The sequence below is a fragment of the Setaria italica genome, chromosome VII, assembly GCF_000263155.2.
Source record: "Setaria italica strain Yugu1 chromosome VII, Setaria_italica_v2.0, whole genome shotgun sequence".
In the NCBI taxonomy this organism is placed as follows: domain Eukaryota; kingdom Viridiplantae; phylum Streptophyta; class Magnoliopsida; order Poales; family Poaceae; genus Setaria; species Setaria italica.
This window is the reverse complement of record NC_028456.1, coordinates 9,544,571-9,616,659: the sequence shown is the minus strand read 5'-3', so window position 1 is coordinate 9,616,659 and position 72,089 is coordinate 9,544,571. Positions and strand designations below refer to the sequence as shown.

Below are 72,089 nucleotides of genomic sequence, written 5' to 3'. Positions count from 1 at the left end.
AGACCAAGGTGCTGATGTCAGAATCGGCTAAAAAAGGCGGCGTCGTAGACCCCAGAAATCAAGCTACGCCCAAAGATGTCAAGGGGAAGAGACGGATGGATGATGAAGGCGAGGGATCCGGAGAACCACGCAGACCCATCACTTCCCAATTTTTGCTCAACAAGTATCAGCGGCAACAAGAAAGTTCAAGGTTCAGGAAGAGATGATGCGACAACATGAGGATCACTGGCGATGCCCGTTATTCATCCACTGCTGGGAAAATAACCTTAGGTTGCCATCGGCCGACAATTGCCCAGAACGCAACGGCCCATATCGCAACAATCGCCCATTCAGAAGGTCCCACTCCAGAGATGGAAGGTCAAAGCCAATCAGCAAAAACTGGCATGAGCAAGAAGATCGGCACCTTTCAGTGCGTGATCGGCTAGGGGGCAGAAGTGACCGATATGATCAGCCGAAAAATAGGCGCGAGCAATATGATAGGTCGAGGGGCAGGACCGATCGGCATGACCGACTAGAGAGCAGAGTCAGGGCACATGATCGGCTAGAAGAGATGGCCGATGCTCGAATATCAGACGAAAATCCCTTGGGGTGGGAACCAAAATGGGAACGCGCCAAACCATCGGCTAAACCAGTAAACCCCAGGTGGTGCCCTGATGGGTTGACCAAATCCCAAAAATGAAGAATCCAGCATCTCCGACAATGGGAGCAACAGGAAGAAGAACAACAACAGATGATGGACAAGAAGAACAACAGGCCTCGGATTTGGCGCCCTAAAAGAAACGACAGGGAAGGCGACGACAACCGGGAATCGGCAGCCGACGTCAGCATGGTTTTCATTCTGCCGATGGAATTCATGACTCCCACTGACTGACATGACATGTCGGAGATAGAAGAACAAATGGCGCAATTGGCTTTGGAGCCAATGACAGCCACATTCGAGAAACCCGAAGATGACAAACAGCAGCACCTGAAGGCGTTGTTCCTCAAAGGACATGTCGACGGCCGACCTGTCACTAGGCTACTAGTAGATGGAGGCGCTGCAGTCAACATCATGCCGTACACCATGTTCCGGAAGTTGGGAAAAAGCGATGATGATTTAACCAAGACGGACCTGATGCTCAAAGACTTCGAAGGCAATGTGTCTCCCACCCGTGGCGCACTTTGCGTCGACCTTACCATCGGCAGCAAGACTCTCCCCACCACTTTCTTTATTATTAATGGCAAAGGGTCCTACAACATGTTACTCGGTCGAGACTGGATACATGCAAATTGTTGCGTCCCATCTACAATGCATCAATGCCTCGTATAATGGGTCGGCGACAGCATCGAGATAGTCACCGCCGATTCCACCTACAGCGTCGCGGCGGCCGATGCACAACAATGGAGCTGCGAACACGTCAACTGCATATCCGGGAGGATTTGGAACACTGATTTTCTGAAGGTGTCCGATTTTGGCCTACAGCCGATCCGAGCAGTCGGCTCTGAAGACTTAGATGAAATGGATCAGTTCGTTCGGGAAGACGGGAAGCTAGGGCACGGGTTTACGTCGGCCGATTCATTAGAGATGATAGATTTAGGCGATGGCACCAAGCCAAGGCCGACGTACATTAGTGCTAATTTGGATCCGGAATACAAATGTAAATTGACAAATTTATTGAAAGAGTTTAAAGATTGCTTTGCTTGGGAATATCATGAGATGCCTGGATTAGACCGGTCCATTGTTGAACACCGGCTGCCCATAAAGTCGGGATATCAGCCATATCAGCAACCCGCACGGCGATGTAATCCTAAAATCCTACCCGATATAAAGGCCGAAATCACAAGGCTGATTGAAGCGAAATTTATTCGGCAATGCCGTTATGCCGAGTGGATCTCCAACATTGTGCCCGTATACAAGAAGAACGGGAAGCTGCGCGTGTGTATCGACTTCAGGAACCTTAATCAGGCTACGCCGATGGACGGATACCCGATGCCAACAGTCGATGTATTAATAGACGCTGTCGCAGGTCACAAAGTCATTAGTTTCATGGATGGAAATGCCGGATACAATGAAATACTAATGGCCGAAGAGGACATATCGAAAATAGCTTTCAGGTGCCCAGGCCACCTTGGCTTGTTCGAGTGGGTAGTAATGACTTTTGGGTTGAAGAACGCCAGCGCTACATATCAACGAGCCATGAATTACATATTTCACAAACTCATCGGCGTACTGGTAGAGATTTACATCGACGACGTCATGGTCAAGTCAAAAGGACACCAGGAACATCTGACCAATTTGCGGCAGGTATTGGAATGCACGAGAAAGCATGGGTTGAAAATGAACCCGAACAAATGCGCTTTCAGCGTATCCGCCGAACAGTTCTTAGGATTCATGGTTCATCAGCGTGGGATAGAGATCAACCGAAAGACCATAGCGGCTATCAATAAGGTCGTGGCCCCGCAAAATAAAACCGAGTTGCAGTCCTTGATCGGCAAGATCAATTTCATTAGGAGATTCATATCCAACTTGTCTGGACGTATCCAGGCCTTCACGCCGTTATTGAAATTGAAACCCGACCAAGAATTCGTATGGGGAGAAGAACAACGCAAGGCACTGGAAGACATCAAACAATACTTGGTCTCGCCACCCATATTGGTCCCACCACAAACTGATAAGCCATTCAAGCTATACTTATCGGCCGATGAGCGAGCTATCGGGTCAGCACTAGTCCAGGAGTTTGAAGGAAAGGAACGGGTGATATATTATGTTAGCAGAAGACTTCTGGACGCTGAAACAAGATATCCCCCGGTAGAGCGACTATGCCTATGTCTTTACTTCTCATGCACCAAACTCAGGCACTACTTATTATCGGCGGAGTGCGTAGTCGTATGCAAAGACGATGTGGTAAAATCCATGCTGTCATTGCCGATTTTGAAAGGACGGATCAGAAATTGGATTTTGGCTTTATCGGAGTTAGATCTATGATACGAGTTGGCTAAAACCATCAAAGGTCAAGTCATGGCCGATTTCGTCGCCCAGCACTGCGGACCAAAAGTCGTTGTCGTAGAGCCAGTTCCATGTACTCTATATTTTGATGGCTCGTCATGTGGGACCGGATCAGGAATCGGCATCGTTCTCATATCACCTCGGGGGGCAAGTTATGATTTCTCTCTGCCGATAGAGGCATCCGCTACTAATAACCAAACGGAGTACCGGGCTGTCCTAAAAGGGATACAATTGTTGAGAGAGATTAAGGCCGACACCATGGAAATTTTTGGAGATTCCATGCTCATCATGGACCAATTGACGCGAAGATCCGAGTGCAAAGATGACGTTTTGAGAATTTATTATGAGGATTGCCTCCAACTTCTGAAGGAATTCAAGTCCGCGGTTATTGAGCATATCCCCAGGAATTATAATGAAGAGGCCAATAGGCTCGCCCACCACGCATCCAGGTATCGGCCGATTCAAGGCGCCATGATTCTGGAACTCGTGGCCGACGACTGGCGAAAAGAGATTGCCGATTATTTAAAAGATCCATCCAAGAAAGGGGATCGGCGAGTGCGTTTTCAAGCCATGAAGTATGTATTACTAGAAGATGATTTGTTCTACCGGACGATTGATGGCGTTCTGCTCAAGTGCCTGGGGACGGAGGAGGCAAAAATCCTGATGGGAGAAATTCATGAAGGCGTGTGCGGAGCTCACCAATCGGCGCATAAAATGAAGTGGATGATTAGGAATAATGGATATTATTGGCTGACAATCCTTGAGGACTGTTTCAAATATTATAAAGGATGTCAAGATTGTCAAAAATATGGGAACGTTGAGCGTGCACCCGCATCGGCCATGAATCCAATCATCAAGCCATGGCCGTTCAGGGGTTGGGGAATAGACCTCATCGGATAAATTTATCCTCCATCAAGTAAGGGACAAAAATTCATTCTAGTAGCCACAGACTATTTCACCAAATGGGTGGAAGCGATTCCATTAAAGGCCATAACATCAGCTGCTATGGTCGATTTCGTAAGGGACCACATTGTCTATCGCTTCGGCATCCCTCAAACTATCACAACCGATCAAGGAACGATGTTCACATCGGGAGAATTCGAGGAATTCACGGCCGATATGGGGATCAAGGTGCTAAACTCCTCTCCGTATTATGCTCAGGCTAACGGCCAGGCCGAATCTTCCAATAAGGGGATAATTAAGTTGATCAAAAGGAAAATCGAGGAACAACCTAAAAAGTGGCACTTATGTTTAACCAAAGCTCTATGGGCATACAGGATGGCTTGCCACGGGGCTACCAAGGTATCTCCTTATCAACTGGTGTACGGTCATGAGGCGGTATAGCCATAGGAGTTGAGAACGGGCTCAAGACGTACATCACTTCAGGATCAGCTGACGGCTGATGACTACTCCTCGCTCATGAAAAGGGAACTCGATGATTTGGTGGGTCAACGATTGAGGGCCTTGATCAGCATTGAGGAAAACAAAAAGAAAGTAGCCAGGTGGTATGACAAGAAGGTCAAAGTCAAGCAGTTCTCCCAAGGGGATTTGGTATGGAAGTTGGTGCTGCCGATTGGGTCTAAAGATCCTAAATTAGGTAAATGGTCTCCCACTTGGGAGGGGCCGTATAGAATCGGCCGATGTGCCCGGGAAACGCATACATTCTGGAGACAATCGAAGGGGAAGAATTTACTAGGGCCTTGAACGGGAGGTACTTGAAAAGATATTACCCCAGTATATGGGTCGATGCATAAGAATCATTATGAGGCATGACGAGACAGAGTGGTTATTTCCTGGATAATCATGTAGCCAATTCAGAAAAAGGAATCGCATAGAGGAGAAAAGTAATCGTTCAAGTTGGCTGATTTATCATTCGGTACGGACGATAAGTTACACGGCCGACGTGGTACAAGTCGCCCTTAGAACAAAAAATACTTAACTACGCTTCTTCTCAAGCTCCTTCTCAATCTGATCTAATTCCATCAGAAGACGGGCACTCCGTTCTTCCACATCTTTCATTGCAGCCTCCGCCTCAACCTGGCGAGGAAGAGAATGGCTCTGATCTAGCACCGAGCAAGATGTTCCCACCGCGACATCTTCAAGGACAACCTGATGAGGGAGTGGGTGGCTCCTGTCGACTCGCGGCCGCCTGTAATAGTTGCCATCGATGAAATCCCAGATCCGTTGAACATCGGCAGGAATGTGATCTCTGAGTTCTTCACGATGTGCCTTGATCAGGTCCCTGTCTTCCCGCAACAACGGCTCATCGGAGTGCATGAGTTCGATCTCCCATTCAAGTTCAGGGCTAAGGCGCCTTGGCTGAAAAGGTGAACATATAACCGCCTAAAAGTTAGGTTGGTTTAAAAGGATCAAACTGGAAGGGAAAAAGCGAAGATGGATCTCGTACCTGATTGACGGAAGAAGAGGAGAAAGAAGAAGACGAAGAAGATATTTCTGCAAGTATTCCGATAAAAAAGCAATCGGGGGGAAAAAGAATCGAATGGAGCAAGTACCCTTGAAAGCAATACCAGGGCTGGTATTTATAAGAAGAGAAAGGGCGAGGGTTTGGTGAGACGCGTCCCATCGGAATAAAAAGGTAATAAATAAAGGAGCGCCACAAAGGACGGGTCGAGATTGAGTTCGGGCGCCAAACGGTCAAAAGGTATTAATGTTCTTACAAAATGACCAGTGCTTTTATAGATCATCCTTGAAGGGCATTAATGGCCGCAATCGCTCATCGCCTGATCTGATCGGCCGAGTCTAAGACCCGTTGGTCATCCTCCACTGATCCCGGGACTTCTGGCATGTGGCGATGAAGTCTGAGGGCCTCGTGGGCCAACTTAGCATAAGGGTCATCGGGAGCATGATTAGCACCTGCGTTCACACGAACACGTCGTCGTATACGTACCTCTCGTGTTGCTACTTGGTCTATGTTACCATGGCCATCATACACCACATCTTCATCGGCTGGTGGTGGTGGTGGTGGTGGACGGGCTTCCAACGCAGCAACCCTGTCAGCTATTGTGGTTATCCGTCCATTCACCTCCCCAAAAATGTCAGCAAGCCTGAGTCCATTGATGGAGTCGGTGACGGCCTTGGCGACCACCTCTGTTATCCTGGTCTGTGTGGCATCCATAAAAGCTTGCAACTGTCCTTGGCTGACACACTCGTTGAAGTCCTTGGGAGTGCCTCCATCGTTATCTGCAGCCATTGTAGATAGAAAATAGGAACAAACGGTGAAGGTTAACCCTAATAATCTCCTACACAGGTGTGGTGGTGTCTCTCAAATCAAACAACACAGCAAAAGGAAACACCTTACCAAGCTCTTACAAGGTTCTTACCAGCAAGGCAAAGGATACCTGAAAGGCGTAGACCGCGATTGCAAGGCTCAAGAACCTGTGCTGCACAGAAGTAATATGTGGAGCTATAGGAAGGCCAAAGATATGTGAGTGGAACACAATTCACTAGCAGATAGCAATGCTGAATAAATGTCCAAAGCTACTTGTCCCTAGTTGCTGGCCTACCCGTGTCCTTAGAACAGTAGTGTCAACAAATAAGGAACAAGGATGGATATGAAGAACAACAATGATACAAGATCAGCAAGTATCCCGCACAATATCAGCAAACAAGTGGTTCCTCTCCACGTGCCTCCTGCTGTTTCGTCTTTTAGCACTAGTAAAAATCAAATTGTTTTTCTTTCTTTTTTTTTTATTTTTTGATATTTTTTTTCTCAGCCAAGAGCACAAAAATAGGAACACCACAAAGTATTAGCTCAATCCGATGTAAGGTGTGATCGGTAGAAAATCACGAGCATTTCACAAAACCGATACTGGAACTTGGGAACTCGAATCGATCCCCTTCTGAATTTTTTTTGAATTTTTTAATTTCGGTTTGACTGGCAAAGCCAGTGAATCCTATGTGCAAAAATTCGATAGCTTTCCGGGAAAAAAAAGAACGCCTCAATCGGAGTTCCGAGCGAAAAGTTATGCCCGTTTTAAGGAGGACCCTCCGATGTAGGGTTTTGTGGCGGTCGAGATGGAATCGGGTGGGGAGAAAAAAGATGGGATGATGATGAGGATGATGGCAGCGGAGTATGGATCACACAACCGAACTAAAACACGATCTAAACCAGCAACAATGACATGAACTAGGACACAAACTCAACACTACGGACTCTGAAAGAGAATTATGCAAAAGGCTAGACACGGTCTTGGACGGGGAAAATTTTTTGGCTTTTCTGTGGACTCTAGGATGAATGCGAAAATAAATCTAACTAGGGTAAGGGTGAACCTGACGGTATACCTGAAGCTCTGATTACCACTTGATGTGGACTAGGGTCCCGATCTTCCGAAAGGTTCAGTTAATCGACGATTTGGGCGGAGTCGCTACGCAAATCGATCCGGCTTCCGAACAACACGTTCCGAACCCCGCAATCGCAGCACAACGTCTCCTCAGGTTATCGACCGGCGATGCACGGTCGACCTTGCCAAGAAGGCTAATCCTTGCCTGCGAATCGAAGAACACAAGCAAGAACAAGGAAGAATGCAAACCAAATTTGCGGATGAATGATTAAGCTCACGAGTTGGGGTTTTACAAACCGATGACGGCGAAACTGTTCTTGACAGATTAATCTAAGCAAAACCCAAAACCTAACAAAGGTGACGGCTACTGTTATATAGGGGTTAGGGTCGTGGTCGACCCCCTGGACGCGCCCCTAATGGGCCCAATGTCGATACACGGCCCAAAGGCCAAAATAAGGCGACGCAGCGCCAGGACAGATTCTGGACGCCATCTTGTTTCGACGATTCCCGTTGACTCAGGATGAATTTAGGCATGGAACCAGTGCCATTGGAAAATAGATCTTCTAAACTTTCCAACCATATATAGAACATCCAAAACGGAGTCCGTATGCGGTCTGGGCATCCAAATCACTGTGGGCTGCTCCTGGACACCGAGGTGGACTCGAAGTCGACTTGGCTTGGGTCTCCAACTCGAGTTGTATGTCCTTGCTGGTCCTCCACGCCTCCAAGCCTCTCTCCATGCATCTCCTGGTCCTCTCCTTTGTTCCTAATCAAAATATAATCATTGAATAGCAATCTATTCTTAAAATCATAAAATGAATTGGTTAGGAACGATCTCACCTCTAAATGCAATTGTCGTGCGCGAGCTCTAGTGATTGGACCTTGAATATCCAGCGGAGTATCATGTGCATCCGGAGAGGTGATGTCCTCATCAATTACCCAATCTCATAGATTGTGACTCGACTCAAGCTCATCGTCTGCTCCCAAGTAAGGCCTCAAATCTGAAATGTTAAAGGTAGGACTAACCCCGAACTCGGGAGGCAACTCAAGTTTGTATGCATTATCATTAATCTTCTCAATTATCTTGAAAGGACCATCAGCTCTAGGCATCAACTTAGACTTTCTCAAATCTGGAAATCTATCCTTTCGTAGGTGCAACCAAACTAGATCACCCGGTTCAAGTTTAACTTCCTTTTTACCTTTACTATCAGCAATTCGATACTTTTCGTTCATTTTTTCAATGTTATGCTTAGTTGTTTCATGCATTTGCAAAATAAAATCAGCGCGTTCTTTGGCATCCGTATGAATCCTCTCACTAGTAGGCAAAGGCAAAATATCAATAGGAGCACGGGGGTTGAATCCATACACTACCTGAAAAGGACTTACTTTTGTGGTGGAATGTGTTGCCCAATTGTATGCAAACTCCACATGAGGCAAACATTCTTCCCACATCTTCAAATTTTTCTTCAAAACAGCCCTCAACATGGTGCCTAAAGTGCGGTTCACCACCTCTGTTTGCCCATCAGTTTGTGGATGACAAGTGGTAGAAAATAATAATTTTGTACCCAACTTGTTCCACAAAGTACGCCAAAAGTGACTCAAAAATTTTGCATCGCGATCTGAAACAATAGTAGAAGGCATACCATGCAAACGTACAATCTCTTTGAAAAAGAGGTCAGCAATATGAACAGCATCATCACTTTTATGACATGGTATAAAATGTGCCATCTTTGAAAAACGATCCACAACAACAAAAATGCTATCCCTCCCCCTCTTAGTCCTAGGCAATCCCAACACAAAGTCCATAGAAATATCCGCCCAAGGAATAGAAGGAACAGGTAGTGGCATGTATAAACCATGTGGATTCAAACGAGACTTAGCTTTTTGACATGTTGTGCAGCGAGCAACGAACCTCTCAACGTCTCTCCTCATTTGTGGCCAAAAGAAATGTGAGGCCAAAGCGTCCACCGTCTTCTTGGCACCAAAATGCCCCATCAATCCTCCTCCATGCGCTTCCTGCATCAACAAAAGATGAACGGAACCAACTGGAATGCATAGGCGGTTAGCTCTAAACACAAAGCCATCATTGATCACAAACTTATTCCATGTACGTCCCTCTTTACAATTGAGCAACACATCCTTAAAGTCAGGGTCAAGCGCATATTGTTCCTTAATTGATTCAAGTCCAAAAAGACGACAATCAAGTTGGGACAGCAAAGTATATCTTCTAGATAAAGCATCGGCAATCACATTGTCCTTCCCTTTCTTATGTTTGATGATATAAGGAAAAGATTCAATAAATTCAACCCATTTAGCATGTCTACGGTTCAGATTGTTTTGAGAACGAAGATACTTAAGCGATTCATGATCAGAATGAATAACAAATTCCTTAGGCCACAAATAATGACGCCACGTTTGTAAGGAACGTACAAGAGCATACAATTCCTTATCATACGTAGAGTAATTCAGAACAGGACCATGCAATTTCTCGCTAAAGTATGCAACGGGTTTACCATCTTGCATCAAAACACCACCAATGCCAACTCCACTAGCATCACATTCAAGCTCAAAGGTCTTACCAAAGTTTGGAAGTTGCAGCAATGGCGCACGCGTAAGCTTGGCCTTCAAAGTGGCAAAGGACTCGTCCTGTGCTTTTCCCCAACGAAACACCACACCTTTCTTCGTCAACTCGTGTAATGGCGCAGCAATGGTGCTGAAATCTTTGACGAAGCGGCGATAGAAACCTGCAAGACCAAGAAAACTCCTCACCTGTGTGATGCTTTGGGGCAGCGGCCAGCTCTCAATGGCTTCAATTTTCGTTCCATCCACCTCAATTCCCTGTGGAGTAACAACATATCCAAGGAACGAAACTCTATCGGTGCAAAAGATGCACTTCTCAAGGTTAGCAAACAAACGTGCATCTCTCAAAGCCTCAAAAACAGCACGCAAATGCTCCCTATGTTCATCCAAAGACTTGCTGTAAATTAATATATCATCAAAGTAAACCACCACAAATCGACCAATAAAAGCCCTCAAAACCTCATTCATCAAACGCATGAAAGTACTCGGTGCATTAGTTAAACCAAAAGGCATGACTAACCACTCATACAACCCGAATTTGGTCTTAAAAGCTGTTTTCCATTCATCTCCAAGTTTCATTCTTATTTGGTGGTAACCACTACGCAAGTCAATCTTTGTGAAAATTATAGAACCACACAACTCATCAAGCATGTCGTCTAACCTAGGAATAGGATGTCGATATCGAATGGTAATATTATTGATGGCTCTACAATCAACACACATACGCCAAGTACCGTTTTTCTTTGGAACCAAAAGCACAGGAACAGCACAAGGACTAAGGCTTTCACGTACATACCCGCGGTCCAAAAGGTCTTGGACTTGTCGCTGTATTTCCTTAGTCTCCTCGGGATTGGTTCTGTAAGCAGCACGGTTTGGCAAAGTGGCTCCCGGGATCAAATCGATTTGATGCTCTATTCCTCTCAAAGGTGGCAGCCCCAGGGGTATCTCAGCTGGAAAAATATCCTCATACTCCTGCAAAATGTTAGTGATAGCAGGAGGCAAAGAGCTAGCAATATCATCAAGAGAGAACAAAGCTCGTTTGCATATCAACGCATAGCAAACATCATCATCAGAAATTTCAGCAAGATCACATTTTGTTGCAAGCATAACTCCCCCCTTTAATTTAATCCCCTTTTCAGGTGGAGAAACAGAATTAGCAACTTGCTGATGTTTAGAATTATCATTGTTCAAAGTAGCAGCACGTTCCTTATCAGCTTGCACAATTTCAACAGGGGTCAAAGGTACCAAAGTAATTTTTTGTCCTTTATACATTAAGGTGTATTTATTACTTCTACCATGGTGTGTAGCGTCATTATCATGTTCCCAAGGACGACCCAACAGAAGTGAACAAGCTTGCATAGGTACCACATCACAATCAACAAAATCAGCATAAGCACCAATGGAAAAAGAAACTCTGCAAGTTTGTGTTACCTTAGCTTTGCCAGAGTCATTTAACCACTGAATATGGTATGGATGTGGATGCGGTCGTGTGGACAAGCCAAGCTTCTTGACCAAATCTGAACTCACCAAGTTGTTGCAGCTCCCTCCATCAATAATCACACGTGCACGACGGTTCTTGATGACGAAGAAAGTCTGGAACAAGTTGTGGCGCTGTAGACTCTCCGGCTGCTGAATTTGCGTGCTGAGCACACGCTGAACAATAATGTTCATGTAGGCTGAAGTATCCGCACCACGAAGGACATGTCCCTCGATGTCCTCGGCAGCGATCTCTTCATCAACATCATCTTCAATGTCAGAGGTGCTGATGTAACCTCCATCTTCTGTAGCAATGTATGCCCGCTGACTTGGGCATTCCTTCTGCACATGGCCAAATCCCTTGCAGCGGTGACACTGAAGGGCAGTCGTGCGTCCCGTCGAAGTAACGGAGGATGCACTTTGTGCAGGAACCTGCAAAGAATTTTTACCTGAACCCGAAGGTCGTACAGGCGTTGGTCTTGGCGTTGTAGAAACTCCAGAGTCTGCTGGTCGTGTGCTCGCTGGTGGGGGTGCGCGAAAAGAGGAGGACTTGGTCAGCCCCAAAGATGGTGTCATACGCTGGTATGAGTTACCAACCTTGCTCTTGCCCTGCAACTCACGCCCCTGCAATTCCTTTTCTGCAAACATAGCCAACTGAAACAACTGGTTGACAGAGTTAAAATCCTTATAATCAACTATGTCCTGAATTTCGCGCCGCAAACCGGAATAAAAACGGCAAATAGCATCCTCATTGTCCTCAACTATGCCACAACGCATCAAACCCTTCTGAAGCTCACCAAAATATTCCTGAACAGATTTATCTCCCTGATCTAAGCGCATCAAATTCTTACGCAGTTCTCTATGGTAAGAAGGTGGAACAAATCTATCACGCATAGCAACCTTAAGTTGTTCCCAAGTAGTAGGTGCAACACCCGCAGCAACTAATCCAGTCCACCAAATGATAGCAAAATCTTTAAACTCACTAGTGGCTTGTCGAACTCTATGTTGCTCAGGCACAAGGTGGGCACTAAATTTTTGTTCAACCGTCATCTCCCAATCAAGATATCCCTCAGCATCATAATGTCCAGAGAATGAAGGTATAGTAAATTTAATCTTAGCATAAGGGTCATCGGGAGCACGATTAGCACCTGCGTTCACACGAACACGTCGTCGTATACGTACCTCTCGTGTTGCTACTTGGTCTATGTTACCATGGCCATCATACACCACATCTTCATCGGCTGGTGGTGGTGGTGGTGGTGGTGGACGGGCTTCCAACGCAGCAACCCTGTCAGCTATTGTGGTTATCCGTCCATTCACCTCCCCAAAAATGTCAGCAAGCCTGAGTCCATTGATGGAGTCGGTGACGGCCTTGGCGACCACCTCTGTTATCCTGGTCTGTGTGGCATCCATAAAAGCTTGCAACTGTCCTTGGCTGACACACTCGTTGAAGTCCTTGGGAGTGCCTCCATCGTTATCTACAGCCATTGTAGATAGAAAATAGGAACAAACGGTGAAGGTTAACCCTAATAATCTCCTACACAGGTGTGGTGGTGTCTCTCAAATCAAACAACACAGCAAAAGGAAACACCTTACCAAGCTCTTACAAGGTTCTTACCAGCAAGGCAAAGGATACCTGAAAGGCGTAGACCGCGATTGCAAGGCTCAAGAACCTGTGCTGCACAGAAGTAATATGTGGAGCTATAGGAAGGCCAAAGATATGTGAGTGGAACACAATTCACTAGCAGATAGCAATGCTGAATAAATGTCCAAAGCTACTTGTCCCTAGTTGCTGGCCTACCCGTGTCCTTAGAACAGTAGTGTCAACAAATAAGGAACAAGGATGGATATGAAGAACAACAATGATACAAGATCAGCAAGTATCCCGCACAATATCAGCAAACAAGTGGTTCCTCTCCACGTGCCTCCTGCTGTTTCGTCTTTTAGCACTAGTAAAAATCAAATTGTTTTTCTTTCTTTTTTTTTATTTTTTGATATTTTTTTTCTCAGCCAGGAGCACAAAAATAGGAACACCACAAAGTATTAGCTCAATCCGATGTAAGGTGTGATCGGTAGAAAATCACGAGCATTTCACAAAACCGATACTGGAACTTGGGAACTCGAATCGATCCCCTTCTGAATTTTTTTTGAATTTTTTAATTTCGGTTTGACTGGCAAAGCCAGTGAATCCTATGTGCAAAAATTCGATAGCTTTCCAGGAAAAAAAAGAACGCCTCAATCGGAGTTCCGAGCGAAAAGTTATGCCCGTTTTAAGGAGGACCCTCCGATGTAGGGTTTTGTGGCGGTCGAGATGGAATCGGGTGGGGAGAAAAAAGATGGGATGATGATGAGGATGATGGCAGCGGAGTATGGATCACACAACCGAACTAAAACACGATCTAAACCAGCAACAATGACATGAACTAGGACACAAACTCAACACTACGGACTCTGAAAGAGAATTATGCAAAAGGCTAGACACGGTCTTGGACGGGGAAAATTTTTTGGCTTTTCTGTGGACTCTAGGATGAATGCGAAAATAAATCTAACTAGGGTAAGGGTGAACCTGACAGTATACCTGAAGCTCTGATTACCACTTGATGTGGACTAGGGTCCCGATCTTCCGAAAGGTTCAGTTAATCGACGATTTGGGCGGAGTCGCTACGCAAATCGATCCGGCTTCCGAACAACACGTTCCGAACCCCGCAATCGCAGCACAACGTCTCCTCAGGTTATCGACCGGCGATGCACGGTCGACCTTGCCAAGAAGGCTAATCCTTGCCTGCGAATCGAAGAACACAAGCAAGAACAAGGAAGAATGCAAACCAAATTTGCGGATGAATGATTAAGCTCACGAGTTGGGGTTTTACAAACCGATGACGGCGAAACTGTTCTTGACAGATTAATCTAAGCAAAACCCAAAACCTAACAAAGGTGACGGCTACTGTTATATAGGGGTTAGGGTCGTGGTCGACCCCCTGGACGCGCCCCTAATGGGCCCAATGTCGATACACGGCCCAAAGGCCAAAATAAGGCGACGCAGCGCCAGGACAGATTCTGGACGCCATCTTGTTTCGACGATTCCCGTTGACTCAGGATGAATTTAGGCATGGAACCAGTGCCATTGGAAAATAGATCTTCTAAACTTTCCAACCATATATAGAACATCCAAAACGGAGTCCGTATGCGGTCTGGGCATCCAAATCACTGTGGGCTGCTCCTGGACACCGAGGTGGACTCGAAGTCGACTTGGCTTGGGTCTCCAACTCGAGTTGTATGTCCTTGCTGGTCCTCCACGCCTCCAAGCCTCTCTCCATGCATCTCCTGGTCCTCTCCTTTGTTCCTAATCAAAATATAATCATTGAATAGCAATCTATTCTTAAAATCATAAAATGAATTGGTTAGGAACGATCTCACCTCTAAATGCAATTGTCGTGCGCGAGCTCTAGTGATTGGACCTTGAATATCCAGCGGAGTATCATGTGCATCCGGAGAGGTGATATCCTCATCAAGAGGCGACTTCTTCGTCATCGGAAAATGCAACCGCAAATGAGAAGAGACTATTATTGGGAGTGTCCTGTTCCTGTAAAATAATAAACAAAAGGAAAAGTGAGCCAACGATGATAACGAATCGGCCAAGTTCGGGTAAATGAAACTTCTTACTTCTTTGAAGCGGATTTCCTCTATCTGCGCCTGTGGAATTGTTACCCTTGGCTCGGGGCCGGTGCGATCGGTTCATCAGAGGAGGAGGATTCGACGATTATCGGCGTCCTGCTCAGGCCGGCCTCTTCAGGAAATTCTCTGGCAGACGGCTGTTCGGAGAGCACAGTTAGCGTGTCGATAACTTGCATCAAGAGTGTTAAGGTCATTGTTTAAATGTTAAAGGATTGAGTTAAGAGACCCTGTACCTTAGTGGGAAGGAGCACTGGTACTTTAGTTTCTGCTTGGGGCATCGCCGATTGTTGTGGATCCACCGGGGCGGTTTGTGCGGCCTGATATAGGGAAAGGTCAGTATTGAAGTAACGACCATGAGGAATTAGATGGTGAGTTTACCTGAATGGCTTCTACCAACAATGACGCGGCAGCCGCTCCAGCTTCTGTAGCAGCTTGGGGGTCAACCTCCTCAATGACTAGGAGGGTCGGCGCTACCAAAGATTCCGCCGATGCAGCCGCGGATGGATCGGCCGATTCTGTGCGGGCGTGCACCCGGCGGCTTGTTTTCTTTATAATCTTCCTCTGCGCCTGCTTCAATCACCCAGTGATGTCGTCAACGGAGGGGGCATGATAGCCGATGAGGGGAAATTCCGTGTATGGATAATGGTTCACTATCGGCCGGCCGCTCCGACTGTGTTTTGGGGGGACACGGCTCTCAGACTGAAAGAAATAATAAGAGTCAGTGGTATAGAAAGAAAGAAGGAATTAAAAATCAGCTAAGGAGGGAGCGATACCTCTGCATTTGGGTCGATGTTGTCGGGGTCCAGAATGTTGCAATATATCGCCGCAGAAGCGTAGAATAGATGTTGTTTCCATTCTGCCCACCATAGCTTGAACTGTTGAACGGCGAAAGGGGCCACTACCCAATCGGTCAGGTCTATGGTGCTGGAATCTGGGACCCGATCGTACAGCCGGCTGTAATCGAGACCTTTGGTGAGCTCGTCTCGGAATTTTGCCCGACCGGCGAAGTATGCATAAATCGGCAGTTGGCCCAAGCCGAATTTCCGCGCTGCGACAGATGGGTTATAAAACTCATAGGTGGGGTCGTCCTTCCCCGAGAAGAAATTCGCCAGCAGGATCCCTGGCTTGATCAACTCATCCGTGAGGTCCTCATCAAATGTGTTGGTCGTCGAGTCAAAGCAAGAGGGGAGCTCGAAGAGTGGTTTCGACCTCTGATAAGGGAACCAGCTGGTTGCGTCTTCACTAAAGCCATTTTAGAAGCATCTAAAATACTCGGCTACCTTGGTGGCAGAATACGGGCAACCAGAGAAAGCTGATGCTGCTTCGCCGAAGGAAGTGCACCGGCGCCATATGGTGGGATTTTCTGCCAATTCGATGTTGGGAAAAGTCATGTGCTCGACTCGCTGCTGTGAGATCTTGCTCATGTACAGATTGAGCCATAAGTTGATGAACTACCAGGGTCCACTTGGATTTCCAATTGGCTCTCCCTTGGATAACTTGACGCCGATTTGGTGCAGCATATGATAGGCCGATCCCAGTAGATGCTTTCCGAGAGGAACAGAAGCTCCTATTGATAGTGCCTTGGCCAGAGCCTGTGTGTTAGAGGATGGACCAGCTGCTCTCCCGCAAAAGAGGTGCTTCTCCAGCCACATCATCAGGAAGGCCGCGTGCTCTCTCTCTGCGACTGTCCCGGTCCTTTTGTTGCTCTTGATAAACCCTTTCCACCCGCCAATTCCTTTTGTTTCCAGCCGATGGGATGTTTTGACCAAGTATCGGAAAGGGGTGTCATGGAGGAGATGTCAAGGCCGGTCAACATTACTACATCGGCCAGAGTGGGAGTCATAGGCCCATGTCCGAAGAGAAACGCGTTGAGAGCGTCGGACCAAAAGTAGGAGGCTGCTATCACTAAAGGCTCGTTCCTTTCCATTTGGGACAAGGACAAGTCAATACACTGGCCGATTTTTTGCTCGTCCCATTGAACTCTTTTGGAGGCGGCTATCCTTTGATACCATTCTCTCCAGCTAGGGGTTTCATTCGGCCATGATCTGAAGGTGCCTGACCAGTGATCTAGGTCCATGGTTGATTGCTTAAATGGAATTCTATGGGTTTCCAAGTTGATTAGATCAGTTGGATCTGGGTTTCCCATGGGACCAAGACAGATAAGACCGGGGGTTTCGGTAAGGCGAATGGTGATCTGGTGCCTAACCGCCTAAAAAAGGTAAAAAGGAGGGAAGTAAGAACGGATCTAAGGTAAATGCCTTGGCATTAAAAAGTGAAAAGAAAAGTTTCAGTAAAAACCTCCGATATGAAGCTCATCGTGGTTGGCGGGATTGCTGGCGGAGCTACGGATGCCGGAGCTGTCGGTGGGGCCTCCGTCGTCGATGAAGCTTCCGCTCCTGCCGATGGAGCTCCCGCTCTTGCCAATGGAGCTGCCGTTGGTGGAGCCATCTCCGGGGCCTCGGATGTCAGTGAAGTTCCTGAAGGCGTCGCCATTGGGGAGGTGGATTGGAATGCAGATGGAAAAGGTCACCGGAGGAGGAGATTGGAAGCTAGGGAGGCGCCGGAGGAAGAAGGAAACCAGTGCGCCAAAGAAGGAAGACGTGGGCTCGTGAAAAAGAAGTGCGAGACGTGCTGATATTTAAGGACGGTCTGAGAAGGGGTAAAAGGGAGATTTTTACCGTGCTGTCGATACGATTTTTCGGGAGGAGTGGTTGTCATAGGCGCCCGTTTCGAAAAGATTGCAATCATCAGGCAGAAGACCGCGAAACAGAAAGATATTTTTAATGTGTTTGTTTTGGAAGGGAGGTTCAAAGGAATTTCGAAGTAAAGATTATGTTTTACTCCGAAACTAGGGGGCATGTGTTGACGCCAGATTTTGACACGTATGGAATCGGCGTCAAGAAAGGGAAGGATTAGCCGATACGACGAGATGAAAAGGTCACGATTGGGAATTGGCCGATTGGTGCTACAGTTGGAGATCGGCCAATTGGCGCTGCAGTGTTTTGGTGGATGGAGTTGGTAGAGATCAGCTGATTAAGAGGATGGAGCAATTGGGCCAGTATGGGCTTAAAAGTGGATCACGAAGATAAAGGGGGATTGACCCACAAGAGCGCGGCGACCAATTCCGATACGAGTTATGCTTGTAAATATTCGTTTTCGTTTAAAAATAGAGATAGAGTCATAGTTGGTTAAGAGATTGGTTGTAACAGGCTATAAATAGCCGTCCTTAGAGATCTGTAAAATCATCATCAAATCAATACAACTATCTACTATTTCCTCACACTTTACTTTCAAGTTGGCGACTTCGCCAGTACTTTTCTTCTTTCCACGAGTTCGTACGGGTTGGCGGGGCTGCATCAACTTGATCTTCGGCTGATTCTGTAAGTTCCATTTATCGAGTAATATCTAAGCTTTAACTTCGGGCGCATCGCTGTCGTTTCGTTTAGATTTATTCATCGGTTATCGATATTTACTAGAATTCTAGGTTTACCAACTGTTCTAGTTTTATCACCAGTTATCCAGCTTGGAATTAGAGCTTTCGGCTTACTTATATTTAATCGCTTATCTGCCACTTTTGCATAGCCGATTAGATTTTTTCCAAGCGTTGCTATTGTAATGTTCTTTAGTTTACTCTGGTAGTTTTCTTCACAAACGTTACCAAGTAGTCGGCTGCGCTATAGCCAATTTCTTTATTATAGCAAATCGGCTGATTCGCTGATAAGCTTCCTTGAGATCGGAACCTTAGCCGATCGCAACCTCTGGGATTTGACATGTTTCTTTCCTTGCCAATCAACAGGTCAGATTGGCTGGCATGCCGCGCGAACCGCACCAGGGCGATCAGCCGAACAGGAGTTAAGCAGATTCTCCCGGGTCGTGTGTCCCACGCTGAGATTCAATCGGCTGATCTTTAGCGCCAACAGGAGTGAAAGCTTGAATACGCCCGGACAAGTTGGATATGAATCTTCTGATAAAGTTGACCTTGCCGATTAGGGACTACAGCTCAGTTTTATTCTGCGGGGCTACAACCTTGTTTATGGCGGCTATGATCTTCCAGTTGACTTCTATTCCGCACTCATGGACCATGAATCCTAGGAATTGTCCAGCCGATACGCCAAATGCACACTTGTTCGGGTTCATTTTCAACCCATGCTTCCTTGTGCACTCTAACACTTCTCGTAAATTGGCCAAATGCTCCTGATGTCCCTTTGACTTGAACACGACGTCATTGATGTAGATTTCTACCAGTACACCAATAAGTTTGTGAAATATATAGTTCATGGCCCTTTGATATGTGGCGCCGGCATTCTTTAATCCAAAGGTCATCACTACCCACTCAAATAAACCGAGGTGGCCCGGACACCTGAAAGCCATTTTCAAAATATCTTCCTCGGCCATTAATATTTGATTGTACCCAACATTACCGTCCATGAAATTGATGACTTTATGTCCTGCGGCGGCATCTATCAACGCATCAGCTGTCGGCATTGGATACCCATCCATCGACGTAGCCTGATTAAGGTTCCTGAAGTCAATGCATACGCGCAGCTTTCCATTTTTCTTGTATACGGGTACAATATTAGAAATCCACTCGGTGTAACGGCACTGCCGAATAAATTTTGCTTCAATCAACCTTATAATCTTGGCCTTTATATCAGGTAGGATTTTAGGGTTACACCACCGCGCAGGCTGCTGATACGGCTGATATCCCGATTTTATGGGCAACCGGTGTTCAACAATGGACCGGTCTAGACCAGGCATCTCATGGTATTCCCAGGAAAAACAATCTTTAAATTCTTGTAATAAACTTGTCAATTTACATTTGTACTTGGGATCCAAGCTAGCACTAATGTACATCGGGCTTGGTTTGCTACCATCTCCTAAATCCACCATCTCTAATGAATCGGCCGACGTAAACCTGTGCCCAAGCTTCCCATCTTCTTGGACGAACTGATCCATCTAATCTAAATCTTCAAAGCCGACTGCTCGGATATGCTGTAGGCCAAAATCGGACACTTTTAGGAAATCGGTGTTCCAAGTTCTGCCAGATATGCACTTGACGTGTTCGCAGCTCCACTGTTGTGCGTCGGCCGCCGCAACACTGTAGGCGGAATCGGCGGTGACTATCTTGATGTTGTCGCCGACCCATTGTACGAGGCATCGGTGCATTGTAGACGGGACACAGCAATTCGCGTGTATCCAATCATGACCGAGCAACATATTGGAGGACCCTTTGCCATTAATAATAAAGAAAGTAGTAGGAAGGGTCTTACTGCCGATGGTGAGGTCGACGCAGAGTGCTCCGCGTGCGGGAGACACGTTGCCTTCGAAGTCCTTGAGCATCATGTCCGTTTTGGTCAGATCTTCATCGCTCTTGGCCAATTTTTGGAACATGGCATAAGGCATGATGTTGACTGCAGTGCCTCCATCTACCAGTAGTCTGGTGACAGGTTGCCCGTTGACGTGTCCCTTGAGGAACAGAGCCTTGAGATGTTGTCATTTTTCATCTTCTGGTTTCTCAAAAGTGGTTGTTATTGGCTCCAAAGCCAATTGCATCATCTGCTCCTCCATCTTCGTTGTGTCATCCCGATCGGCCGGAGCCATGAACTCCATCGGCAAGATGAACACCATGCTGACATCAGCTGCTGATTCTTGATTGTCGCCTTCTTCATTGTTGTTCCTTTTGGGGTGCTAGACTTGAGACCTGTCGTCTTTCTTATCCACCATCTGTCTCCGCTCATCTTCTTGTTGTTCCCATTGGCGCAAATGTTGGATCCTTCATTTTTGAGATTTGGTCAATCCATCAGGGCACCACCTAGGGTTCACCGGTTTAGCCGGTGGTCTGACACGCTCCCAATCTGGTTCTCACCCTAGGGGATTTTCATCTGACACTTTAACATCAACCATCTTCTCTAGTCAATCATGTGCGCTAACTCTAACCCCCCAGTCGCTTGTACTAGTCAATCCTGCCTCCCGGCCGATCATACTGTGCAAGTCTGCCCCTTGGCCGATCATACTGGTCAACTCTGCCCCCCAGCCGATCACGCACTGAAAGGCGTCGATCGTCTTGCTCATGCCAGTTTCTGCTGATTGGCTCTGATCCTCTATCTCTGGAGCGAGACCTCTTGAATAGGCGATTGTCGTGATATGGACCGCTGCACTCAGGGCAGTTATCGGCCGATGGTAACCTGAGGTTATTTTCCCAGCAGTGGATTAAGAATGGACGTCGCCAATGATCTTCGTGTCGGCGCATCATCTCTTCGCGATGCCTCGAACCTTCCTGCTGCCGCTGATACTTGTTGAGAAAGAATTGGGAGGTGATAGGTCTACGCGGTCTCTCCGATCCTTCACCCTCGTCTTCAACCCGTCTCTTCCCTTTGACATCTTCGACCGTAGTCTGATTTCTTGGGTCCACAGTGCCGTTTTTCTTGGCCAATTCTGACATCAACACTTTGGTTCAAAGCGCGTTCCTTCCCGTGTCGACCATGTTAGTGGGGAAAGGATGCTGATCAATTTTCATCGACTTTACAGGCTTCGCCGGGACTTCGAATTTGAGTCTGCCTTGCTCAATGGTCGACTGTATCTACTGACGAAAGATTTTGCACTCGTTCGTATCGTGAGATGTGGCATTGTGCCACTTACAGTATTTCATCTTTTTGACTTGCTCAGCCGATGGAATGGTATGGTAAGGTGAGAGATTGATCTGCCCCTCTTGGAGCAGCAAATCGAAAATTTTGTCAGCCTTGGACGTGTCAAAACCGAACGCTTTTGGCTCTTTCTTCCCGAAAGGACATGATATCAGCTTCTTTCCTTTGACCCATTCCGCTAGGTTGATTCCTGCTTCCTTCTCGGATTCAGATCCCTTCAACTATGCCACCTTTTTCTGAAAATTTCTCCGTTGATCAAAAGGGCATAGTTCTTGAGCGGCCAGTCGGTGAACGATCTGACTTAAGCTCTCGAACTCCTGGGAAGCGTACTTTTCCTTGATGTGTGGCAGGAGACCTTGGAAGGTGATATCGGCCAGCTGCGCGTCGGTCAGGACTAGGGTGTAGCATTTGTTTCTGACCTTTCTGAACCTCTGCACATAATTGGTCACTGGCTCGTCACTCCTCTACCTGAGGCTGGTCAAATCTGAGAGCTTCATCTCGTGGACTCCCGGGTAGAAATATTTGTGGAACTGCTTCTCCAGGTCGGCCCAAGTAACGATGGAATTGGGTGGTAGCGTAGTGAACCACTGGAAAGCCGACCTGGACAGTGACGATGAGAACAGATGCACCCACAGAGCATCTTGTGTGGTGGCTTCTCCGCACTGGATGATGAATCTATTGACGTGTTCCACAATTGAAGTGTCATCTAGTCCCGAAAACTTGGTGAAGTCAGGAACTTTGTACCGTGGGGAAACGGCAGCAGATCATAGGCAGGAGGGTATGGTGTCTTGTACGTATAGGTTTGCACCTTCGGCTTAAACCCGAATTGGTCTTGAATCACCTCCGCTATCCTTGCTGTCCAATCCACTTGCTGCTGATGAACAACTGGTTGAGGGATCGGCACATGTTGATGGATCGGCGGTGGGATGGTCGGGTGATGGATCAAAGCATGCGGCGGGTTTTGCGGCAACGTGGCCGGCTGAGCGGTTGACAGTTGGTGGCGTAGCGAATCTGCAATCCCATCGTACAACGTCATCTGTGCCGCACCTCTGAGTGCTTCTGCAGCATCTAGCCCCCTGCCGATTTCTGATGTGGCTGGCTGATATTGTGAGACCGTCGGCCGGATAGTCGATTGGAACGGTGCTTGGATCGGAGAGCCTCCGTAATTGGCCGATTGGTCCAAAATAGCTATCGTTGCTGGTGCCCCCCAAGGCACTGAGTTCGAGGATAGAGATTGCACGGAGGAAAGCTGAGCAAGCTGGGACGGAGCTTGCGTTTGAAAGCATGGCGCGCTGTTGTATCCTGGTGGTGTCGAGGTGCTGTATCATCCATGTTGTGTCGGTATCGGCCGAGGAGCCGAGTGACATGTGCCTGGTAAGCTCTTGGCTGAGGTTACAATAGACGGGGCATACGCTGACCCCTGATATCCTTGAGCTACCCCATTGGCCAGGGAACTGATGACGGCATTGTACACCGTGTTGGTCATCACCGGGGATTGGTCGATGAAAGCCTGATAGACGGACTGTTGAATCATATCGGACAACTTGCCCGAGTCCTCAGCGACAGTGATCTGGCGGGGAGTTGGAAGAGGAGCTTTCTTGACGGTCACCCCGCTTCTGGTACGACTGAAAGATTGCAAGCATGTCTTCCTGTATTGTTCCACGTGCCTTGCCAACTCTTCTTTCTAGTCGTCCTTAAGATCTGCTTCCATTACCTCGATGACGTTATCTTCGGAGATCTCAGCAGCTTTCGACATGTTGGATGTTTAAGTTGGTCCCACCGAGCGTGCAAAAGTGTGTTGGCGCTAAAAGTCAGCCGATTGACCCTCAGCGTCGGACACACGACCCGAGAGAATCTGCTTAGCTCCTGTTCGGGTGATTGCCCTGTTGCGTTTCGCGCCGCGTGCTAGTCAATCTGACCTGTTGATTGACAAGGAAAGAAACGTATTAAATTCCAGGGGTTTCAATCGGCTAAAGTTCCGATCTATCTTGAAAAGCGTATCAGCGAATCGGCCGATTTGCTATAAAGATGACCAGCTATGATACAGCCGATAATCACGTAGCGATTGCGAAGAAAACTACTAGAGTAAACTAGACAGAGCTACGGATGCAACACTTGAAATAGATCTAATCGGCTATACGATAATGATAAATAAAAATAACAGTAATAAAGCCGACAGTTCAAATCTCAAGCTGGATAACTGATGATAAAACTAAAGCAATAGATAAAACCTATAGTTCTAGTTAATATCGACAACTTGTGAATAAATCTAAACGAAACGACAGCGATGCGCCCGAAGTTAAAGCTTAGATATTACTCGATAGACGGAACTTACAGAATTGGCCGGAGATCGTGTCGATGCAACCTGCCAACCCGTACGAACTCGTGAAAGAAAAAGAAGTATTGGCGAAGTCGCCGACTTGAAAGTAAAGTACGGGGAAAATGTAGATTGTTTGTATTGATTGATGTGTCCTTTACAAATCTCCAAAGATGGCTATTTATAGCCCGTTACAACTGATTTCCTAACCGACTAGGATCTATCTCTAATTTAAACGAAAATGAATATTTACAAACACAACTCGTATCGGAGTTGGCTATTATACTCACAGGGCCAATCTTTTTCTATCTTCTTTCTCTGACCCACTTTAGGCCCATACTGGCCCAATCGCTCTAGCCTTCCAATCGGCCGATCTCCACCAACTCCGTCTGCCAAAACACTGTAGCGCCAATTGGCCGATTCCCAATCTAACCTTTTAATCCACCGTATCGGCCAATCCTTTCCTCCCATGACGCCGATCGCATACGTGTCAAAATCTGGCGTCAACAGTATGTAAAAATGTAATGTTTGTTGATGCCTTCCCATCGTGGAAGCGATCCTGGTGTATGGCTATGAGACACGTTGTGGATCTTTCGAGGAGTCCTAGGGACACTCGACGGACTACCGGACTTATGCTGTTTTAAGTGTGTTTCAGGTAATTACTGTTCCGACAGCGATTAGGTGCACATAAACCAGTTTAAGTTGGGCAGTTCCGCCACAGGCCACTTCAAGAAAATAATGCAAGCCATCAATAAACACCTTGCTCCGTCTGTCCGCATTATACATCCATTGCCGGTCCATCTATATCGTATTACGCATGAAAATGGATTACACATGAAAATAGATTACGCATGAAAATGGATTACGCATTTTTTCCTTTTTTTATTTCTGTTGTACACAATTAATTTTAATATGATTTTTAGCATGCAGGTCTTTAATATCTTGCCAACGTTATAAATATTAGGATATATGATAGTTGTTCTTTTGTACCAATTCAAATATATTGTTTCTTCATCCTTCAATGATTACAAATATTAGGTTCTCTTGTTGCGAATAAGTGTGTTATTTCCATTTCGCATCAAAATTCATCTTTACTTGCCTATTGATGGTTATTTGATATGCTTTACGACTTATCTGCATGCTATTCATGATTGAAAGCATGTCAAACTTTGTAGTGCAAATAATGCTGAAAGTTTAGATATAGATAGAAATATTCATATTTAAATTTCGGATCCAAATAATATGATACACCACGACAAACCATCCACTGAGTATTATCGAGGAGGACTTTAAGCATCCTTGGGTAGTGAAGACGAAGGTTCCGCTAACCCAGCCTCATCTTGTGGTTTATTTGTGCCTCCTGTAACGGTAGTACTAAATGGACGTGAAACACCTGGGACTGACAGTGGAGCTTAACTACCACCCAAAGGAGGTTCCTGACCCGCCGCAACAGCATTTTCATTACATTTTTGCAAATAATGAAGCATTGCATTCTCCTACGTGCTCATTTTCTTCGACTTATCATGAGGGCCAACTATGGTATTCCCCTTGCCACGAGAGGAATGACGATCCTCCCCCCCACCATCACCACTACCTCCAGCAACAGAAGCCATCTCTATGTACAAAAATTCATACCTTAGCACTACAGAACTTGTTGAACTTGATGACCATGATCATCCCAGCGAGCATTTCTCCACTGGGTGGCACCATACTTCGTAATGGAAGAGCTCTGATTCTATGAGAAAGGGGACATGGTCTTCCACGATGTCCGTTGCCGCTCTTCCTCGTAGAATCGGAGCTCCTCCTTGACGTCCATTGCCGCTCGGCGGAGAACATGCTCGCTAAGATGAACACGGTATGCAAGTTCAACAAGTACGGATTTGAAAAACCATATTAAATTTGACAAGATAAACTGTCTAGACAAAGGTAGCATCATTCTTAAACCGCTGCAAGGATACATACTATATATGACATATATGGCATACTAATTTTTTTCTCATAATTAATATTGAAATCCTCTCCATTCTACCTCACATTTACTCTCCAATCTTCCTCACATTCTAGCTCAAAATCCTCTCCATTTTCTACTTCACATTCTAGCAAATAAACTATCCATCTCTATTCTACACATCAAGTTGTTCTAACTAATACGAATCGTATATAACAAGCAAACTATCCATCACATTATAGCTCAAAAACATGTATAAATATAAATCCTCTTCATTCTCCCTCTTTCTAACATACTGTTGACGCCAGATTTTAACACGAGTAAAATCGGCGTCAGGAAGGGAAGAAATTAGAAGATACTGTGAGATACAGGGCGACAATTGGAAATCGGCCAAATGGTGCTACAGTCAAGGATCGGCCGAATGGTGCTACAGTCAAGGATCGGCCGAATGGTGCTACAGTCGAGGATCGGCTGATTGATCTTTAGAATTCCGCCTCGTTTGACCCCTGGGGTTTGGGATCGGATGCGCCTAGTTCCCGATCGGTTACCCTCCGCCGATGAGGAAATCGGCCGGTTAGGAGGTTGGAATAGTTGGGCCGGTATGGGCTTAGAAAGGACTATAAAGATGAAGAGGGAATCAGCCCATGGAGCGCATAATAATCAACCTAGTACGAATCGTACTTGTAAATATTCGTTTTCTGTTTGAATTAGGGATAGAGTTCTAGTCAGATAAGGAGTTATCTGTACGGGGCTATAAATAGCCACCTTTGTAGATCTGTAATCAACAACTCAATACAACAAACTACTATTTCCTCGTACTTACTTTCAAGCAGGCGACTTCGCCAAATACTTTCTTCTTTTTCACGAGTTCCTACGGGTTGGCGGGGCTGCATCAATTTGACCTCCGGCCGATCTTGTAAGTTCCGTTTACCGAGTAAATTCTAAGCTTTAACTTCGGGCGCATCGCTGTTGTTTCGTTTAGATTTATTCACTAGTTATCGATATTTACTAGAATTATAGGTTTTACCTTTTGTTCTAGTTCTATCACCAGTTATCCAGCTAGGAATCGGCAATATCGGCTTTTCTCGTATTTAGTCATTTAACTTGCTTATTTTACACATAGCCGACTAGATCTATTCCTAGTGTTGTTACTGTAGCATTGTATTGATTACTCCAATAGTTTTCGTTCACGCTGCTCAGTAATCGGCTGCTTCATAGCCGATTTCTTTATTACGGCAAATCGGCCGATTCGCTGATAAGCTTTCTCGAGATCGGAAATTTAGCCGATCGCAGCCTCTGGGATCTGACACGTATTCTTCCTTGCCAATCAACAGGTCAGATTGGCTGGCACGCCGCGCGAACCGCACCAGGGCGATCACCCGAACAGGAGTTAAGCAGATTCTCCCGGGTCGTGTGTCAGACGCTGGGGATTCGGTTGACCGATTTCTAGCGCCAACACATACAAACTCATTTTTCTCCCTCTCTAAAGCATAAAACAAAGCATAACAAGAGGATGAAGTAGCTAAGCTTCACAACACTTTGGATGAGTAAAATCCCCACGGAAATGAGGGAAAAAACTTTAGGCAGCACCTCCCCTAGGCTTGCTTCGGTGCCATGGAGAGTAGGTGAAGCTCTCTGTCTTTGTGGAGTGGAGTGGACTGGCTCGGGCTGGAGGAGAAAGAAAGACCTCTATCTTGGAATTTAATGGGGGATGATTTTTTATCCCGGTTCAAAATTCCAACCAGGACAAAAAGGAACACCTTTTGTCCCGTTGAACTTTACTCCTAGTTGGAAACACTAACCCTTTTGTCCTGGTTGGAATTACCAACTAGGAGTAAACCTTTTGTCCTGGTTGGTAACTCCAACCGGGACCAAAGCCGGGTTAGGCTTTTGTCCCGGTTGGAGGCTCCAACTGGGACAAAAGGGAGGCATCGTCAACATCCGGAATCTGGCTGTTACAACCGGGATAAAAGGGGTGCCTTTAGTCCCTGTTGCAAATATCAACCGGGAGTAAAGCTCCGCCCCATTCCAGCCTACCGTGGCGCCCCCCCTTTTGTCCTGGGCTAACTTTAAACCGGGACAAAAGGAGCTGCATGGAAGGTGAGTTATCTACTAGTGATAGCACCATAAGTGAGAGTGAGAACCAAATATCTGCATCTGTTCCTTAAGATAAATTACCCATTGCTCTTAGAAAGCCAACCATAACTTTAAATGTTCCTTCACACCTAAAAGACTATGTTGGTTACAAACATAACATAGCCAAGTTCATGACCTACAAATATTGTAACCCATCCTTTCAGAGCTTTATTACCTCTCTAGATTCCATATCCATACCCAAAAATTGGATGATAGATAAGGAGGATCCGAAGTGGAGGGAAGCAATGCTTGAAGAGATGAGAGCCTTAGAGAAGAACAAAACTTGGGAGCTTGTGGATCTACCACCAGGTAAGGAACCTATAGGATGTAAGTGGGTCTTTACCATTAAGCATAACCCTAAGGGTAAGGTGGATAAATATAAAGCACGCCTTATGGCAAAGGGATATACCCAAACATATAGAATTGATTATGAGGAGACATTTGCACCAGTAGCAAAAATGAACTCAGTTAGAAAACTCATATCATGTGCAGCAAACTTGAACTGGGATATTTATCAGTTGGATGTGAAAAATACATTTCTTCATGATGATCTTCATGAAGAAGTCTACATGCAAATTCCACCTAGTTTTGAGACAAGTCACACTACTAAGAAGGTACTTCATTTGCGTCATTCCTTGTATGGTCTGAAGCAATCACCTAGGGCTTGGTTTGATAGGTTTCGACAGGCTATGATGAAAATTGGCTATAATCAAAGCAACGTAGACCACACTAGGTTCTACAAACACAATTTGAATAAGGTTGTTCTAATTGTTTATGTGGATGACATTGTGATCACTGGTGATGATGTCAAGGAAATTAGGCACCTAAAATCTCACCTTGCACAAGAATTTGAAGTTCAAGATCTAGGACATTTGAGATATTTTCTTGGGCTCGAAGTATCCAAGGGAACCAAGGGCATTTTCCTTCCCAAAGAAAATATGTTCCGGATGTTCTACCAGAGGCATGTATGATTGGATGTCGTCTAGCAATGACTCTAATTGAGTAGAATCATCGTCTCATAAGTGATTCAGGAAAATTTGTGGACCGTGAATGCTATCGAAGATTGGTTGGTAAGCTCTTTATTTGTCACATACTTGACCAGATATTGCATTTGCTGTAAGTGTGGTGAGCCAATTCATGCATGATATGAGATCAGCTCAAATGGATGCTGTGACACGAATACTTCGCTTTTTAAAGGGATGTCCTGGAAAGGGATTATTATACAGCTGTCAAGGAAGCACTCAGGTTGAGTGCTACACCGATGCTGATTGGGCTAGCTCACTGGATGATTGGCGTTCAACATCTGGGTATTGCACATTTGTTGGTAGAAATTTAGTCTCATGGCGCAGCAAAAAACATACTGTTGTGGTTAGATCTACTGCAGAAGCTGAGTTTCGTTCTATGGCACACGGTGTATGTGAGGTGTTATGGTTGCTAATTCTTCTAACAGAATTGGGACTCTTCAAGAACTCACCATTGATGTTGTATTGTGATAATAAGGCTGCCATAGATATTGCAAACAACCTAGTCCAACATGATAGAACCAAACATGTGGAGTTTAATCGTCATTTTATCAAAGATAAGTTGGACAGAGGGATAATATGTATGCTTTATATATTTTCAGCTAACCAAGTAGCTGATGTGCTTACAAAAGGTCTGCCCGAGAAAACATTTTCGGTGTTTTGTAGCAAGATGGGACTCTCTGATGTATTTGTCCCACACTACAACAAAACATAGTGGTAGCCACGCTTGGATTGCTATGCTATTGAAAGCGTATCTATATTTTGTATGCTCCCGTCAGTAGATATGGTTGTTAACACGCTTTAGTAAAGTGCTTCAAAACTTGCAACGTAGATATGTTTTTAAAGTGTTATTGACATGTTTTGATAAAAGCGCTTCTATGATTATTAACTAGATACGTTGTTGGATGGTATCGACACGTCTCAAGAAAGCGTGTCATACAGGTCTTAGGGTAGAAGCGCTTCTAGGTACGTTTATTGAACGCACCATTAAAGTAGCATGCCTAAAAAAATAAATTAAAGTGGATTCAAAAATGGTTAAAAAATAGTTATGGTTGGATTTTGAACCAACAACTTCGGATCACAAATCATCTATCAACACAAACACCAACTCAGAAACATAATCTTTTCTGCCTTTGACACATATTTTCTATACCAAAACTATGAATTATGCATGCCCAACGTGAATAGTGTTGAAAACGGACGGAAAAAATCCCGTTTCCGCCCGCCCATTTTTCCACATTTAAGCGGCCCGTTTCCATTTTTTTTTTGGAAAAATCTGGAAACAGTTCGGAATTTGGGACTGAGGTTTTCAGGACGGAAAAAGAATAGCGTTTTGTCGATCATATTTTCGGAATCCCGTATGTGGGTGGAAAGTTTTCTTTTTTTTTGAATTGTTTCTAGCCCAACACGGCCCATGTATGCTATGTAAGTATGCAACTTCTAAGTGCTAACCCAGTAACCCTATCTGGTCATTCCCTCAGCCTCCGACCGCGCCGCCTCCATGCCTCTGCCACCGCGCCACCTCTGTGCCTCCGCCTCGCCGCCTCTGTGCCTCTGCCTCCGCCTCCGCCTCCGCCTCCGCCTCCGCTAGACTGCCACCGCTTCGTCTCCACGCCTGCGTGCCTTCGCCTCCGTGCCCGCACCCTAAGCCTCCCGCCGCTGCCCGTTTCCAAGATCCGGAGAGGGGCACAGGGGTGGGCCCAACATGGATTCAAGGGTATGCAACTGAGTACCTATTATTTTTACAATTTTTTTTATATATAGTGCACCGTATGGTATATGCGGGAAAAAAAAACTGGCACAAATTGTATCCAAACGAAACAAAAAAACCCACCTTCCGGTCTTTCCCTCTACCCCACGATGGGCCGCTGGCCCAACATCCCAACTGGCCCAGGCGCACGGCATCTCCCTTCCTCCGTCCCTCGGTCAATCGATCTCCGCTCCGAGCACACAAACGCACGCGCCGTCGCCCGTTCCTCAAACGCACAGGGACGAACGACAACCCTAAGCAGTGGCGACCCGGCAGCGGCATGGCGCCAGCGGCGGGGAGCAGGCTCTGCATTGGAGCATGGGCTAAGGCGGTCGCCCTTGGCCCAGGCAGCAGCCGCACCGCGCACGGGTGCGCGCGCAGCCGCCAGGCGGGGGGCGGTCGGCAGCCGACGGGGCGGCGCCGCGGCGGCCGGCCGGCGGGGCGACTGGGCTGTGGGCGCAGTGGTGCCAGACACTAAGAGGCCCATAGCGCGCGTCTCTCCCCCTCAAAGGCAGCCGTTATGTTGAGCAAGCAGCCTGGGGGATCGTCGGGCGGCGGCAGCGTCGACCAGCGAGGGATCCGACCCGCGGGTGACGAGTTGGCCTGTGGCGGCGCCATTCGTGCTGCAGTATTACCCTGAGACTTGGTATGGATTATATAATCAAAGTGGTTTTCCAATTTGGTCATTCTTGTTAATCTCGACTCTGTATTTGTTTGCCATATTCCTGTCGTTCCCAATCTCAATGGATCGAACAGCAAACAGAAGGGCAAAAATACAAGAGTGGATCTGGGTCTCTGCTGTTCCATGCGTGGAACTAACCGACGAATCCCCTTTGTATGTACAAGCTGCCGTGGATCTGAGCTAGCTGCCGGAATCCGCTTGGATGCTGACGGTGCTTTGTATGTATACAAGCAGCAATGCCGAGGCTAAGCACGGCAGGTTCTTAATTTTGCATTCTAATTGAGTGATTAGTACATCCGGGCAGCCAACAACATCAGGTTCTTAAGTTTTTTTTACCATTTTGTTGTTTTATCCTCTATTTATTTCACATGTTGCCACTTTGAGAGGTTTTATTGGTCAACGATGCTGCCACTTAATTTTGTGTTATAAAACTAAATTATTTAGGCTGTAAAAAAAAATTCTCATCTGAAATTTTGAATACCCATAGTCCAAATCCTGCGCCCACCTCTGGAGGGGCACCGTCCGGCCGGCTGCCGCTTCTTCAGGCCCGCTGACAGATCCGTCGATGCCAAAAGGACGGTCGCCATTAGCCGCCGCCGCCCACCGCCCAGGTTGTCAGCCCCGGAAGGGCGCCAAATCAAGTCAAGGACGCCTCCGATCCCTCCCTTATTCCTCTCGCCGGCGGTTGCTTACTCTTGGATCTTTTTCAGCAATGCCAAGTTTTTCTTTTGCATTGTGTCAGACGTTAGAGATGATTTATCTGCCAGTATCATTGGCTGTCAATTAATTGTCATATATATTGAGTCAGTAAATTTGCAGATTTCATACTTCACTGCCGCTGATACCATTGCTTTTAAAAGTTATCATATATGCTTAGAAAAAATCAGTGCATGGTACTAACTATTTTCAAAAGTTAAGATTGCTGCATGTTTACATAAGCATAGCTGTTGTTCTGGCAGTATTTGATTCATCTACGAATCACTGTCTTTGTGTTTTTATTCGTTTTTGTTTTGATGTATGACCTAATTTAGTGCAGATTACAGATTGGCTTCTTACTCTCATGTTATAATATATATTCTAGATTTCTAGTCATATGTCATTACACGTTATTAGTAGGTGTTGCACCCTGATTTGTTTTTTTGTTCTTGCAACTAGGAAGCCAATAAAATGGGGGCAACTAATCATGGTTTCTGGTACTCTATCACAACTTTGTAACCTCCCAATTCGCCTATTGTAATTGTTGCATGGTAATGCATCTATTTTGCAATTCAGGAATGAACTGTGTTAGAAGAACTGCACCTTAGCCATAATGGAATGGAATGCCAAAGATGGAAGATTTTTCTACCTTGCAGAACCTTCGTGTTTTGGATGTTTCATCTAGCAAGCTAACCACTATAGGAATGTCGAAAACTTAACCAGGTCAAGGCCACGCCTGCTACCTGGTTATAAAGGCTTATGTCAATTATACAAATCATATATGCACCTATATGTATATCCTTGAAAAAGATGATATAGATACAACTAAAGCTGCCCACAAGTCTTGTGTTTCTAGTTTTATGTTACATGTTAAATACTATGATGTGATCAATAATTTAGTTCCAATTTACTGATTATGATCTTCAAAGTAGTTGCCATAGATCTTGTTTACTACCTCATGTTACCAATCTTTTTTTTTTTGTTACAGCATGCTGCATCTTTGTTTGACAATTCACTTGTTCTCTAGGGGTGTGAGATCTGCATATACACAATTACTAGCTATATTACTGCTAGCTCTGAGCTACTGTGGTTTAGTAGAACATCAAATGTGAAATCTTTTACATTCCAAGATAGGGTCCAATGGCAGCGAAAGAAACTATTGAGGTGAAAGGTAGCTTTTGCAAAGTCATGTTCTACAGACTTAGCAGGTAGCTTACGTTATTGAGAATTGGTATAACAAGTAAGAAATGAAAATGGCTAAGGAGACCAACAAATTTGGGTTTGTCCTTGTGGTCCTATTGGTCTAAACTACTTCCTATGAAGTCTGCATTACCCTGTCAAACTTTTCTCTCATTATGATAATTTGAGGAAATATAATTTTGTTCTAACTGTCTGGTCCATTGCTACAATGACATGGATGTGAAAGTAACTGCGACTTGCATATAGGTTCCTGTGATGTACTGATGTGTGTGCACATGCTGAAAGTGTCAATCTACAGTTTGAAAAGCTATTCGATGAGGTTGGTATCTGCATATGTGCTAACTAGCATTAAAACTTATTCTCCTTTGCCTCTGTTTGCGCTAAGTGGATTGATCCTTGGAATCTGCCACTTTGTCATTTGGATAGGTGATTTTATCCGAACTTGGCTATTTGTGAATGTGGTAGAAAAACAAATTGGTTATATTTGTGTTGTGGTATAATATTGCAACTTCTAAGCTTGTGTGGATGTGCGTAGAATAAGCGTGTAGAATAAGTAAGGACTTATGAGTATAATATTGCAATCATTAAAAAATAACCTTCACTTCTATCGCTAGCTAAATTCATCACAGAAATATGTGTGGTGTTGTATTTTCTAGAACTTTTATTGAGTTAATTAATTTATTTATTTTGCAGGATCATAGAAACATGTCAATAAACATAGGCGAAGAGCAAAGATTGAGAATTGAAGAGAAGTGTCTGTCTGCTTGCGCAAAGTTTTTTAAACAGAATTAGAACGCAGAGCGTAAGTTTTAAGGGAATATGTAATATCTAGATGTATGGGGATGATTAATTTTGTTGCTGACTCTATTGCTCTAATATTAAATGAATACATTTCATGTACTTTTTCATCCGTACTATGGTGTCCAGAGTAAATATGGTTACGCATGTATTATATTAGAAAATAGTTCTAGAAATTATATTAGCATTGAGAAAGAAAAATACAAAGAGCGCATCAACTTTGCTAAATTTAAAATGTCTATAAGATGTAGATACGTAATTCACCGTCTCTACAAAGCGTTTCATGTCTTCTACGAGACATGCTTAGCACTGTCTTTAAAAAATATCTCATGTAGACACGCTTGTTATTGTCTCTAGAAAGCGTCTCTTATCTTGTAGACACATTTGACAAAACGTGTTTACAGTTCTTGACACGGTCCATGGGAAGACGCTCCAGGCACGCTTTAGTGAAGCGTATCTATAATTCACTAGAGATGAAATAAAACTATCTAACCTAAAAATAAAAAAAGAAACAGCAGAGAAGGGGATCGTGAGAAGACCCCAGAAATTCCTCAATCTCTAAAAGAAACAACAGAGAAGGGGATCGTGAGAAACCAGAAATTCCCCAATCTCTATGGCTTCATTCGAGAACCCAAAATCAAATACCACCGATTTAATCTTCAAGAAGAGGGAGCATGGATCAGTGGTCTCCGTATGGAAGAGGACATGACGGCCAATCATACAAATAGTCACCAGACAAGATGCATGTTTTATATGCTCATTATTGTGTCGATGCTTACAAGCACAGTACTGGCCCCACACATACTATAACACCGGAGATGATAGAATAGATAAACAAGCAGCTAGTGTCACGGTTGTACCGGGATAAGGAGGAGCTTCTCCTTCCGGTGCACCGTCACCCCAAAGGACTCTGTCATGTTTACATTCATGTATCCATCAGGTAGCTTCCAATCAAAGTGGTACATGAGGTTTGCCAGCATGATCTCCATGGTCGAAATTGCAAAGTTCGTACCCGGACACATCCTTCGCCCGCTCCCGAACGGCAAGAACAGGAAATCGTTTCCATTATAGTCAACAGCGGCAATGCTGCTTCCTTCCATAAATCGCTCAGGCTCAAACTCATCTGCCCTCTCCCAAGAGCTAGCATCCCGGCCGATAGCCCAACCATTAATAATCACTCGTGTACCTGCAGGGATTGTGTATCCCTCTATATCACAGTCGGCCAGGCAAAGATGAGGCACAAGAAGCACAAGCGGTGGGTGTAGCCGGAGCGTCTCTTTGATGACAGCCTTCAGATAGGTCATGCTGTTCAGATCGTCTTCTGTAACCATGTCCTTTCCTCTGGGCACTATCCTCCTCACCTCAGCTTGTAGCTTTGTCATGAGGCACGGTTTCTGCATGAGCTCAGCCATTGCGTATTCCATCACAATGGATGAAGTGTCCGTGCCAGCTTGAAACATGTCCTTCACATACACAAAGGATCAGTAGCATCAGGTATACCTTGTTGTATATATACTTATATAGATTTTAGAAAGGACTGAGATAATGTACGGACATACCACTAATATTGCTTTAACATTGTCTCTGGTGAGTCCATACTGTTGTTGAATAGAGAGCAACACGTCGATTAAGTCACTGATCTTGTTGTCATCACTGCAATTTGCTACTGACTTGCTAGCATGGCCATCGATGAGCATATCAAGGAAGTCGTCCCATCTCTTGTGCACCTTCTCGGCCTTTGCACAGACCACCCTCCTCACCACGCCCAGCCTCCCCAATCTTGGGAAATAGTCTTCCAAGTTGAAGCCCCCTAGGAGCTGGGAGTTTGCTTCGGTCAGCTCGCGGAACAGCTTGTTCCGGCCTTCGTCCTTGAACAGCTTGCCCGAGACGATGTTGCACATGATTTCATTGGTGAAGGAGGGTAATAGCCGACTCAAGTCGACCGCCTTGCCCAAGGCAGCTGACTCTCCAATTTTTTCCATGACCAATCGCACCTGTCAATTGATGATCATTATATAACATTCAGTCTTATCCTTCAATATTTGTATTGTCTTAAATTTCAGTGAATTCCATTTATACCGCCAGGAAACAAAAATCGCTGATATTAGTCAGCAGTTGTTAAGACATGGATTTTGTATAAGTAATATATAAGTAGAATTATGCACTGGTAAGTGAATAGGGATTGTGTAGCCGGTAGGCTATGAGATGGAGGTTACCTCGTGCTCACGGACGAAGCGGTAGGCGCGGACCTTCTTCACCGTGAGGAGCTGCGTGGTGACGATCTTCCTGATATTGCGCCAGTGCTCGCCGTAAGGGGAGAAGGCGATGTCCGACGAGCCGTAGAAGAGGATGTCCGTGACGACGGAGCGCGGCCGGGATGCGAAGAGGTGGTCGTGCGTGCGAAGGACGGCCTGCGCGGCGCGAGCGGACGACACGACGAGGGTCGGGACGGCGCCGAGGCGGAGGAGCATGACGCCGCCGCGGCCATGCTTCGCGGTCAGGTCACGGAGCGAGACGTGGGGGAGGGAGCCCACCAGGTGGAGGTGCCCGATGACGGGGAGCCTGCTGGGAGGCGACGGGAGCTTCGCGAGCAGCTTCTCGCGAGGAGTCGTGGCTTTGGCCGTGGTCGCGAAGCGTGCGAGCAGGAGGAGGAGAGGGCAGAAGACCACCAAGAGCGACACCGCGAGCGCTTGCGGAGATGCCGTGGTCAGTTGCTGATGGAGACCCAGACCACTCTGCACTAGCGCTTGAGCCATGGCTGCCACTGCACGGCTCGTGGAATGGGCTTCTCGTTGCTGCTTTATTGCTGAGAAGATATGGGCTTCTCGTTGCTGCTTTATTGCTGAGAAGATCCCAGCCAGCTGATGAGATCAGGTCCACATGTACCGTATGTCGTAAGCTCAGTTGACAGGGCCAGGTGACAATAATGATATCCGCTGTAAATAAAGCAGCAAGATAAGGAATGGGCGCTGCTGTGCGTGCATATGATTACGGACTATAGTGCAAGTGTAACCAACATATCACATGGCTTTGGATTTCTATGTTTGTTTAATCCAGATCGGTAATGTGGTGCCGTGAAGGCATCCTAGAGAGTGACAAATTACATCACACTCGGCCATGCGGGGGCCAATCACGAGGACCGCGTGGTTACAGAGTAGCCCAAATTTAAGTCATTTCTTCAGGCAATGAGCTATAAGTCCATTGTCAAAACATGAGCGGATGCTTGCGCAATACGCGCTTACAAAAAGGATGTACAATCGCGTGTTAATGCCAAAAGAAACCTCGAATGATCACAAGTTCACCGATAAGCTAGCACTCGATGTCACATGCTCATTTCTTAAGAGCTCTTTAGACTTGAATTTTGGGCTCTGAGGAAACGAGAACCAGATAGTAGCTCATTATGGTTTGTTTGATAATTAACGAGCTAGTTCGGCTTTGGCTCGGTTCGTTTGAAAAGCTTGAGCCGGCACGTTTCACTCACGAGGTGAGAACTTGTTCAATATTAATCTTAAGATCAAATAAGATATTAAAATATATAATAATTTAAGCATGTTTATAATATCTTAAAGTATTACTCACAGAAATAAATAACACAAGTCAATAAATTGGGAAGACAATGACCTTTGCAGACTCAAAATAGACTTAATTAGTACCATACATCTATGGACCCACCAGAAGGTTCAGACAGTCCTAAATATGGGCTAGACACCGAGACGTATCTAACATGGAGACTGCGACATAGAACGGCGTAGTCTACGTGGAAAGACAGGAACAAGTCAAGGATTAGGAAAAGTATTCGTAGCAATAAGAGTAGAACTCGTCTAGTCAAATCTGACTAGTTTTTTGTAACCAACCGACCTGTAACCCTACCCCAGCAATATACGGCGAGGTAGGGACTCCCTCCAAATCAATTCAATCCAACCAACACACAGGATGTAGGGTATTATGCTATTCAGCGGCCCGAACCTGTCTAAATCGTATGTCTGCGTTTACCTTCGAGTACCTGATCTCGACCAGCCCTACTAACCAAAACACTACCTCAGGCACCCTCCTCGGTAGGTTGCCGGGTCTAAACACCGACAGCTGACGCACCAGTTAGGGGATCTCGCCGAGAATCCACTCGCGAACTCGATGGCACAAGTCATCATCAAGCCAATCGTTGCGTTTGAACCAAGCGCGATGTTCATCTTCAGCTCTTGGGTTTGCATTGCAGATGGCACTGGAAATTTCTACCAACACATTGCATCGACCCCGGAGAGGAAGCATCAAATCATGGAGCTCCAGTGCCAAGTGTTGGAGGTATGCCCTGGAGGCAATCATAGAGATGATGATATTCCATTTGTATCCATGATTTATATATTGTGTTCCTTGAATATCCATTAAATGCTACTTGAATTGATTTGCAATTATGTGAATTGTGTGTGAAACTCTTTACTTGTATGGTTATTCTAAAGTTGTCCCTAGTCGGAGTTCATGTGAGGACACACATGAATATTAGACTAGCACATGTATTAGTTGATGACTATGTTTCACAAGTCATGGACATGGAGATGTTGAACTAATAATGTGGGCACATGTGGAGACATGTGCTAGGACTGACCCAACACGAGAAGTAGTTCTCTCTTTAAACAACATATACGCTTTGTCCTTAGACCTGAGATTGTCGCATGTATTCAAGATGTGGATCGACCTACTTAGGGGCTATCAAACGCTACGCTTTAACAGGGTAGTTATAAAGGTAGCTTTCGGGTTTGTCAAGAAGCATGCTATGAGACATGGTCAATCAAGATGGGATTTGCCCCTCTCTGCTTGAGAGTGATATCTCTGGGCCCCTCGAGTGATCGGATCCAAAAATGCATGGCCATGCTACGTACGGTTAAGAGTTAACCTACAAAGGGATTCCGAATCACAGGATCGAGAAAGAGCGGTCGGCTTGAAGCTAGACCAAATATCGTGAGGCAAAGGGAGTAGCATGTATATTATGTTGTGATGGTTCATCTGATATGATCTTCGTGTGCATATAGGAGTTGGCACGTCTTGCTAGAGGCCGCTACCGACTATTGGGCCGAGTAGGAGTACTCGGGCCATGTCTATACGTATCCGAACCCATAGGGTCACACACTTAAGGGGCTTTAAGCCCAATTCGGATGTGATCTGAGTTGGATTAGGTTTAGAAGTACTAATGGGCCTCGGACCCAGAGGCCCGTTAGGAACCTCTATAAATAGAGGGGTGGGGGCGCCCTAGGGTTTACACCTTTTTGGCGAAACACATCTGCCGCGCCTCCCACGCCTTCGCCTGTTGCAACTCGCGGATCTAGCAGTCCGGCTTGCGACACTTCCTCCCTGCACGTGTGGATACCTTGGAGGTGTTGCGCCTACAGCACTTGGACGAGCCGCCGACGAGCCACGACGAGCCGCCGACGAGCCAATGACGAGCCACGGCACGAAGGAGATCTTGCTGCACGTGGACGAGCTGCTGAGGAGCTACTGGACATCGACGTGATCGACTACGTACGACTACGCTGATCCACTTCGCTGCATCAACGTGAATCTATATCTTCCGCACCAGTAGTGCGTCGAGTGGTAATCCCGTGATCCTTATACGGCAGTTTTCCTGGTTTACGCGGTAGAAAATTTTGTTTTGCGCTAGTGTAGCCTACCTCGTATCCCAACAGTGGTATCAGAGCCGTAGCTGCTTTGTTTTGGATTCGGGATGTGTGCATATGGAGATATGCGAGTTTTCAGTTTGATCTATGTCCTGGTTTCGTGTTCTTGCTGCAATGGTAGTGTAACGACATACTCCTACCGGTCGGTTTCCGCCATCGGAGTTAAGTGATACACGTAATTCCAGTTGCAGTGAGCGAAGATCAATGTGATTGGTCGAATCGAAATCCAGGCTCATACGCCAGGCGCATGAGATGTGCAATAGTAGATGGGATCTACTACCGGGGTCGGGATTTTTGCTGTGTGCGTATGCTTCGGTAAATCAGCCGTAACTTTTCGGTACGATCTCGGATTGGGGTGAATTTTATATGAAAATTGATCTACAGAAAAAGTTACACGTGAAATTCAACCGCTTTGCCATTTCCAGCGAAATTAGATTTCCCAAATTTGGCTTGGAAGATGGAGTTTCGGGCATCCGAAGTTTGGAACGTTAGGACGCTAAACTCTGTTTTGCAGGATGTATGTATGTATCTTGTGATCAGTATGGCCCCTTTGTGTATGTGATGCATGTGTGTAACTCATTCGTGACCTGTGTGTCGCGTGTACGACAACACGGCAGGAGCCATATGTGTTGTCACCTTAATGTATTTAATGGTCTGCGTACCAATCTGTGATGATCCAAGCAACTATGTAATCTTCATTACTAGCTTCCTTACTAGCTATTAGGCGTAATAGCATGTTCTAGTTCTTGGAGGACTCATCACCAGGAGGATGGCGCACATGGAACATGTAGATGGAGATCACCATGGTGAACAAGTTCTATGGAGATGGAGATCACCATATGAAAACGGGCTATACTGTGTCACAACTGTGTGAATGCTATTCTATTTATGTTTTACTTTCTGCATGCTGTGATGTTAGAAGTAGAACGATCCCTCACAAAGTTTAAGTTAGTATGCCCTCCCAACTAAAACTTGCACCGTCCCATATCTTGTACAATTAGTGGTGGGTCTATGAAAATAGGGTGCCACTAATTTTCCTTGATTAGACGGGTTTGTGTCGGACACTTACACGCATAAGGGTTGGTTTGCTTAACAAGGTTAACTTAACGGTTAAGGACCTTGGGGCATAAAGGTTGGGCGCCGAGACATGGAGATGTCACCCAACAACAGGAGTCATATGTGATATGATTAGCAAAAGTTGCTTACCGATCTACCTTGTTTTGCTAGCGGTGATGCTAAAGCTCACTAGTAGACTTGTTAGTTATGGATCCTGAATCACTAAGTATCAATAGAGGGATATTGATTTTAGTGGGAGTAGATTCTGTTAAAATAGTTTAATGTGATTTGCTCTATCATGGATACGTTTGTCTTAGTATATTTTGCATTACTTTTGTTGTAGATTAAATGGCACCTAGCAACACCACACCGTTTGCTTTATGTTCGGTCCTTGAGAAGGACAAGTTGAATGGAACAAACTACTCGGATTGGATCCGTAACCTGAGAATTGTTCTCAGGGCCGATAAAAAGGAAGATGTTCTAGACACCTCACTACCACCAGTACCTGCTGATGATGCATCTGCTGCCGTTAAGGCTGCTTACAAGAAGGCATTTGATGCTAATCTTGAGGTAAGCTGCCTTATGCTTGCTTGCATGGAACCCGAGCTGCAGATGCAGTTCGAAAAAAATCATGAGGCACACGATATGATCGTGGCGCTCAAGGACATGTTCAAGACACAAGCTAGGACTGAAAGGTTCAATGTGTCCAAAGCCTTTCTGGAGTGCAAGCTAGCAGAAGGCGCAGCAGTAGGACCACATGTAATCAAGATGGATGGTTACACTCAGCGATTGGAGAAGCTGGGCTTCCCAATGGGCAAAGAGTTGGCCACTGACTTCATTCTTTCATCTCTTCCGCCTAGCTATGGGAACTTCATCTTGAACTACCATATGCATGGGACGGAGAAGTGTCTGAATGAACTGTGTGGTATGCTCAAGACAGTAGAGGTAGACATTAAGAAAAGCGCTAGTACCAGCCATGTGATGGCTATACAGAACAAGCCTACCTTCAAGAAGAAGGGAAATTCTTGGAAGAAGAAGGGTAAGGCTGGAGTGTCCAAGCCAAACCCAGCGCCCAAGGCTAAAGCTAGACCTGCTCCAGATAAAGAGTGCTTTTATTGTCACGAACCTGGTCACTGGAAGAGAAACTGCAAGCAGTACCTAGCTTCGTTGAAGAATGGCGGAAGTAAGAGTACTTCTACCTCAGGTACGCTTGTTGTTAATTTTATAGACAACATTTTTCTCGCTAATACAATTATTAATTCTTGGGTATTTGATACCAGATCGGTTGCTCATATTTGCAATTCGATGCAGGGAATGATAAGAAGTAGAAGCGTGGAAAGAGGAGAAGTTGATTTCCGCGTGGGCAATAATGCAAGAGTTGCTGCGTTGACCGTCGGGACGATGCAACTCCACCTCCCGTCAGGATTTATTATGGAGTTGAATAATTGTTATTTGGTTCCTAGTTTAAGTCGAAACATTTTGTCTCCTTCATGCTTGATGAAGGATGGTTATTCATTTGCGAGTGAAAACAATGGTTGTGTGATCTCTAAGAATGATATGTTTATGGCTTTTGCACTCATTGTGAATGGATTATTTGTTTTAAATCTTGATGGTTCACCTGTCTGTAACGTAAGTGCTAAAAGGCCTCGGCCTAATGATTTGAGTCCTACCTACTTGTGGCATTGTCGTTTGGGTCATATAAGTGAAAAGCGCATGAAGAAGCTCCATTCTGATGGACTTCTAATTTCGTTTGATTTTGAATCATACGAGACATGTGAGGCTTGCTTGCTAGGCAAGATGACCAAGACGCCTTTCACAGGATTTCCTGCGAGAGCAGTAGACTTGTTGGAACTCGTACATAGTGATGTATGCGGATCAATGAGCACGATGGCTAGAGGAGGATTCCAATACTTCATAACTTTCACTGATGATTTTAGTAGATATGGCTATGTCTACTTGATGAGGCACAAGTCTGAAACCTTTAAAAAGTTCAAGGAATTTCAGAATGAAGTTGAAAATCAGCGTGGCAAGAAAATTAAGGCCTTACGATCTGATCGTGGAGATAAGTATTTGAGTCACGAGTTTAACAATCATCTAAAGAGTTGCGGAATTGTTCCACAACTTACGCCACCTGGAACACCTCAGAGAAATGGTGTATCCGAGCGACGTAATCGAACTTTGTTAGACACGGTTCGATCAATGATGAGCCAGTTGGACCTACCGTTGTCATTTTGGGATACGCTATAGAAACAGGCAGCTTTCACACTTAATAGGGTACCATCTAAATCCGTAGTTAAGACACCATATGAGATGTGGACTGGAAAGGTTCCCAGTTTGTCTTTTCTAAATATTTGGGGATGTGAAGTATTTGTCAAGCGACTTCAGTCGGACAAGATCACACCCAAGTCGGATAAGTGCATTTTCGTGGGATATCCAAAGGAAACTTTGGGATATTATTTCTACAACCGGTTAGAGGGCAAAGTGTTTGTTGCTCGGAACGGGGTTTTCCTAGAGAAAAAGTTTCTCAAAGGAGAAAAGAGTGGAAGGACAGTGCATCTTGAAGAAGTTCAAGATGAGCCGATCGGGCAAGAATCAATGAGTGATGCTAACGTAGCAGAACAAGTTGAGATACCCATGGCAAGAGAAGCACCGCCACAACCACGATGGTCGGAAGGCTCCGCGAAATGCGGGAAATATTATTGTTGGACAATGATGAGCCTGCGACATATGCAGAAGCAATGATGGACCCAGACTCCAAAAAATGGCAGAGTGCCATGCAATCCGAAATAGAGTCCATGGGAGACAATCAAGTTTGGAACTTGGTTGACCCGCCTGATGGTGTTAAAGCCATAGAGTGCAAGTGGATCTATAAGAAGAAAAAGGACATGGATGGAAATGTTCACATCTATAAATCACGACTTGTCGCAAAAGGTTTTCGACAAGTTCAAGGAGTTGACTACAACGAGACTTTCTCGCCCGTAGTGATGCTTAAGTCCATTCGAATTATTCTAGCTATAGCTGCATATTTCGATTATGAGATATGGCAGATGGATGTCAAGACAGCTTTCCTGAATGGAAACCTAGCTGAGGACGTGTATATGATACAGCCTAAGGGTTTTGTCGATCCGAAAAATGCTGGAAAGGTATGCAAGCTTCAGAGATCCATTTATGGATTGAAGCAAGCATCTAGGAGTTGGAACATTCGTTTTGATGAAGTGGTCAAAGGGTTTGACTTCACCAAGAATGAAGAAGAGTCTTGTGTTTACAAGAAGGTTAGTGGGAGCTCTGTAGTATTTCTAATCTTATATGTGGATGACATATTGCTGATTGGAAATAACATTCCTATGCTTGAGTCCGTAAAGACTTCACTGAAAATAGTTTTTCGATGAAGGACTTAGGGGAAGCGGCATATATTCTGGGCATTAAGATCTATAGAGATAGATCAAGAAGGCTTATAGGATTAAGCCAAGATACTTACATTGACAAAGTGTTGAAGCGGTTCAGCATGGAAGAGGCAAAGAAAGGGTTCTTGCCTATGTCACATGCAATACATCTCAGCAAGACTCAGTGTCCTTCGACTGCTGATGAGCGGGATCACATGAGTAGAGTGCCATATGCCTCGGCTATTGGATCTATCATGTATGCAATGATAAGTACTCGCCCAGATGTTTCATATGCGCTAAGTATGACAAGCAGACACCAGTCTGATCCAGGTGAGAGTCACTGGACAGCGGTGAAAAACATTCTTAAGTACTTGAGAAGGACTAAAGATATGTTTCTCGTCTATGGAGGTGAGGAGGAGCTCGTTGTAACAGGTTACACTGATGCTAGTTTCCAAACCGACAGAGATGATTCAAAGTCACAATCAGGATTTGTGTTCACACTAAATGGTGGTGCTGTTAGTTGGAAGAGTTCCAAGCAGGAGACGGTGGCCGATTCTACGATAGAAGCCGAGTACATCGCGGCATCGGAAGCCGCGAAGGAGGGTGTCTGGATAAGGAATTTCCTCATTGAGCTTGGTGTGTTCCCGAATGCGTCCAGCCCATTGAATCTCTATTGTGATAACAATGGGGCAATTGCGCAAGCAAAGGAACCAAGGAACCACCAGAAGAACAAACACGTAATGCGGCGATTTCATCTCATTTGAGACTTCGTTAACCAGGGTGAGATCAAGATATGCAAAATACACACGGATCTGAACATTTTTGATCCATTGACAAAACCACTCCCGCAGGCTAAGCATGATGCGCATGTAAGAGCTATGGGTATTAGGTACCTTCTAGATTGACTCTAGTGCAAGTGGGAGACTGTTGGAGGTATGCCCTAGACACAATCATAGAGATGATGATATTCCATTTGTATCCATGATTTATATATTGTGTTCCTTGAATATCCATTAAATGCTACTTGAATTGATTTGCAATTATGTGAATTGTGTGTGAAACTCTTTACTTGTATGGTTATTCTAAAGTTGTCCCTAGTCGGAGTTCATGTGAGGACACACATGAATATTAGACTAGCACATGTATTAGTTGATGACTATGTTTCACAAGTCATGGACATGGAGATGTTGAACTAATAATGTGGGCACATGTGGAGACATGTGCTAGGACTGACCCAACACGAGAAGTAGTTCTCTCTTTAAACAACATATACGCTTTGTCCTTAGACCTGAGATTGTCGCATGTATTCAAGATGTGGATCGACCTACTTAGGGGCTATCAAACGCTACGCCGTAACAGGGTAGTTATAAAGGTAGCTTTCGGGTTTGTCAAGAAACATGCTATGAGACATGGTCAATCAAGATGGGATTTGCCCCTCTCTGCTTGAGAGTGATATCTCTGGGCCCCTCGAGTGATCGGATCCAAAAATGGATGGCCATGCTACGTACGGTTAAGAGTTAACCTACAAAGGGATTCCGAATCACAAGATCGAGAAAGAGCGGTCGGCTTGAAGCTGGACCAAATATCGTGAGGCAAAGAGAATAGCATGTATATTATGTTGTGATGGTTCGTCTGATATGATCTTTGTGTGCGTATAGGAGTTGGCATGTCTTGGTAGAGGCCGCTACCGACTATTGGGCCGAGTAGGAGTACTCGGGCCATGTCTATACGTATCCGAACCCATAGGGTCACGCACTTAAGGGGCTTTAAGCCCAATTCGGATGTGATCTGAGTTGGATTAGGTTTAGAAGTACTAATGGGCCTCGGACCCAGATGCCCGTTAGGAACCTCTATAAATAGAGGGGTGGGGGCGCCCTAGGGTTTACACCTTTTTGGCGAAACACATCTGCTGCGCCTCCCATGCCTTCGCCTGTTGCAACTCGTGGATCTAGCAGTCCGGCTTGCGATGCTTCCTCCCTGCACGTGTGGATACCTTGGAGGTGTTGCGCCTGCAGCACTTGGACGAGCCGCCAACGAGCCACGATGAGCCGCCGACGAGCCGACGACGAGCCGCGGCACGAAGGAGATCTTGCTGCACGTGGACGAGCTGCTGAGGAGCTGCTGGACGTCGACATGATCGACTACGTATGACTACGCTGATCCACTTCACTGCATCGACGCGAATCTACATCTTCCGCACCAGTAGTGCGTCGAGTGGTAATCCCGTGATCCTTATACGGCAGTTTTCCTGGTTTACGCGGTAGAAAATTTTGTTTTGCGCTTGTGTAGCCTACCTCGTATCCCAACACCAAGGTCTGGAGGATCTCGTCGAGAATTTTGATGAATTTTCAAATTTTGACCTAGTGAGAGGCTGGGGGGACGAGTACGAGTGCAACTCGACTTCTTCCACCAGACAAATTAACCCGCACGAGCTGGCACAAAGCCATCATGCGAATCGGATTACCACCACAGTCAATTCCCGTTCGAACTCCGTAACACAGCCACTGTTTATCACGCTACCCTATCCAGATCACAATTTGATACGGATACGATCAAGAACTTCGACTACTACTCGGACCCGGACGAGGAAACTCCTTTATCAGGTCCGCAGCAAGGCTTGATAATCACATCAACTCCTCAAGGCAGATTCATCTACCGGTCCAACATGAAGCCACCGCTCTTACCAAAAATGATGATTCGCTCCTTATCGTCTACCTTGACACCCTCCCGTACAAAGAGGGATCTCCTCTGTCACCCATTTATGAGGAAGGCGACACCACGGAGGTCATCACCTCAAGTTCGGGAAGCCACTCTCCAGAGCGAGAACTCTTCGCTCTCATCACTGGATAAGAGGACGAAGAAGAAGAGCAATGGGATAGAAACCCGTGACACTGGCGTCACCTGGATGATGTCTCGCAGGATGAAAGCACCGCCAGCATTGTCGGAGAAGAGACTAAAGCTCAAAGAACTCGATTATGAGCAGGTAATGCCGCAAGAGCAGAGCGCCGCCGCCGCCTTGCAGCAGACCTACCAATTCAGAACCTGGATAACGCGTTTGAAGAAGTTCAAACATGTCATCACTATACTCCCCCGGCTACCGTCGCGTCTATTGATCTCATCACCCGCGCGATGCCTTAGAACAAGTACACTAGACAGTTGGCTGAACTGGCAGAATGTGCGTATGAACAACTCGATCAGCAGAATCCAATAGTCAGTCAGACGCACCGCATCCCAACTAAGTCAACATGGCAGCAGCCATAGAGGCCCACCGTCCAGACCAAGTCAACTCGGAGGTGCTAGACCAAACCAAGCTGGAGCTGAAGGTAGTTGGGTAGGACCCTCAGGAGGCTGTGGGCACCGTGGGGCTAACCTGGAACCCGAACACCCAGCAGAAGACCTCCGCAACAAGATCAATGCCAGCCGTGACGCTCAGACCATCATCAATTGACGGCGCCGTGAGCGCGAGCAAGAAGTCGAACACCTAGGAGATGATACTGATTGGTTTCCCACCTTCTCAAGACGTGTGAGAAGGACAACTCTACCCAAAAAGTTCAAACCTCTTGGTATCACCAAGTATGATGGCAAGCAGGACCTAGTTGAATGGCTACGATGCTACTCGCTGTCAGTACAGGCAGTTGGGGGAAACGATGACACCAAATTCATCTACTTCCCCATCTGCATGGAAGCAACGCCACTCACATGGCTCGAATCATTGGATAAGAATTCCATCAACTCGTGGAAGTACCTCAAGGTAGCGTTCACCAACAACTACGCAACGGTAATGTAGAGTCCTTACAATAGGATCGACCTGTCTCAAGTTAAACAACAAGAAGGTGAGATCCTACGGAGCTACTTACATTGCTTTTTTGACAAGACGGCTACAATCGTGGATATCACAGAGCGCGACATTATTGACTGCTTCCAGAACGGCCTCCACAATCGCCGGATGTTCCAGGAGTTTAGCAGAAGATGCCCCGCTGAGGTCAAATCCCTCAAGATCATGGTATAGATGTGGTCAGATGAAGAAGACAGGGAGATCGAAAGGTTCAAGTTCAATCGCAACAATGGTCGGAACAACAACAATCAGAACAATGGCCAACGCAATAACAAGAACCGCAACGATCGTCCCAACAATGACAACCAAAATAACTACTCGGGAAATCACAATCGCAAGCGAAAGCCAGACAATATTGTCGTGGCAGTTTTGTAGTCATCTAAGAAAGGTAACGGTAGGAATCAAGACAGACCCTCATTCAACGAGCTCCTAAAGAAACAGTGCCCGTGGCACTCATACCACAAGCACTCAGTGATTGATTGTTTTAATCTATGAAGAGTCATGAAAGATCTGCCAGAACCATCTGGCACCAAAGACAAGGGCAAGGGCAAGGAAGACAATGACGATGGTGATAATGGCAAGTTCCAAAACCCATCCAACACCATCAACATCATCTTTGGTGGAACCTTGGATACTGCTACAAAGCGGTCCTAGAAGATCACTCTTTGAGAGATAATATCCATTGAACCTGCGACGCCAACATTCCTCAAATGGTTCGAGGTACCAATCACCTTCTTCAGGAAGGATCAATGGACTAGTTTCTTTGACCCAGGACAGTATCCCCTCACCCTGGATCTAGTTGTCGCTGGCTCCAGACTCACTAAAGTACTCATCGACAACGACAGTGGTCTCAACGTCCTGTTCACCAAGGCACTGAAGAAGATGGGCCTCGACGTCACTGATATGCTCACCCCAATGAGCTCTCCATTCTATGGGATTGTCCCAGGAATGTGGCAGTACCCCTTGGATAGGTGGTTTTGCTAGTTAACTTTGGGACCAAAGAACACTACCAGACGTAATACATCCGGTTCGAGGTTGTGGATTTCGAAACATCATACCACGCCATCCTCGAAAGACTTGCATTGGCTAAATTCATGGCCATCCCTCACTAAGTGTACCTAGTACTCAAGATGCCGGAACCTAAGGGAGTACTCTCCCTGCACGGAGACTTGAAGAGGTCATATGACTACAACACAGAAGCCGACCAAACTCGATGATGCAAGTCTTCGTCGCATCCAAGAAGCTATCCCTGTCAGAGCTGGAAATCCCAGAAAAGAAGTTGGGGGCAACCAAGATCAAGCCGGCAAGTGAAGTAGACATCAAAACCATTGACCTTAAGACTGGTGATACCTCCAAGACATCCCTAATGGGCATAGGGTTGGATCCTAAATAGGAAAGTGCGCTCGTCAGCTTCCTCCAGGAGAACCGAGACATCTTCATGTGGAAACCAGCGGACATACTGGGGGTGCCCAGGGAGTTGATCGAGCACTCACTCAATGTGAATCCAAAAGCTACACCAAAAAGGCAATGCCTACGATGATTTGCCTAAGACAAAAGGGAAGCCATCAAGAAAGAGCTGGCCAAACTACTCATGGCAGGCTTCATAAAAGAAGTCTATCATCCAGAGTGGCTCGCTAATCCTATCCTGTTGCGAAAGAAAAACAGCAATGAGTGGAGGATGTGTGTCGACTACACAAACCTCAACAAAGTACTGTCCAATGGATCCCTTTGAGCTCCCTAGGATCGATCAAGTCGTTGACTCCACAGCTGGATACGCCCTCATCTGTTTCCTCAATTGCTACTCAGAGTATCACAATATAGCTCTCAAAGAGGAAGATCGGATCAGGACCGTGTTCATCACCCCATACGGAGCTTTCTGCTATGCAACAATGTCTTTTAGGTTGAAGAACGCAGACGCTACTTATCAATGGGCAATCTAGGAATGCTTCAAGAAGTAGCTACACCAGAATGTGGAGGCGTACATGGATGACATGGTCGTAAAGACTAGAAATCCCAATGACCTGATTGCGGATCTAGAATAAACTTCCGCAAGTTTGCAAGAATTCTGGTGAAAGCTCAACCCGACAAAGTGCGTCTTTGGCGTACCTTTCGGGAAACTACTCTAGTTCATCATTAGTCAACGAGGCATTGAAGCTAACCCGAGAAGATCTCCGCCATCACCGATATGCATGCCCCATTAAGCATCAAGGACGTCCAAAAGCAAATTGGATGCGTAGCGACCCTCAACAGATTCATCTCAAGGCTTGGAGAATGGGGCCTACCCTTCTTCAAACTACTCAAGTGGCAAGACAAGTTTTAGTGGAACGAGGAGGCAGATCAAGCCCTACAACAATTAAAAGACTTCCGATCAAAGCCACCGATCCTCACGGTGCCAAACCCCAATGAAGACTTGCTGCTGTACATCACCGCAACTACCAATGTTGTCAGCACAGCGATCGTGGTCGAAAGACCAGAACCAAGCCATGTATACAAAGTATAGAGGCCCATTTACTTCATCAGCGAGGTGTTGTAGATTCCAAGGCCAGATACCCGCTAGTCCAGAAATTCTTATATGCAACACTACTCACCTTGCAAAAGCTACAACACTACTTCTAGGAGCACAACATCTCCGTTGTCACAGATTTCCCTCTTGGAGAAATTCTCCACAATCGAGATGCAACAGGAAAAATATCTAAGTGGGCGGTAGAACTCTGAGCATTGTCCCTAGAATTCAAGTCGAGGACTGCAATCAAGTCCCAGGCCCAAGTCGATTTCATGGCAGAATGGCGGGAGAATCAACTACCAATGCCAGCAGAGCGTCCACAGTGTTGGGTCACGGATCACTCAAGCTTGAGGGCGCCGGTGCAGGAGTACTCTTGATATCTCCCAAAGGCGAACAACACAAATACATCCTGCAAATCTTCTGGCAAGTATCCAACAATGAAGCTGAATACAAAGCCTTCTGCACAGGTTCCGCCTGGCAGTCTTGCTAGGAATCAAGCGATTGTTGGTCTACGGCGACTCACTTGTGGTGATCAATCAAGTCAACAATGAGTGGGATCGCTATAAGGAGAACATGGGTGCATATTTCCTAGAAGTACACAAGCTAGAGAACAAATTCTTTGGTCTGGAGTTCCACCATGTAGTTCACGGTAACAACGTTGCCGCGGGCATCCTATCCAAGCTTGGATCTACTCATGCTAATGTTCCAGCAAAGGTTTTGAGCTACACAAGGCATCCATAACGGAGTCGGCACCATCAACAACCACTGATCGAGGTCCTACCGCACCAGATCGGGAGGTTATGATGATCGACGTAGACCGGAGAGTCCCCTTCGTTGACAACATCAAAGAGTACAAGCTACCATCAGACAAGATAGAGGCAGAGCAAGTCTTACGACGCAGCAAGAACTATGTTCTAGTTGGAGACAAGTTTTACAGAAGAGGCGCAACATCAAGAGTACTCATGAAGTGCATCTTGCGACAACATGGTAAGGACATACAGGAGGAGATCCATAAAGGCGTTTGAGGGAATCATGCATCTTCACACACGGTTGCGGGGAAAGCTTTTCGAGTAGGGTTGTATTGGCCTACAGCTCTCACTGACGCCAAGAAACTAGTCTGCCGATGCCAAGGATACCAATTCTTTGCCAAGCAATATCACGTCCCTGCCTACAAAGCTCATCACCATACCCTTTTGGCCCTTCACATGCTTGGGGCTTGACATGATTGGCCACTACCCATGGCGCCTGGAGGATTCAACCGAGTACTAGTGGAAATTGATGAATTTACCAAGTGGATCGAGGTGAAGCCAGTTTCCTGCCCCAAGGCAGACAAAGTACTCGACTTCCTCGACGAAATAGTCCTCCGCTACGACTTCCCCAATCGCATTATCATAGAACTGGGATCCAACTTCAACAATCATGAGTTTTGGGAATATTGCAAGAATAGCAGGATCGACATCCGGTACGTCTCTGTCGCTCATCTGAGGGCCAATGGCCAGGTTGAGCATGCTAATGGGATGGTACTAGAAGCTCTCAAGAAAAGGCTGCATGATATCGGAAACACAAAAGGAGATATGTAGCTCAAATAACTACCCAATGTTCTCTGGGGGGCTCCGTAATAGCCGTGCAAGCCTATAGGACAATCGTCCTACTTCTTGGTCTATGGATTCGAAGCTGTCCTACCTGCCGACATCATACGAAAAACTCCAACAGTCAAGCAGTTCGAGGAGGGTGCAATAGAAGAAACAAGGCAGGTATAAAAATAGAAAAAAGGGCGTCAAAATCGGCTGAGGAAGGAATGATATCTCTGCATTCGGATCTATGTTGTCGGGATCCAGGATGTTGCAATATATCGCCGGAGAAGCACAGAAGAGATGCTGTTTCCATTCTGCCCACCATAGCTTGAACTGTTGGATAGCAAAAGGGGCCACTACCCAATTGGTCAAATCGATGGTGCTAGAGTCAAGAACCCGGTCGTACAGCTGACTGTAATCGAGACCTTTGGTGAGCTCGTCTCGGAATTTTGCACGACCGGCGAAGAAGGCATAAATCGGCAGCTGACCCAAGCCGAATTGACGTGCCGCGATGGATGGATTATAAAATTCATAAGTAGAGGCGTGTTTCCCTAAGAAGAAATTCGCGAGTAAGATCCCTGGCTTGATCAGTTCATCTGTGAGATCGTCATCAAAAGTGTTGGTCGTTGAGTCAAAGCAGGGGGGAAGCTCGAAGAGTGGTTCCGATCTCTGGTACGGGAGCCAGCTAGTTGTCTCCTCGCTGAAGCCGTTGTAGAAGCATCTAAAGTATTCGGCTACCTTGGTGGTGGAGTATTGGCAACCGGAGAAAGCCGATGCTGCTTCGCCGAAGGAGGTACACCGACACCGCACGGTGGGATTTTCCGCCGATTCGATGTTGGGAAAAGTCATGTGCTCCACCCGCTGCTGTGAGATCTTGCTCATGTACAGATTGAGCCATAGGTTGATGAACCACCAGGGGCCACCTGGATTTCCAATCGGCTCTCCCTTGGATAACTTGACGCTGATCTGATGCAGCATATGATAGGCCGATCCTAACAGATGTTTCCCGAGAGGAATAGAAGCTCCTATCGATAATGCTTCGGCTAGAGCCTGTGTGTTGGAAGATGGACCAGCTGCTCTGCCACAGAAGAGGTGTTTCTCCACCCAAATCATCAAGAAGGTTGCGTACTCCCTCTCTGTGACTGTCCCGATCCTCTTGTTGCTCTTAATGAACCCTTTTCACCCACTGATTCCTTTTGTTTCTAGCCGATGGGTCGGCTTGACAAAGTAACGAAAAGGGGTGTCAGGAGAAGAGTGTCGGGGATACATCTCCAATACCCGCAAGGAAGAAAGAAGTCAAACTCCTACTAGGATTCCCCTGTAATCCTACTAGGACTCATCTCGTGTAATCCTACTAGGACTCCTCCTTGTAATCCGACTAGTACTCTGCCCCTGGAGTATATAAAGGAGGGCAGGGGTATCTAGCTCGGCAGGTCACACCTCAACACCTAAGCACAGGGTGCAATATACAAACACCCCCAAACAGGACGTAGGGTATTACGCTACTCCGGTGGCCTGAACCTGTATAAATCGTGTTCCTTGCGTCACCATTGATTCCTTGATTCTCGATGACCCTTACCGCATAAAAGACCACCTAGGGTACCCCCTAGGCGGGTTGTCGGTCTAAAACACCGATAGCTGGCGCGCCAGGTAGGGGGACTCGTCGAGTTTCTCAGCGCGAACTCAATGGCACGGTCGTCATCAAGCCCATCTTCGCTATCGAAGCGGGCGCAACCTTCATTTTTGGATCCTGGCTCTGCATCGCCAATGGCGCCGGATCGTTCTGGCACTAGATCGTCAACTCCGACGGCGACCTCGGGTTCCACCGCGATTCGAACTCGAACTCCAACGGCGACTCCGGGTCCGACTACAACTTGGAGTTCGACGGCGACTCTAGGTCCAACTACAACTCGGAGTCCGACAGCGACTCTGAGTTTGACTACAACTCGAAAGTCCGACTACATAGCAAGCTCGCCGATGACTACGGGCAGCTCGCCGACGATTTCATCGACTATGTCATAGGCACGCCGACTACTTCAGCCGAGCATGGTCTACGCTCAAAACGCACCCTTGTCTCGGGGTCTTGGATAAGTCCGACCCTCTAAGCCGGGGGTCGGGCGATTCGAAGCCTTACGACAAGGGGTCAGGCGCATCCGACCCTGGGACCAAGGGTCGGGCGAGGCGGAGTTCCACCCTCAAAGGGTCGGGCGCATCCGACCCCAGGACCTTGGGTCGAGCGAGGCAGAATGAACTACTCCTCGCCCACGTCAAGACAACCATGATCAGCTTGCCGACCACTCCGTCAGCTACGGGTAGCTCGTCAACGACTTCAACTCGTCTCGACTAAAAATTAGTCGGGGCAAACTTTGCATCACCGACAACTAGTAAGAATCGCCTCCGACTAGTCGACTTCGTTAACAACCGTTACGGCTTCATCAACGACTGTCACGGCTTCGTCAACAATCATCCACGAATCAAGCTAAGTCACTTTTCTAAATTATTTTCCGGCTTATTTTTCATTTGCGTGGAACACGCGCTCTACTCACCGGAAACTCTTGCGCGCAACGCGCGCTCTATTTGCTGGAGGGCAGCAAACTCTTTCGCACTACCGCACTCTCTTTTATCGCAAATAGCAAATATTCCCTTTTGTCTTCTCTTAAGGTCACTACTCTTCTCGAGCAGAACACACCTTAACTCGTGAAAGCCTCAAGCGCATCTGTCACGCCTAAGCCCATACGCGTATACGAGACAACAATCTCACACACGCGGCGGCAACGGCTACCCAGAGACTGAGAGCCTAAGCGTAACAGGCTAACTACTCGGGAAGAGTATGACTGAAACAAGAGCTTGACTCGCAATCGTGCAGTCTCTTTCTTGTCGCAGCAGCGACTCCTCTCACTTTTGTCTTCTCTTAAGGTCACTATTCTTCTCGAGCAGAACACGCTTTAACTCGTGAAAGCCTCTGGCGCATCTGTCACGCCTAAGCTCATATGCGTATACGAGACAACGATCTCACACACGCAGTGGCAACGGCTACGTAGAGACTGAGGGCCTAATCGTAACAGGCTAACTACTCAGGAAGAATATGACCGAAATAAGAGTATGACACAACTTTCATACTGATCACTGAATAAATTTCAGCAGTTTCAAAATCCTACAAAAATGCTACATAATGTATGCATCTTTTCTTTCAGATCGAGCTTCAGCGATGCTAAGCATGCTTCCAACGGCACAGGCTAGTTCCCGAACTCGAGGGCTAAGCACCAATCAGTAATCGCAATATCTCCAGTGGCTCAGCTAGCTCCTAGGATCGGGGGCTGGACGCCGCAAAACCACTCAATGTGGCTCCAACAACTTACCCGGCGCACAAGCTTGGGGGCTGGATGCCGCAAGACTACTCGAATGATGACCCTCAGCCTGATTCTATGATTCAACCTAAGGCTCGGGGGCTACTCCATATGGAGTGCGACTTTCACCACCCTCCATATATGAAGACTACAATATCATGTTGACCAAGACTTTGAGCACACCATAGCCTCATGGCAGCTTTGAGAAGCATTGAAAGATTCAGCCTGACAAAGTACTCGAAGAGCACAAGGACAACTTGGCGAATATCTCAAGACTACTCGAAGACTGCTGCATTCAACTATGAAGCGCTCGGGGGCTTGTCGGGGATACATCCCCAATGCCCGCAAGGAAGGAAGAAGTCAGACTCCTACTAGGATTCCCCTGTAATCCTACTAGGACTCATCTCGTGTAATCCTACTAGGACTCCTCCTTGTAATCTGACTAGCACTCTACCCCCTGGAGTATATAAAGGAAGGCAGGGGTACCTAGCTCGGTAGGTCACACCTCAACACCCAAGTGCAGGGCGCAATATACAAACACCCCCCAAATAGGACGTAGGGTATTACGCTACTCCGGCGGCCCGAACCTGTATAAATCGTGTTCCTTGCGTCACCATTGATTCCTTGATTCTCGACGACCCTTACCGCATAAAAGACCACCTAGGGTACCCCCTAGGCGGGTTGCCAGTCTAAAACACCGACAAAGAGATGTCAAGGCCGGTCAACATTACGACATCGACCAAGGTGGGAGTCATGGGCCTGTGTCCGAAAAGAAACGCGTTGAGAGCATCAGACCAGAAATAGGAAGCTGCTATCACTAAGGGCTCATTCCTTTCCATCTAGGATAAGGACAAGTCAATACACTGACCGATTTTTCGCTCATCCCATTGAACTCTTTTAGAATTGGCTATCCTTTGATACCACTCTTTCCAGCCTGGGGTATCATTCGGCCATGATCTGAAAGTGCCCGACCAATGATCTAAGTCCATGGTCGACTGCTTAAATGGAATTCTATGGGTTTCCAAGTTGATTAGATCAGTTGGATCTGGGTTTCCCATAGGACCGAGGAAGATGAGACCGGGGGTTTCGGTAAGGCGAATAGTGATCTGGTGCCTAACCGCCTAAAAAGGGTAAAAAGGAGAGAAGTAAGAATGGATCTAAAACAGATGCCTGGGCGGTGAAAAGTAAAAGGAAAGGCTCCGATAAATACCTCCGGGATGAAGCTTATCGTGGTCGGCGGAATCGCTGGTGGAGCTACAGTCGCCGAGGTCGTCGGTGGGACCTCTATCGCCGATGAAGCTCCTGCTGCCGCCGATGGAGCCGTCGCCGCTGCCGCTGGAGCCGCTCCCGCTGGAGCTACTGCCGGGGTCTCTGGTGCTAGTGGAGTTCCTGATGGTGTCGCCATTAGGGAGATAGTGTGGAATGCGGATGAAAAGAAGTCGCCGGAGGAGGAGATCGGAAGCTGAAGGAGCGTCGGGGGAAGAAGGAAACCAGTGCGCCAAAGAAGGAAGATGTCGGCTTGCGAAAAAGAAAGTGCGGGACGTACTGGTATTTAACGATGGTCCGAGGAGGGGTAAAGGTGGGATTTTTACCGCGCCGTCTACACAATTTTCGGGGGAGTGGTTGTCCCAGGCACCCATTTCGAAAAGGTTGCAATCATCAGGCAAAAGACCGCGAAACGGAAAGATATTTTTAATGCGTTTGTTTCGGAGAGGAAGTTGAAGAGAATTTTGAAGTAAAGCTTATGTTTTACTCCGAAATTGGGGGGCATGTGTTGACGCCAGATTTTGACACGTATGGAATCGGCATCAAAAAGGGGGAAAGGATTAGTCGATGCAGCAAGTTAAAGAAGTCACGATTGGGAATCGACCAATTTGGTGCTACAGTTGGAAATCAGCCGATTGGCGCTGCAGTGTTTTGGCGGACGGAGTTGGTAGGAATCAGCCGATTGAGGGGCTGGAGCAATTGGGCCAATATGGGCTTAAAGTGAGTTGCAAAAGAGAAGATGAGGAGGGATTGTCCCGCAGGAGTGCAACGACCAACTCCGATACGAGTTGTACTTGTAAATATTTGTTTTCGTTTAAAATTAGAGTTAGATCCTAGTCGGTTAAGAAGTTGGTTGTAACAGGCTATAAATAGCCACTTTAGAGATATGTAAACAACACATCAAATCAATACAAACAATCTACTATTTCCTCGTACTTTACTTTCAAGTCGGCGACTTCGCCAATACTTTTTTTCTTTCACGAGTTCGTGCAGGTTGCCAGGACTGCATCGACACGATCTCTGGCCAATTCTGTAAGTTCCGTTTATCAAGTAATATCTAAGCTTTAACTTCGAGCGCATCGCTGTCGTTTCGTTTAGATTTATTCACTAGTTATCGATATTTACTAGAATTCTAGATTTTACCTGTTGTTCTAGTTTTATCACCTGCTATGCAGCTTGAAATTAGGACTTTCAGCTTATCTATCATTATTTTCATCTATTACTTTTGCATAGCCGATTAGATCTATTTCAAGTGTTGCACCTGCAGCGTTATTTAGTTTACTCTAGTGGTTTTCTTCATAACTGTTGCCTAGTTGTCGGCTGTACCACAGTCGATTACCTTGTTGTAGCAAATCGGCCGATTCGCTGATACGCTTCCACGAGATCGGAACCTTAGCCGATCGCAACCCCTTGAATTTGACACGTTTTCTCCTTGCCAATCAAAAGGTCAGATTGGCTGGCACGTCGCGCGAACCGCACCAAGGCGACTACCCAAACAAGAGTTAAGCAGATTCTCCCAGGTCATGTGTCCGACACTGAGAGTCAATCGGCTAACTTTTAGCGCCAACACACTTTTGGAACGCCCGGTGGGACAACTTTTAGCTGCCGAAATCTCCGACGATAACGTCATCGAGGTGACGGAAGCAGACCTCACGGACGACCAGAAGGAAGAGCTAGAAAGGCAGATAGCACAATACCGGAAAACATGCCTGCAATCTTTCAGTCGTACCAGGAGTGGGGAGACCGTCAAGAAAGCTCCTTTTCCGACTCCTCGCCAGATCACAGTCACCGAGGACTCGGGCAAGATGTCCGAGATGGTTCAGCAGTCTGTCTACCAGGCTTTCATCGATCAATCCCCGGTGATAACCAACACGGTATACAATACCGTCATCAGCTCCCTGGCCAACAGCGTATCTCAGGGATATCAGGGGCCGGCATACGCCCCACCTATTCCAGCCCCGGTCAGGAGTTTTCCAAGCACATCCCACTCGGCTCCTCAGCCGATCCAAGCTCAACATGGAGGACCCGGTGTTTCTTTACCACCAGTGCACCCAGGATACAACGGTGCACCGTACCTCCAGTCCAAGCTCAATCCGTTCAGATTTCCTCCGCGCAATCATCACCATTAAATTCAGTGCCTTGGGGGGCACCATCGACGACGGCCATCCAAGATCAATCGGCCGGTTATGGAGGCTCTCCTATCCAGGCACCATTCCAATCGGCTGTTCGGCCGACGATCCCGCAGCATCAACCGACCACATCTGAAGTTGGCAGGGGAGCAGATACTGCTGAGGCGCTCCGGGGTGCTGCGCTGATTATACTATATGATGAAGCAGCCAGTTCGCTAAGATACCAGACGCCAACCACGTAGCCGGCCACATCACCATAGAACCCGCCGCACGCTTTCGTTCATCACCCGGTCATCCCTCCGCCGATCTACCAACATGTGCCGACTCCCCATCCAGTAGTTCATCAACAGCAGGTACACTGGACGGCAAGGATAGCAGAGGTGATTCAAGATTAATTCGGTTTGAAGCCGAAGGTACAAACTTACACGTACAGAACGCCGTACCCGCCAGCCTACGACCTACTATCGTTTCCCCATCGATACAAAGTTCCTGACTTCACCAAGTTTTCGGGGCTTGATGACACCTCAACTGTGGAGCACGTGAACAGATTCATCATCCAATGTGGAGAGGCGGCTACACAGGATGCCCTGCGGGTGCGTCTTTTCTCATCATCTCTGTCCGGATCAGCCTTCCAGTGGTTCACTATGCTACCACCCAACTCCATAGTTACTTGGGCCGACTTGGAAAAGCAGTTCCACAAGTACTTCTACGCGGGAGTGCATGAGATGAAGCTCTTAGACCTGACCAGTCTCAGGCAAAGAAGCGACGAGCCAGTGTCCACATGTGCAGAGGTTCAGGGAGGTCAGAAACAAGTGGTACACCCTAGTCCTGACCGATGCACAACTGGCTAATATAGCCTTCCAAGGTCTCCTGCCGCACATCAAAGAGAAGTATGCTTCCCAGGAGTTTGAAAACCTGAGTCAAATTGTGCACCGATTGTCTGGTCAAGAGGTACGTCCCTTTGATCAACGGAGTAATTTTCAGAAGAAGGTGGCATACTTAGAAGGATCTGAATCCGAAGAGGAGTCGGAAATCGGCCTAGCAGAGTGGGTTAAGGGGAAAAGGCCGATATCGTGTCCTTTCGGGAAAAAGGAACCAGAGGCATTCGGTTTCGACACGTCAAAGGCTGACAAAATTTTTGACCTACTCCTCCAAGAAGGACAGATCAAGCTCTCACCCTACCATACGATTCCATAGGCCGAGCAGCTGAAAAAGATGGAGTATTGCAAATGGCATAATGCCACGTCCCATGACACAAATGAGTGCAAGATCTTCCGTCAGCAGATACAATTGGCCATTGAGCAAGGTAGGCTCAAATTCAAGGTCCCGACAAAGCCAGCAAAGCCGATGAAGATTGATCAGCATCCTTTCCCCACCAACATGGTTGATACAGGAAGGAACGCGCTTCAAACCAAAGTGATGACATCGGAATCGGCTAAAAAGAGCGGCGCCGTAGATCCTAGGAATCAAGCTACACCCGAAGATGTCAAAGGGAAGGGACAGATGGATGATGAAGGCGAGGGATCGGGACGACCACGCCGATACATCACTTCCCAATTTTTGCTCAACAAGTACTAGCGGTAACAGGAAAATTCAAGGTTTCACGAAGAGATGATGTGACGACACCAAGATCATTGGCGATGCCCGTTCTTTATCCATTGCTGGGATAATAACCTCAGGTTGCCATCGGCCGATAATTGCCCAGAGTGCAGCGGTCCATATCGCAACAATCGCCCGTTCAGAAGGTCTTGTTCCAGGGATAGAGGGTCAGAACCGATCAGCAGAAACTGGCACGAGCAAGATGATTGGCGCCTTTCAGTGCGTGATCGGCTGGGGGGCAGAAGTGACCGATATGACCGGCCAAGGGACAAGCGTGAGCGATACGATAGGCCGAGGGGCAGGACCGATCAGCGTGACCGACCAGGGGATAGAGTCAGTGCACACGATTGGCTAGAAGAGATGGCCAATGCTCGCGTGTCAGATGAAAATCCCCTGGGGCGGGAGCCAGAATGGGAGCGCGCCAGACCGCCGGCCAAACTAGTAAACCCTAGGTGGTGCCCTGATGGATTGACTAAACCCTAGGATCCAACATCTACGCCAATGGGAACAATAGGAGGAAGAGCAACGACAGATGATGGACAAGAAGAACGACAGGTCTCGGGTTTGGCGCCCCAAAAGAAACGACAGGGAAGGCAACGACAACCAGGAATCGGCAGCTGATGTCAGTATGGTTTTCATCTTGCCGATGGAGTTCATGGCTCCCATTGACCGATATGACACGTCAGAGATGGAGGAACAAATGGCGCAATTGGCTTTGGAGCCAATGGCAGCCACTTTTGAGAAATCCGAAGATGAAAAATGGCAACACCACAAGGCACTGTTCCTCAAAGGACATGTCAACGGCCGACCTGTCACCAGACTACTAGTAGATGGAGGCGCTGCAGTCAACATCATGTTGTACGCCATGTTTCGGAAGTTGGGTAAAAGCGACGAGGATCTGACCAAGACGGACATGATGCTAGAGGACATCAAAGGCAACGTGTCTCCCACCCGCGGCGCGCTTTGCGTCGACCTCACCATTGGCAGTAAGACCCTTCCCACCACTTTCTTTATTATTAATGGCAAAGGGTCCTACAATATGTTGCTCGGTCGCGATTGGATACACGCCGTGGTCATCTCTGAGAGGATGTTCTCCGCTAAGCAGCAACGTATGTCAAGAAGGAGGTTCGATTCTACAAAAAAGAGTGGATACGAACATCGTGACCGTGTCCCCTTTTCCGTAGAATCAAACCTCTTTCATGACGAAGTGCAGTGCCGCCCAGTTGAGGACATTCTTGCGAGATGATCACGGTCTTCAAGTTCAACAACTTATGCAATGTTAAGGTAATAATTTTTGTACATAGATGGCTTCTGCTACTGGAGGAAGTGGCGATGGTGGGGGCGATCGTGGTTCCTCTTTCGGCAAGGAGAAAATCATAGTTGGCCCTCAGCATAAGCTAAAGAAAATGAGCGTGTTGGAAAAAGCAATGCTTCATTATGTGCAGCAACATCATGAAGAAGCTGTTGCCGTGGGTCAGGAACCACCTTTTGGTGGTCGTTATGCTCCACCCTCAGTCCTGGGTGTTTCACATCCACTTAGTACTACCATTTCAGGTGGTACAAATAAACCTAAGGATGAGGCTAAGTCAGCGGAACCTTCATCTTCACCGCTCAAGGATGCTTAAAGTCCTTCTAGATAATAACCAGTGGATGGCTTGTTGTATTGTATCATGTTGTTTGGATCTTTAATTTAAATATGTGTATTTGGATCTTCATGTTGTTGTATTGTATCATGTTGTTTGGATCTTTAATCAATTTTCACGTGTAATCCATTGTCAAGTGTAATCCATTTTCATGCGTAATACAATGTAGATGGACCGGCAATGGATGTATAATGTAGACAGATGGAGCAAGGTGTTTATTGATGGCTTGCATTATTTTCTCGAAGTGGCCAAAGCGAACAAGTCAGAGAATGGGTTCGTATGTTGTCCATGCTTCCAATGCAATAACAAGAAGGAGTATTCAAAGGATTCCTGGGAGACTATTCACAACCACTTGTTTAAATACGGTTTCATGCCTAACTATTTGGTTTGGACCAAGCACGGTGAACGAGCGGTTGTAATGGAAGATGGCGAGGAGGAGGAGGAAGATGACACCATTTCGGACTGGGTTGCAGGCCAAGCTTTTGCAGATACTACAATGGGCGAGCTTGATGAAGATGAGTTTGCAGAAAATAGCCCTACTGATGACCTTGGTCAGGTGATATGAGATGCACAGAGAGATTGCGAAACTGAGAAGGAAGCAGCAAAGTTGTAGCGCATGATAGATGATCACCAAAAATTGTTGTACCCAGGTTGCCAGCAGGGCCATAAAAAACTAGATACAACACTAGAATTTGTGCAATGGAAGACAAAAAATGGTGTGTCCGATAAGGCATTTCAGAGGATGTTGAACATTGTCAAAAAGATTCTTCCCAAGAATAATGAATTACCGTCCACAACAAATGAAGCTAAATAGATTATTTGCTCTCTCGGATTGGATGTTCAGAAGATACACGCATGCCCTAATGACTGTATCCTCTATCGTGATGATGAATACGAGAAATTGGATGCTTGTCCCGTTTGCAAAGCGCTGCGGTATAAGATCAGGCAAGATGATCCTGGTGATGTCGAGAGGTAGTCTCCTAAGAAGAGAGTTCCGGCGGGTGATGTGATATTTCCCTATAATACCACGCTTGAAGCGCTTGTTCAGGAACAAGGCGAATGCTAAGTTGATGCGATGGCACAAAGAAGAACGTATGGAAGATGAGATGCTGAGACACCCCGCAGATGGGGCCAGTGGAGATCAATTGATAGAGCATTCCCGGACTTTGAAAGTGAAGCAAGGAACATAAAGTTTGGTTTATGTACTGATGGATTCAATCCATTCGGTGAGTTGAGTAGTGACAATAGTACTTGGCTTGTGACCCTATGTATGTTCAACCTTCCTCCTTGGCTGTGCATACAGCGGAAGTTCATTATGATGCCGGCGCTTATCCAAGGCCCAAAACAACCCAGCAACGACATTGACGTGTACCTAAGACCGTTGGTTGATGACCTTTTACAGCTCTGGAAGGAAGAAGGTGTACGTGTGTCGGATGAGGATAGATAAGAGATCTTTAATCTACGAGCATTGTTGTTCGTAACCATCAATGATTGACCTACACTGAGTAACCTTTCGGGACAGACAAATAAGGGATATCGAGCATGCACCCACTGTTTAGACAACACAGACAGCATGTATTTGAAGCACTGTAAGAAGGTCGTCTATATGGGTCATCGTCGATTTCTCCCTGCTCACCACCAGCTGAGAAAGAGTGGGATGCATTTCAAAGGGGCGCCAGACCATCGTAAAAAACCTGCACACCATAATGGAAAGCGTGTCTTCGAGATGATGAAGGATGTAAATGTAGTCTTTGGAAAGGGTCTTGGTAGCCAACCTGTTCCGAACGACGATAACGGACATGCATCCATGTGGAAGAAAAAGTCAATATTTTGGGAGCTACCTTGTTGGGAAATCCTAGAGGTTCGCAACTTAATAGACGTGATGCACCTGATGAAGAATCTTTGCGTGAACGTGCTAGGCTTCATGGGTGTTTATGGGACCTCGAAAGATACATTGGAAGCACAACATGACCTAAAAGTCATGGGGCAACGAGATGACCTACATCCGGAAAAGCGAGATAATGGACAGCACTACTTACGTCCTCCCAGTTACACTCTCAGCAAGGAAGAGAAGGATAGCATATTTGAATGCTTGAATAGTATGAAGGTCCCGTCTGGGTACTCCTCGAATATAAAGGGAATAATAAATATGAAACAAAAGAAGTTTACAAATCTCAAGGCCCATGACTGCCACATGTTGATGACCCAGTTGCTTCCGGTTGCACTGAGGGGTGTTCTACCAGAAAATGTTCGGTTGCCGCTCATAAAGCTATGCATATTTCTCAATGCGATTTCGCAAAAGGCAATCAATCCATCCAAGCTATCAAAGCTACAGAACGATGTGGTGCAATGTCTTGTCAGTTTTGAGTTGTTATTTCCACCATCCTTCTTCAATATTGTGATGCACTTACTAGTTCACCTAGTAAAAGAGATTGGTATTCTCGGACCTGTATACCTGCATAATATGTGGCCTTTCGAGAGGTTCATGGCAGTCCTAAAAAACTATGTTATTAATCGTGCCCGTCGAGAAGGAAGCATTGCCAAGGGATATGGAACAGAGGAGGTGATCGAGTTTTGTGTTGATTTTATTGATTCAATTGACTCGATTGGGGTTCCAACTTCACGCCACGAGGGGAGGCTCCGGGGAATGGGCACCCTTGGAAGGAAATCAAGTTTCAGCAATGATACTAATTTGTTCGACAAGGCAGACTACACTGTTCTACAACAGTCATCCTTTGTGTCTCCGTATGTCGAGCAGCACAGGCAGATGGTAGTTTCCAAAAACCCGACCAAATTCGATGCTTGGCTTACCCGTCATCACAAGGAAACTTTTCCCTCCTGGTTGCACCAACAACTTATGGGTAACTCTGAGATTTACCCATAGCTTGCTTGGTTAGCCAGGGGACCTGCTAGCACAATCGTGAAATTCTAAGGCTATGAGATAAATGGTTATACATTTTACACAAGAGCCCAGGACTAGAAAAGCACGAACCAGAATAGTGGTGTCCGCATAGATGCCATAGATAGAAATAATAGCAAGGAGTTGTATTATGGTTTCATACAGGAGATATGGGAACTCGAATACGGACCGTTGTGTATCCCTCTATTTCTTTGCAATTGGGTGAAGCTAACTGTTGTAACCAAAGATCAGTACAGAATGACAATAGTAGATCTGAGCAAGACTGGATACAGTGATGACCCATTCGTACTTGCCAATGATATGCATCAGGTGTTCTATGTGAAGGACATGTGTAGCAAACCCAAGAGAAATCCAGAAGAGACATGGAATCCAAAGTGCCACATAGTTCTTCCAGGTAAAAGAAAAATCGTGGGAGTCGAGGATAAATCAGACCAATCAGATGATTATGATCAGTTTGATGGCATGCCTCCATTCCCAGTTGAAGTTGATCCAAGCATCCTGCTATCCAAAGAAGAGGCTCTGTACTTACGCCACGATCATGATCAAGGAACTTTCATGAAGAAGAAATTTTACAACGTTGTATTGTAATGCGCTAAATTTACATGACCTTTATGTAGTACTTGATATAATTTTTAATTTACCCTATGTATGATTTCATGTGTTCTTAAATTTGTTAGGTGAAGATTTATCAGATAAACATGAACAATGTTAACCACATACATACATGAATTTTTTTGCGCGTTGAAATTATTTAATTGAATAATTTCTTGATCACAGCGATGTAGTAAAATAAATATTTTAGAGGCTAAATGAACTGGTATAGAATTAATGACTAAATCACACTTATTGTCAATATACTCGCTAATTAAATATATTTTTGCATGTATAAAATATGTGAAGTTTTTTGTTTTTGATCCTAAAATGCAGTGAAAACATAAATAAAATCCTTTTCCAAAAAACAGGCGGGTGATGAAAGTGTGGGAAAAGGACCATTTATCCCGGGTGCCAATTGAAACCGGGACAAAAGGCCCCCCTTTTATCCCGGTTGGGGGCCCTTTTATCCCGGTTGGTGTTGGCACCTAGGATAAATAGGTAGGTTTTCAGTCCCGTCAGGTGGACGTACCCTTTTGTCTCGGGTCCCATCACTAATCGGGATAAAAGGATAAAAGGGGGGGCCTTTTATCCCGGTTGGTAATGGGACCCAGGACAAAAGGTCCTTTAGTCCCGGGTGCCATTACGAACCAGGATAAAGGGGGGGATAAAAGGCAGTGTAGCCTCTTCTACCCCCCAAGCCAATTGCACTTAGCCAAAATTTTGCCAAGATCCCGCGCTCCTGCTCCGTCGCTGCCCGTCCGCCTCCCTCGCCGGCCACCGCCGTTGTCGTCCCCCATTGCCCCAGCCATCATCGTCCCGCTGCCTGACCACCTCGCCCGCGCCGGACCGTTTCCTCCTCCATAGCCCCGACCCGCCTTGATCCTCCTCCGTCGCGCCCCCTCAACCTCGTCGCTGCCAGCCACCTCCATCGCGGGGCCTCGTCGCCGTCTCCGTCCTCGTCGCTGCCTCCGTCCTCGTCGCTGCCTCTGTCGTGCGCGCCGCCTCGTCACCCCTCATCGCCGGCCACCTCCGCCCGGTGTTTGCTTCGCTCCGTCCTCGCCTCCGCCGTCCCGCCGCCCGGGCCACCGTCGACCACGCAAGGTCCGCCGGCAGTGGCGCCGGAAACGTACCGCTCTTGCTGATGCAAGCCCACTGACTTGCGTCAGCAAGGGCCTTTTTATTTTTTAGTTAGAAAATAAATAGAAATGAGTAGTAATTAGTTACAAAATCAATAGATATTTGTATATGAGTTAGAAAATCAAATTATTGGAAATTAGTAGTAATTAGTTAGTCCCGGGTTACGAAGGGCTCCGCCTAGGTTAGAAATTAATCGTGTTTCGTCGTGGTTCATTCCTTCGCATAGGAGACGGTGGCTAATTCCAGAGACGTCTATCCTCGCCTCCGCCTAGGTTAGAAATTAATCATTGTTGCGGCCACCTCGCTCCGTCCCCGCCTCCGCCGTCCCGTCGCCCCGGCCGCTGCCGTCCCAACCTAGGCACCGTCGACCGCGCGAGGTCCGCCGGCACTGGCGCCGGGAACGAATTAGTTATAAAATCAATAGATATTTGTATATTAGTTAGAAAATCAAATTAGTAGGAATTAGTAGTAATTAGTAGTAATTTGCTAGAAATTCCAATAAATATGTATAAATTAGTAGAAATTTGGTAGAAATTCGTACAAAGTACTACTAATTTGTTGAAATTTGTATAAACATTCCGGACTTTGTGGGATTCATGTTATGGTAAAATTAGTAGGAATCATTAGTAATTTGCTAGAAATTCCAATAAATGTGTATAAATTAGTAGAAATTTGGTAGAAATTCGTACAAAGTACTACTAATTTGTTGAAATTTGTATAAACATACCGGACTTTGTGGGATTCATGTTATTTTATGATTTCATGTATATACCCTTGTGTACATATAACTAAGGAGATTTCTATGACTGTCATGTATTATTCCATGTATGTTTCAATCAATAGTTGAAATGTCAGACGATGAGACCGCAAGGTATCTCATGGAGCAGATAATCACTGGTGATGGTAGTGGCGACAACCTTCCACTATCGTACACTGATGAAGAGGGCATCAGAGAATGGAAGGGCAGAAGCACTAATCCGTACGTCCTCCCGGAGACAAAAAAAATATGCTATGGGAAGACGTCAAGAGACATTTCACATTCCCCGAAGGATATATTGAAAAGGATGTGAAAGCGTGGACGCTGAAGAAGATGGCTACACAATTCCAAACATTCAAGAAGATGCTGGATGCCAACTACATTAAGAAGGTTCGAACTCTAGACTTTAACGCCTGGCCAAAGTTGAGGGACCACTGGGAGGCATTTGTTGAATATAAGAGGAGTGAAGACGGTGTGAAAAAGATCCTAACCAACACTATAAATGCTGGTCAGAAGGGCTACCATCATCATCTAGGGCGAGGTGGTTATGGCACAGCAATTCCCAAATAGAGGAAGATGGAACAAGATCTGATCGAACGGGGAATCGTACCTGCAACTATTGAATGGCCCGAACGATCAAAAAATTGGTATTACCCTCATGGAGGCTCACTGAGCCAAGAGGATGGGACGTTGATTTTCAATGACACAATACCTGAGAAGGCCGAACGTCTTATGAAGAACATTGAAGATTCTAAGGCTGGGAGGTTGAAGGTGGACCGAGAGAATGATGAGCTCACATTGGCCCTCGGTAATCCCGAGCACCCAGGACGTTGCCGAGGGTTCGGGGTCATTCCGTGGAAGTTTGCTTTTCGAGGCAAGAACGCATCGTACAGAAGCCGCAAGTGAAGAAAGGAACAGATCGAGGAGAGCTGGCGGCAGATGCTAGAATCCAAAGTGCAGGCACAAGAAGAAAGAATGTTGGAGGAAATCAATCATTGAGTGGCCCACGCACTTGCGGAGTTGGCCCAATCTGGAGCATTGCCGAATCCAAACTACGCCAGCCCTTCTCAACGCCTCTTGAGCAATTGTGCTTCTACAGGGGTCCCCGATGCGCAGATGCCCAGGTTACCCGTGAAGGAGCAACGGTTCCCCGTGGATGCCATCACGCAACGCACCACATGTGAGTTGCATGCACCGGTCGGCAACCTCACTATTAAGGTATACTTATACATAATATTTATGCAATCTTGTCAATTGATCCACGCCTCGTGATCGGAGTTTAATAACTTGTTTACTTCTGCTATATGTACAGGTAGCGTACGGGAGTGCATTAGCGACCCTGGCGGGGCAGAGCAGTCATGGCATGGAGATTCCACCTGGCTACGCCAGCGTCCGCTTATAGCAAATTGTTGATAGCCAATATGAAGGCCTAGAGCTCGACCTCCCGGGAGGCGACGGGGAAAAGACACTGGCAGATGCGCTTCATGGGATCATTCTATGGAAAAAACGCTATATCATCATTCCCGGCATAGAGCCATCTCCTCAGAGCTCAAGACCGCTCCCTGTAGATCCCCAGCAGCGACCTTCTCCTCATAGCTCGAGACCATCATCTCCTGCACAACCTGCTCCAGGATCGTCACTTCCTGCTATATCAAGGTCTCCATCTCCACCACATCTTGGTGGTGGGAGCGACGATGACAATAACAACACCCCTCCCCAATCACCGTCGCCGGCACCAAGAGCAGACCCCATGCAGGAACCTGCAGCACCACTAAAGAAGTCACGAGCACCGCCTCCCAAGCAAAGATAGAGAAAGAAGAAAACAAAGGAGCCTGAAGTGACTCGTAAGGAACGCTGGGAGGCAATGACTCATGCAGAACAGTGGGCAAAAATCCAACGAGAGGCCAGTGAGTGGTTCAAGAAACAAGCCGAAGAAAAAAAAGCAAGGGAGATGGAGCCACCACCAGTAAATCGAAGAGATTTAAACTTTTTTATCAGGATGGAAGAAGGAGCCACGAAAAGGATACCACTCTTATCAAACTATGAACCCGCTTTAGTAAAGGCTGATGAAAAGGACAAAAGGAAAGGAAAGTCATCTTCTAGTGGTGTTGTCCCTGACCTCAGGCATTTATCAAAAAAAGACGCTCAAAGGGTAGCAGCAATGCCCTTGGATCAACAAGCAAAAGTATTGAAATTCATGCAAGAAACAGGTCTGAGACTTGATGAATGCTTAGGGCAAGTTGACACGCTAACTGCACCGCCCCCTGAGCCGAGATGGCCTTATGAGCTAGGCAAACCTCTTGTAAGGCCTTCGTTGGTACGGAAGCTATCAACAAAGATGTACGCATTCCACCAATGGTACATGATGGCATCCGCCAACTCGAGGGAGATGTTCGGTCTGAAGGTAAAACCGATAGATTTTTACGGCGAAGGCGAGAAAGTGTTGTGGCTAGACTTCAAGGATATATACGAAGTGTACCATCATGATGCCCTGGACGTCTCTCTGATTAGCGCTTGGGTTCTGTAAGTGTCCGTTTATCTCTACATGTAAATTTTGGTGTGCGTCACCGTACTAACTTTGTCTTCCATTTTATGTAGGATGCTAATTCAGACGTGCCGACGAGAGGCGTACCTACATATAGGCTTCATGGATCCATCTATAGTTAACCAAAAACAGATACAATTATCGCTGGAAAAAACCTTGGTGGAAGTATACAATTTCCTAGACAAACAAACATTCAAGGATTTCATATTACTTCCATACAACTTCAAGTAAGTGTGTGTATACTGTCTACTTTCGTTGTCTTTTTCCTTATCTCTACATGTTAGTTAGCTCTAATATGCATGAACATTTTACGTACGCAGCTTCCAATAATTTTGGACCTTTATCTCTATGCAAAAGTTTGTTTCCTAAATTTTATCCCTGTTACACTATATCATTCATTATTCTAATCTGGAGCGCATGGAAACAATTCATAAGGACAGACAAAGGTTCATTCAAAGAAAAACTTACATGGAACACAAACTTCCCGGTAGGTATGAAGTCTGCACATTTATTACATTGTATAACACGAATATTTCATAACTTATTTTTTTCGCACTGAAGTGCTTAAGATAGGAACCCAGAAATAATCTATGTGGCTACTACATCTGTGAGCACATGCACAGTTTTATGGGACCCAAGGGACTAAAGATGACGCCGCACAACTTTAAAGTACGTAAAATAAAACTATTACTAGTTAATTATTTTCTAGCTCCTTATATTTATTTGTTTGTGTAACATTCACAAATTTCCAAATTATAGATGTTAAATATTCAACAAGGACTCTTGAAGGAAGAAAGAGTAGCGGCAATATGTGAAGGTCTCATTGGATTCCTAATTGACGAGGTGGTAAATCCAAAAGGAGAATTTTATTACGATGGACGATAATTAGACGCTCCGAGCAGCAACACCTCGACGGGAAGATTGTAGATATATAGTTTGATTTATTTGTATATATAATACGCACTAATTATGATCGATTTGTACTAGTTGAATTGTGTATATGAATTGTGTATATATATAGTAATTGTATAATTACAAATTTCATTCATTTAAAAACTAGTTGATTTCATTCTAAAAAATCTCAACTACTAAAGGTTAACAAAAGGGCCGCGGTACTACGTACGTGATGCATGAAAATTTCAGGCGCCACGCAGGTGCAATGCAGGGCGCCATTTAGTCCCGGTTGGGAAACCCAACTGGGACTAAAGGGGCACCCTTTACTCCCGGTTGCTTTTACCAACCAGGAGTAAAGGGCCTGTCCCGCGCCTGGCGTGGCAGGCCCTTTAGTCCCGGTTGGTGACACTAACCGGGACTAAAGGGTGACCTTTACTCCCAGTTGAAAGGCTCAAGACTAAAGACCCCCCCTTTTGTCCCGGTTGGTTTATCCCGGATGGATTTTCAGGAGATATGCACCCTACCAACTAGGACTAAAGGCCAATTCTCTACTAGTGTATATATCTTCAATAGATAAACATTGTTGTTGGGGGGAATATTAACGATCTCCCCAAGCCCATGGAAACAACAAAATGTAAAGGCCCAGGCCCACTTAAGGTAACAAGACTGTCGTCGACCGAATACGGAAGGGAGAGGCCACGCTCCGCCTCGCCCGACAAGGTGTCCCGGGGTCGGACATTCCCGACCCCTTGAAGACTAAACTCCGCCTCGCCCGACCTAGGGGACCGGGGTCGAGAGCGCCCGACCCCCGCTGCAAAACTCCGTCTCGCCCGACCCTGGGCGCGGGGGTCGGACTTATTGGGGCCCACAAGACAAATATCTGCCTCAGGCACAGATTGGAGGATCAGGGCGCGAATCCTGTGGGCCCCCTATCAACCTCACCATAAATGCGTTGCGGCCCTATCATGCAGAAAGGAGCTGGCGTGACTATGCGTGACCGTGCGGTGCGAGCTGCAGTGGCCGCGGCTCC

General features: G+C 46.3%; 1 protein-coding gene and 1 long non-coding RNA gene across 3 annotated transcripts; one reads left to right on the top strand and one right to left on the bottom strand.

Annotated features, from left to right (window-relative positions):
* The first annotated feature begins 31,023 nt into the window (after positions 1–31,023).
* On the top strand, positions 31,024–34,323 carry LOC105914702. Of its 2 annotated transcripts, XR_002678379.1 has the most exons (4): positions 31,024–31,481; positions 31,592–31,834; positions 32,005–33,732; positions 34,107–34,323. It is a non-coding gene; the product is annotated as an uncharacterized LOC105914702 (long non-coding RNA). The 2 variants fall into 2 exon arrangements; XR_001164454.2 differs by having other exon boundaries at positions 31,592–33,732.
* A 607-nt stretch (positions 34,324–34,930) lies between these two features.
* Positions 34,931–37,018, bottom strand: LOC101755197 (indole-2-monooxygenase). The gene is made up of 3 exons (XM_004975080.3): positions 36,428–37,018; positions 35,771–36,205; positions 34,931–35,674 (listed from the first exon to the last, which is right to left on the bottom strand). Exons 1-3 carry the CDS (start codon positions 36,965–36,967, stop codon positions 35,060–35,062), a joined length of 1,590 nt encoding a protein of 529 aa, XP_004975137.1. The 5' UTR covers positions 36,968–37,018; the 3' UTR covers positions 34,931–35,059.
* Positions 37,019–72,089: the final 35,071 nt, after the last annotated feature.

Excerpts from the sequence above, each read along its gene's own strand:
- LOC101755197 (XM_004975080.3), bottom strand. The coding sequence starts at position 36,967 with ATGGCTCAAGCGCTAGTGCAGAGTGGTCTGGGTCTCCATCAGCAACTG. Across the intron at positions 36,206-36,427 it reads GCTTCGTCCGTGAGCACGAG|GTGCGATTGGTCATGGAAAA; the intron begins GTAACCTCCATC and ends ATCAATTGACAG. Across the intron at positions 35,675-35,770 it reads ATGTTAAAGCAATATTAGTG|GACATGTTTCAAGCTGGCAC; the intron begins GTATGTCCGTAC and ends GTGTATGTGAAG.